The following is a 72,089-nucleotide window of genomic DNA, read 5'->3' as shown; positions in this document are numbered from 1 at the left end:
GACCGTGCCATCGGAAAGGTTCTTCGTCGGAGGAGAAGGTTGCGCCGGGGCAGCGGCGGAGGTGGGGACTGAGCGGGTAGAGAAGTTGGTGGTGGCATCGGGGCCACGGAGCTGGATGGCGGCGGAGTCGTACACCTTGGCGGCCTCCTCCGCAGTATTGTACGTGCCGAGCCACACCCGGACACGCCGCCAGGGATCGCGGATCTCCGCGGCGTACTTCCCCCATGGCCGCCGGCGGACGCCACGGAACCTCGGGGCCGCCGGCGAGCCAGGCTTGTCGCCCGGGGTTCCAAGGACCGGCTTCTTCTTCTTTCCGCCTACCTTTCCTGATCTCCCCTTGTCGCCAGCGGCGATAGCGGTGGTCTTAGCGGGGCGGTCCTCGAACCTAATCTCTTGGACATAGCGCTTCACACGGCGGCGGAAGTAACAGCAATCTTCTTCGTCGCTGGAGGAGTCGGTGGCGTCGTAGTCGTCGCAAAAGATACGCACCATCCTTCTGCCAGCCAACTTGTTGGCTTTGCCGGAGCAGTATATTGACCGCGGCCGCGGCTTTGGATTCACGTTAACATGCTCGGTTCTCTTAACTGGCAAAGAATACATCATGTCCATCGCTTCAAAATCTATGCTTCTCTATTCTATTTGCATTTGCTATTCTCCACTGCAACACAAAAATAAATCATTAGCCCTTTCAAAAAAAATTGTTTTTTTAAAAAAAACTAAAGCTCATGGTAGAACAGAAAAAAGAGGATTCCTGATATTTGCAGGGAAAAAGAGGGTTAAAAGAGATAAAGTTATGATTTTTAACGAAAAGTGAAATTTAAAGAAAAATCTAGAAGAAAAGAGATCAAAGGAATATGAAATTCGTCTTCAAGAAGACAACTGATGTAATATAGATCAAAAATTTCCACGGAGAGGGGCAGAGAGAAGTCAGGGAGGAGAAAAGAGAAACGGCAAGAAAATTTCGAGCAAAACCGATCAAAAACAAAAAAAAATCTGACACCAAAAATAAGAAATAATTAAATTATTACCTCAAAAATAATATGAGACAAACACTGGCGCTTATGGCTGAGCGATCACCGTGGTACTCTCTTCCAGGGGAACAGAAGAGGCACAAAGTTCTAGTCTTGACAACCTCTGCAATCCGTATAAGAGAGAGAGGGGAAAAAGGAGTGAGATGAGGGGGAAAGAGGAATAGAAAGATCAAAGAAGCAGAGGTGAAAGCAAGAGCTCCAGAGAGAGCGGCGTTGAGAGAGATTGGAGAGTGCGGTTCGGGACACCGAGACACGCTGTTTTATAAAACCGCAAACGGCCGAAATCGGCAAACCCGGCCGCAGTGAACTTTTATTTTATTTCCTATTTTATTTTGCCTCTATTCCAAGTTTGCCCCTAGCCTTCTTTCGTAATATTTTGGGGTTTTTTTTTTTTTTTTTCGAATTTTGATTTAATTTGTAACGCTTTTTATGCGTTTTTTTTTACAAATCTTGATTTAGTTGCGGATATTCCGGCGATCGGCAGCCGGCGTCACGCACCACGAGCCGCCGCAACCAAATGCTGAGCGCCGTGAGGCGCCAGCTGGCAGTGGGCCCCATGGCAGAACAGGTTGCGACTTCGATGGCGGGACAACATAACATAAAGCAGAGTGTGGTCACGTGACACGACGGTGGATTACTTCTAATTCTCCACACTACACTATTACTAGTCAAATTTAATCATGTAAAACTTTGGTAATTAGTGGTGCCTTTCTGTTAATAAAAGCATCGCTGTACATTTGGCTCCCGCAACAACAAGATCCGAAAATCCCACAACCACAAAGTCTGAGAACCTCGCATCCAGAAGGTCATAAAGCTTATTTTAATATTTTAGACCTTTGACTAGCTTTATCCTCACGAATAATACATAAGGCTCCCGCAATTGCAAGTCTGGAAACCCGCATGCAAAAAGGTCATGAAAGTCACTTCATTTCGAACCCATGACTGGTTTTCATCCTGTACCAAAAAAAAAAAAAAAAAAAGTATATATCTTTATGTTTCAAACCCATAACATTCAAATTATAGATGGAGCAATCTTACTGTTATGCTAAAGTTCACCCCTAATTTTTTTTAGTTAATATCTTAATTTAAAGAATTTTCTTCACTTGCAACTTGCAAGTTATGTTTAAATTGTTGAGATGATATTAGTAAGATAGAAAAAAATGATAATGTTGGATTTCAAAGTATTTGCTTCCATGAATTTAGAGATAACCTAACTCGTCATAGGCTTTGATAATGTGAATAAGTATCAATAAAAATTTAAATAAAATTAAATAAATCTAGTCTATTAATTATGTATGTTTAAATCGTAGATAATAAGCATAAATGCTACGCTTATAATAGCACTCTTATACTTGAGGTTCCGTCATGATAGAGTATAAAAGGGCCAAATATATAATGCTTCACCTCATATACAAAGAGCTTATTTTCATATTTTGAATTTGTGATACTCAATATTACTCCAAAGCCCATCCTCCATAAATGTATAGTTGTCATAATTTTTAATGGAATATATTTTTTAGTATATTTACTTTGTATTAGCATTAACTCTATCAATATGAATATTAAAATTTTCGCATATTATAGAAGACCAAATTTGCTAGTACTAGATTGGCTTGCATAATCACGATATCCCAAGTAACTCCTAATCTTATTTTATGTGCTTCAATAGGATAATGTGAACACCGGGAAAAGAATATTTGAAAGGATCGAACATTAAAATGCCATATATTATCACTTGGGTTGATGAAATTTGAATTGTTGTTAAGAAACTATACTGTATAAAAATTGTTAGACCATTAGAAGCTATATGTATTATAATATTTGCCATGGAGGCTCTAAATCTAAATTGCTCATTCCATTTATTTTTCATATTTTTTTTAAAATATCAAAATATCTATTATCATTCACACATCATTTAATTATATTTTCATATGGAAGCATCAAATTTTCCACTTGATTATATTAACACTGAAATTGAAAAGGAATCTTAGATTATCTTATTGGTTGATCAATCTCTTCAAATAGCGCACATATACACATACAACAAGCATTCTATGCAACGCGAGCCAACCAGCTAAACAAGCATAAGAAAGTTAAATAAGCAGGCGAATTTAAAAAGCCAATGTCGCCAATGTCACCATAGTCACTGGCTCACTGCACTATTCGTAATCTAACCCTTTGTTTTAATGTTTTACAGCTGTGGGTGGGCCTATCATTTTTTTTTTTTTTTTGCTTGTTTTTGGCCTCCGTTGAGTTCGCAACGGCAACTCTGATTCTGCACCTAACGTTCACCCCTTCGGCACTCCTTTTGTCCTCATTCAACTGACGCGTACCAAAAACCTATTTTTGAAAAATCTAAAATTTTTCAATATTTTTAATATATATTATGTATATCAACTCAATAAAAATAAAAAATAAAAACGTTAAAACATTACAACACAGGGTGTCTTTGAAGGATTCTGACGTGTGTGACAACTTACAAAGGCCATTAGGGTAATTTTTGTTGGAGGCTACCTAAGAAATCCAAGAAATAGATACGGTGATGATACACTGCCTCATGTTTATGGACTGTTTTGAAGAAATTTAGCAGTAAATGTTAGAGCTCGTGATGCGTTGTGCCGTTGAAGCGTCCCTTCCGAGAAAAAAATGCCACCGTAACGCGATTATATTAACGCTTTCCAAAAGTTTTCCGTCCCGGGGAACGCGACACTGTATGCGTATCATTCAATTGGTGGGTGCCGCAAATCTCTGGCCGTCCGATACGAGATATCCGGCATTCCCTCTCAACAGCGAATTTAAAGCCAACCGTTGGGTGGGACCGCCAGCTGGCATTTCGCCGCCTAGCCCAGGTGGCAAAAGAGTGACAAAGAAATTATTTGACGGATGGCCTAAGATAATAGATAAGGCTCTAGAGAATGCCCAGTCCATGATCAAAATATTAGTCAAATTATATTCTTTTCCAAAAGAAAGAAAAAAAAAAAAAGAATGGTCTCAGATTGAATATTAGGGGATGCAATTGGCCGGGTCAAGAGCAGCTTAATGTTGCATAGTGCAATACAATATTTGAAATTCCGATAAATTTTTTTTTTCTAATTGAATGGTAACATAAGTGACTAATTATATAGAAATTATATTATAAACTTTATTTTCTCTTTTTTTATATATATTTTATTTTCTAATTTACATGGATATATCTTTTTTATATGAGTTTAAATAAAATCTGATCTTATCCCACCCCTCACTTCAAAAAAAAAAAAAAACATCTTGATCTATGCTTGACACAAACCTTTGTAACCTGGTTTGACATGTTAATTAGGTTGAGCTGAGTTTTTCTGGATCATAGGCAGGATCTTCCCATACTTAATCCTAATCAAATGTATTAAGTTAAACCCTTGATTGCCAGAGGTAAGGTCTCAATAATCAGTAATGGATGTACAAACAGATGAGCAGACCACATTATAATATGTCTTGCCTGGTTTATTAAACCATTAACAATTGTTGGAACCCATTTAAATAGTTTGTGATGGATGACTAATTGCACGCATTCGGTTATTTGGGGAGCACTAGAGAACCTAAAATCCAAGTTTAGGGCACTGCCATGTCAATTTACTTAGATGAAATAAGAGAATGACTTTTGATAATATGTGGAACTATGACAAAGATGGTCAAAGTTTCAATCAAGCAGATATGGATGGTTCGATGGTCATTTCAAAATTGTGAAGATATTATACATCAAACAAATCAGGGCCATTTTCTACAAAAAAAAAAAAAAAAAATCATTAGTAAGATTGGATGACATCAAGAAGGTAAGAGTATGGGTATTTAGATATTTAATTTAATATTATTGGACTGACCAAGTCCATGGTCCACTGACCAATAAGCCTATGGTACTGGGGTATTTTCATTGATAACATACGTTAATGTGGGAAAAACGCAAAATTTTAGCAAGAAATAGTGGCTTTAGAGAACTAATGTATTGAAGTACATATTAACTTGAAATTCACTTAATTTAGATAATTAATTAATTACCGTATCGGGTTATAAGTGTAGCTGAGGCCTAAAATGAATGGACCCAAGGAGGATCGGAGGTTTGCTAGGCTGCATGAGATGAAAGCTTAGCTGAATGGTAGTTGATTTGGACTCTTTTGATGTTGTATATATTTATAAAGAGACAAAGGGTATATTTGTTTGGCTCATAACTGATATAAGATAATTATATTAGAGCTACATTGTATGAGTCTATTTTTTTAATCCTTTCTCAATTGGCAGAAACTTCGTCACGAGACTGGTAGGGATGCATTAGTATGAGGAATTTATAGTATGCTGTATGTCGAACTTTAAAATATGTATAATTAGGGAAAAAAAAAAAAAAACAAGGCCAAAATGGAAATAATCTTCCTGGGCGCATGAAACAAAGGGAGCCGCCGGCCTTTGTTCTCTTCCGACCACGCGCTTGCCCCTCACAAAGTCACAATGTGTGGGAGCCCTCGTGGCACTCAATGATTGGAGGTCATTTGGCCCTAAAATCCCTCTTACCAATGGAAGATGTACAATGGAAGATGTACACAGTTAACTCTCCGGGTGCCACGTAAGTTGTCTTCTGTTAACATTAGTATGATTTGAATGATGTACCATTCACATTTACTTGGAGGGTATCAATAGGACAAAATCATGACAAGAAATAACAACTAAGACATTTCCCTGTAAACATTCTTATCAGCACTTATGAGCTTATACGGACCTTTACTTTTTAGCGGTTTTTGGGTGACGTTAGCGGATTGTGTTAATATTTTTCTTGATTTTTTTTTTTCTTTTGGATAAATGTTGTTCTATTTTCACGTGGGTTCTTATTAAAAGCGTAACAACAACTTAATTTTTATATATTTATCTCGATTGAAAGTGCACAAAACGTAGTTCTCTTATACTAGCTAGAGCTCTAAACACATGAAAGGTTGTCGATATTTTTATATATGATGCATTTTTTTTTTTCCAAAAGCAAGCATGCTTACATATAGATCCTATATTTACCAGTTCGATTTTATATTTTTTTAATGAGGGAGGACGACTACATTTGGCAATGTAATATGATGCTTAGGAGTTCTGCTGATAAAGTATCCAACGATATTTGCCCACAACTTGGATCTGGAGGATTAAAGTTCTTCATACGGTCAAAGATGCCATTTGATTACAAGGGGGCTTGGTGCAATTAGTGGATGTAGAATATTAAACTCCATGGTCATCAATGTATATTGCAATTTGAACAACACATCCCACTCAACATTAAAGGAGCTTAATTGTACTGACACATGGAGGGTACGAAACAAGATTTTAGTTTATACGTTTATTCTGCTATTCTGCAAGAATAATTCCTAAAATAAGTAAGGATTATTATAATATTATTGGGAATGGTTATCAGACCTGGCTAAGCAAATTAGAAGGATGAGGGAGCTCAAAGTGACCCTCACTATCTTGATGTACTTGTTCTCTCCAATTATACAATTAATAAATTAGGTTTGATAGATTAAGAAAAAAAAGGAAGAAGTGTACTTATAGATATTTTATACATGGAGAAATACCATGCACAAAGGTGGAAAAAAATCAAAAATATTTATCATTCAAGCCTGTTTGATATTTCAAGGATAATCCATCTCAACTGTCACTCCCATGTTGTTATGCTCGTTCACCAATTAACTTTCATCAAGCCCTTCTTTTTAAAAATTATCAAAAGCACTCAATAAGAAATGACAGCTTATAGTCATGTCTCTCTCGTTGAGTTCATCTATCAACTTCTACCCACTCTTGAGTGGTTAACAATAGCTTTGAGGCATCACTACTGTTGCGGCTAATCGTCTCGTCGAACGATCGTCGGAGAACGTGCACCTGCAAAAACGAGAAGTTCACACTGACCGAAGGCGGCTCCGACGGGGATCCTCCGACGGTCAAGTCAGAGAGGTGACTGGGCAACAGTGAAATGAAGACAGAGAGCTCGATCGAGAGAGAGAGGGAGAGGGAGTAGCAAGCCTGTGGTCTCGAAGGTGAGAACGGAGATCCCTTGCACTGTTGCCTTCCCCGGTTTATATAGTGGAGCACGGCATGGCGCCGTCATTAATGGCGCAGACAAGTGAGGAACTGTCAGCTCACTGTAGACTGTCAGAGTCGCCGTGAAAACGTCACGTCGCCGTGGGGCTGTCAAATCACCAGGGTTGACAATGCCCTCAGCGGGACAGTGCCTCCAGATGGTCGTGCCGCATGTTGCTGTCAGAACTGACAAGGTCTGGCGGCTGTACGGCGATTGGAGGAGTCGACCGACCCTAAGTCGGTGGCCAGCTGAGTGGCATCGGGCTCCTCCGTTGGTCGGCGAGTTTTACGTAAGTCGGCCATCAGACCTCCCGGTTCAGTCGGTCGGGAAAGGTGCGCCCGACATATCCTCAGTCGGTCGTGAGCCGATAATTAGCCGGTAATGGCGTCGGTCAGTCGGTCGCTCCGGCCGTCAGTCTGTCGGTCCGACGGTCAGTCGGTCGGTCGGACCGTTGGTCAGTCGGTCGGTCCTTCCGGCAGTCGGTCGGTCGGTCCCTTCGACCGTAAGTCGGTCGGTCGGTTCCTCCTGCCATCGGTCGGTCGGTCGGTGGGTATTCCCCAACAGTTGCCCCCCTCCACTCCTGAGTCGGATGGTGAGCTGTCGGATGCTTTTATTCGGGCAGCAATCCTGGGCGAGCAGGAGTGGATTTGTCGCATGCACAGATCCGACCGTATCGCCGGTTGATCCGATGTCAGGCGCCTCATAAATGTCGAGCAATTTGGGCGTCTAGTCGGTGTCAGATGTCACATCGGCGTCAGGTGTCAGACGTCGCATCTTGTCGTCGTCAGACGTTACGTCGGTGTCAGGAGATCGGGCGTCGGATGATACGGTGTCAGACGATCGGATATCCGACATCGATCGTGGGAGCGTGGGACGCTGGCAGGCGTCCCATCGGGAACGCGAATCGGCGCGGGCGCATAAATGCGGAACCGCATCCCCGCGTGCCGCGTGTCGAAGGTGGTTGGCCGGCGCCCCCCGCATTTAATATGGGCGGTGCGGCCATCCCGGGATGGGGCGCGCCGAATCCTCAGCCACCCGGAGGCCGCCACGTGTCGCGCATCCATGGAGCTTCGGTCGGCGCGGAGTCATCTTGGCCATCGGACGGTCCTATATATATAGGACCTCTCGGACCCAAGACCCCACCATTGCCATTTTGCTGTCGAAACTCTGTCCGGGCGATTTCTCAGTCGTCGCAGGCAGAGCTTTCTTACTTCCAGAGGAGCTCCTCCGGTTTGTGGTCTCCTCTTCGTCCTCCTCATCTTTTTCTTCTTCTCTGTTTCTTTCTTATTCGGTTCCGGTACAATGGCCAGGAATCCGACTCAGGGAGCTCGGTCGGGGAACCCGACTGACGACTCCCGGTCGACTCCGGAAGATGAGGTTTCCTCGCTTTCGGGGCCGAATGTTGATCGGCTTCGGGAGCAGTATTGCATCCCGGAGCAGTTTCAACTGTCCGCCCCAGGGGCCGGCGGTCGGGTTAACAGCCCTCCGCCTGGTCAGCTGGTGTTGTATGTCGAGGACCTTCGCGCGGGTCTTCGGCTCCTGATTCTGGAGTTCGTCCGGAATCTTCTGAATTATTACGGACTCTGTCCGGTGCAACTAGCGCTGAACTCTATCCGTCTCATAATCAGTTTTGCGTTGTTGTGTCAGCTCTTGCCGACCAATCCTCGCATTTCTCTCTTCCGGGCCTTCTTTGTGCTCTGACCCCACCCTAAAGCCCGAGGGTGGTGGCTCTTCAACCCCCGGAAGGGCCATTCCTTCATCACCGATCTTCCATCGTCCATTCATGGGTGGAAGAACCAATTCTTCTTTGTTTCTTCTCCATCTTCTTGGGGCTTTCCTTCTCACTGGGGCGTGCCCCGAACCGAAGCCAATGACAACAGCCGGGTGGAAGCAGACGACCGGGAGAACTTTCACCGACTGAAAGATATGTCGGTCCCGAAGCAGAAGGAGCTTGTTACCGAACAAGCTCTCTATGATGCCGGCTTAAGCTTGGTCCCCCGACTAGGTATCGTCCGATCTCCCGGTCTCCTTTTCATCCGGCCCCTAGTCTGGTTCTTTAGTTAACATCTTTGTCGGTATCGCAGGGACACCTCCAAGAATGCGGCCGACAGACGCGGAGATTCGGCAATTAGCGACAAGGAAGAGGCCAGCATCGGGGGCCGGACCTTCGCGCCCGCCGAAGAAGCCTGCTCCAGCGGCGCCGATCGTCGAAGCGTCAGTGACCGATCAATTCGAGCCCGTCATCGTGCTCGCGGCTCTGGCGGCGCGTTCGGAGGAGAGGCCGGTGGGTGAAGCGGCCGAAGGAATGTCGGCGGCATCACCGGAGGCGGTGGAGCCGGATGTAGTTCGGAAAACCGAACATCATCCGGCGGCGTCTGTGGCCGCAGCGGGGGGTGCTGGTTCTACTTCGAGCATCCCCTCGCTGCCGGTTCCGTCGGTCGGGGCAGCCGATCGAAGGAAAGCCCCGATGGACCCCGCGGATGAGACAAGGTCGGGGAGCCGATCTGTGCCGCCCAGCGCACAGTTCCCCGAAGGTGCGTCAGCGTTGGCTGACCACAACCTGGCGAGGTGGTTGTGCCAGGGGATCCTTCTTCCGGCCGACGTGGAGTCGCTGAGATCTCGGCAGGTAACCGAGATGCTGTCCAAGTTCTACCCGACTATGGTCGAGGTAAGCTTCGCATCACCTTCTTTTTTCCTTAGAAATTTTTCTCGTTATGTGATCCTGACGAAGCATTTGCAATCGGCAGCTGATCTATACAATGTCGGAACTGGAGGCCGGGTACCGGAGGTTCGGTAACGTCCGGGCCGCTTATAAGGAGAGGTCGGCGGCGGCCGAAGTCGAGAAGGCGATGTTGGTCGACCATCTTCAGCAATCGGCCGACCGGGAGGCCAAGTTAGTAGATGAGGTCTCCCGGCTTGGGTCCGAACTTAGGTCGGCCAAGAAGGAGGCCAGACACAAGGGTCGGGCCGTGCGTCGTCTTCGGCACGAACGAGACGGCGTTGCCGCTGAACTCCAAGGCGAGCGCGAGCAGCTCCGGGTGAGCCTGGAGAAGCTCGCTAAGGCTGAGGAGGAGCTTTCGATCGCCCAAGCCGATGCCGACATAGCAAAGGCGGAGGCAGAGTCGGCGAAGGAGTCGCTCGGTCGGGCGGAGAAAGAGGCAAGGTCGGCGAAGGAGCGGCCGACCGGGCGGTTGAAGACTTCCGGGCCTCCGACCAGTATCGGGAGGAGATGCTCGAGTCGGGTTTCGCCTCGTACCGGGTGGGGTATGAGGACGGTCGGGAGGCAGTTCGGGCCTTGTACCCGAAACTCGACCTTAGCAGCATCGTCCCACCGGGGGCCGAGGAGGAAGCCACCGAGGAGATGGCCGACCAGCCGTCGGGAGGCATCGTTGCCGGGGAGGAAGCCATCCTGGAGGAAGCGGCGCCGACTGCCGGTCCCCCGCCGACCGAAGGACCAGCTCCAACCGTCGACCCAGCTCTGATTATGGCCGACACACCAGTCATCCCCGATCTCCCATCGGTCGAGGAGATCGACTCAGATGGGTGATCGGGGTTTACCGACTTTCTTTTGCTTTTTCTGTTTTTTTTTTAAATACTTGTAATCGGGCTTCGACCCGAGTTTATACACTTTGAATGAAAATTTTGAATGAAAACTTCTTCTGCTTTCCCTTTGTCTCCTTCTTCCAAATGTATGGTTGAATGCCTTAGTGAGTCATTAACTTATGTAAGTCGCCAACTCACTTAAGTCGGTAAGACGTTCGGCAACTCGTGCCGCTACGAAGGAGGGGTAAGTCCCGACTTTGGATCGGCTTCTGATAGTCGAGCTCGTCAGTCGGGCGCGTCTTGTTGAGTCGGGAGCCGACCGAACCTGGCAAAGGTTCGGAAGTCGGGCTTCCACTGACGCGTTCAGTCGAATATCGTCCAGTGCAGTGTTGGGATCCCGATGCTCTTGCGTCGGGTATTCACTCTGTGTCTTTCGATATACGGTGGTAAGCCGAATATCGTCCGGCCGCCGTGGGTCGGTCGGCAAGTCGTGGATGCGACTAAGATTGCGTTGTGCGATAGACGGTGGTAAGCCGAATATCCCTCGACCGATCGTAGCCTGGTCGGAAGTCGCGATGTCAGTCACGTAGGCTTTTCGCCTCTCTTTGGTCGGGGCCCGATCGGCTTGTCAGCCGATGGTTTGGCCCGAAAGTTCGACCGTAGAAGGAGTGTTAACTCCCGTCCATAAGGGTGCACCGGTCCTTGTAAGGGTCCGATGCATCGTCGATCGTCAAAGGAGTGTCAACTCCCGTCAATAAGGGTTCATCGGTCCTTGTAAGGGTCCGATGCATCGTCGATCGTCGAAGGAGTGTCAACTCCCGTCAATAAGGGTTCATCGATTTTTGTAAGGGTCCGATGGATCACCGACGAAAAGACCGTTGGTTCCAGGAGGACACTAAGTCCACATTGGCATGTCGGGGCTTGACCTTGATGAGCACCGATCATTAGTCGAAGAGTTAAAACTCCGAGATTCCAAATCGAATTTGTATTCCGGCCATCGAATTACAAAGTTCAGGGATAGTACAACTTCAAGTTGTCGGCATTCCAAGTTCGGGGAATGGGTTTCCCTTCAAGGGTCTCCAGTCGGTAGGCTCTCGGACCGTATGTGTCTGCTACCTTGTAGGGTCCTTCCCAATTGGGAGCCAGCTTCCCTTGGTCCAAGGGCTTCGACACTTCTGCCTTCCTCAAGACCAAGTCGCCAGGTCTGAAAAGCTTCGGTCTGACCTTGGCGTTGTAATACCGGGCGATCCTTTGTCGGTATGAAGCCATGCGAATCTGAGCCTCGTCTCGTAGTTCGGGGAGGAGGTCTAGGTCGGCCCTCCGACTCTCAGAGTTGTCCGGCTCTTGATACCGCTCGATCCTTGAAGATGGCAGTCCAATCTCGAGCGGGATCATGGCCTCCGTTCCATAGGCCAAACTGAAAGGCGACTCCCCGATCGGAACGCGGGGGGTCGTTTGGTAAGCCCACAGAACGGAGCCCAGCTCGTCGACCCAGAGACCTTTGGCTTCGTTTAGTCGGGTCTTGAGTCCGTGGAGCAAGGTTCGGTTGGTCACCTCGACCTCGCCGTTGGACTGGGGGTGCCCGACCGAAGTCAGTCGGTGCCTGATGTGGAACCTGATGCAGAAGTCTCTGAAGTCCTGGTTGTCGAATTGCCGTCCGTTGTCGGTGATGATGGTGTGTGGCAATCCGAACCTGAAGATGACGAATTTCTGAATAAAGTCCTCCATCTTCCGCTCGGTGATCTGCGCCAATGGTTCGGCCTCCACCCACTTGATGAAGTAGTCGATGGCGACAACGATGAACTTCCTCTGGCCAGATGCTGGTGGAAAAGGACCGAGAATGTCGACCCCCCACTGGGCGAAGGGCCACGGAGCGACAATAGGAGCAATTTGGCTGGCCGGTTGGTGTTGAATGTTGGCATACTTTTGACATGGTTCGCACCTCCGGACCAACTCAGCCGCGTCCTTCTTCATGGTAGGCCAGTAGTAGCCCTGTCGCAAGACTTTGTAGGCCAGGGACTTGCCCCCCAAGTGGTTCCCGCAAATTCCTTCGTGAACCTCTCGGAGAGCGTAGTCGGCGTCGGTCGGTCCCAAACACCTAAGCAGGGGAAGGGAGAACGACCTCTTGTAGAGTCGGCCATCCATGATGACATATTGAGAGGCCGACCACCGGAGTCGCTTGGCCTCCGTGGGATCTTCGGGACTGATCCCGTCGGTCAGATACCGGACGATCGGGTCCATCCAACTTGGTTCGGATGTTAGCTGCTGTACTCCTTCGACCCGATCGATGCTCGGCTGCTCGAGGTTCTCCACGAACGTCCGACCCAAGGAGTCGAAGGCCGAAGTCGCCAGTCTGGAAAGTGCGTCGGCGCGGGCGTTCTCCGACCTAAGAATGTGGGAAATTTCGAAATACTTGAGGCGTGCCATGAGGTCCTTCACTTTCTGAAGGTATTTGACCATGGTCGGATCTCGCGCCTCAAATTCGCCCTTGACCTGCCCCACGATCAGCTGAGAGTCGGAGAATACCCGGAGGCTGTCGACGCCCAGCTTCCTTGCCATCCTCAAGCCGGCGAGGAGTGCCTCGTATTCGGCTTGATTGTTGGAGGCCTTGAAGTCGAACCGGAGGGCGTACTCGGTGACCACCCCATCCGAATTCGTGAGTAGGAGCCCGGCCCCGCTTCCCTGAGCGTTTGAAGCTCCGTCGATGTGGAGTACCCAGGTGGAGACCGGGTCTGGCTCAGAGACCGCATCTCGTCCCGGGTCTTCACCTCCCGACACTTGGTCGGCTGTCGGGCATTCGGCGATGAAGTCGGCCAAGACCTGAGCTTTCAGGGCAGGCCTTGGTCGATACTGAATGTCGAACTCGCTGAGCTTCATCGCCCACTTCGTGAGTCGTCCAGATGTGTCGGGTCGGCGCAATATCGCCCTCAGGGGCTGGTTGGTGAGCACCACTATGGCGTGGGCCTGGAAGTATGGACGGAGTCGTTGCGCGGAGACGGTCAGGGCGAAAATCATCTTTTCCGTCTCCGAGTATCTGGTCTCGGTGCCGTGGAGCACCTTATTGGTGTAGTAGATGGGCTGATGGGTTCGACACTCGTTTTCTCGGACGAGCACCGAACTGATCGCCTCAGAAGATGTGGCCAAGTAGAGATACAGGGTTTCCCCGACCTGCGGCTTTACGAGCAGCGATGGGGAAGCCAAGTACTTCTTCAGGTCTTCGAAGGCCTGTTGGCACTCATCCGACCAAGAAAACCCATTTGCGTGACGCAAAGTTTTGAAGAACGGGAGGCACCTTTCAGCTGATCGAGAAATGAACCAGCTAAGAACGACGATTTTTTCGTTCAGTTGTTGGACCTCCTTCTTGGTGTTTGGATGACGCATGTCGATGATTGCCTTTATTTTCTTAGGGTTGGCCTCAATCTCCCTCTGTGAAATGAGGAATCCGAGGAACTTCCCTGAGGTCACCCCAAAAGCACACTTGGTCGGGTTGAGCTTCATTCGGTGTCGTCGAAGGGTGCGGAAGGTCTCCTCGAGATCCTGAACATGGTCTGGGATCTGCGTGCTTTTCACCAGCATGTCGTCCACGTACACCTCCATGTTGCGGCCGATCTGATCTTTGAAGACCTTATTGACGAGTCGCTGGTAGGTGGCGCCGGCGTTCTTCAGTCCGAAGGGCATCACCCGATAACAGTAGAGCCCCTTGGGAGTCACGAACGCGGTGTGCTCCTCGTCTTCAGGCACCATCCGGATCTGGTTGTACCCGGCGAAGGCGTCCATGAAGCTGAGCAGTCGAAATCCGGACGTCGCATCCACCAGCTGGTCGATCTTGGGAAGTGGGAAGCTATCCTTTGGGCAGGCCCGGTTGAGGTCGGTGTAGTCAATGCAAATCCTCCACTTTTCGTTGGCTTTTTTGACCATGACGACATTGGCGAGCCAATCTGGATACGTGGATTCTCGATGAAGCCCGCTTCGAGTAGCTTGTCCACTTCTTCGTCGATGGCCCTCTGCCTTTCTGGAGCGAAGGACCTTTTCTTCTGCCTCACCGGTCTCATCGTCGGGTCGATGTTGAGTCGGTGGGTTATTGTTTCTGGGGGGATGCCCGACATATCTGCTGCCGACCAAGCAAATATGTCGGCATTGGCCGTCAGCAGCTCCGTCAGTCGGCGTCGTTCGGTGTCGGGCAATTGGGACCCGACCCAAACCTTCCGGTCCGGATCTTCTCCTATCGGGATCGCCTCGAGCTGCTCGGCCGGCGAACCTCGCTCTTCCTCCTCCCGTTGGTCCAGCTTGTCGATTGTCAGGGAGCCCTTCGACTCGTCGTTTTGAGCGGAGATTTGGAAGCATCGTCGGGCGAGCTGTTGATCTCCGCGCATCTCCCCGATTCCATTTTTGGTCGGGAACCGAACAAGGAGATGGTACGTCGAGACGATCGCCTTAAGGGCGTTCAGTCCGGGTCGTCCAAGTATGGCGTTGTAGGCCGAAGGAACTTGGACGACTGCGAAAGTTAGGTGGACCGTGCTTTGTCGTGGTTCGGTGCCGGCCGTCACGGGCAGGATAATTTCTCCCTCTGTCGTGACAGCGTCTCCGGTAAAGCCGATCAGGGGCATGGAGACCCTCTTAAGTCGGTTAGTTGACAGTTGCATCCGGGAGAAGGTCGAGTAAAACAAAACATTCGTTGAACTTCCATTATCAACAAAAATTCGTTTTACATCATAATTTGCTATTGTCGCCGACACAACAACAGCATCGTCGTGGGGAGTTTGGATGCCCCGAACGTCGTCCTCCGTGAAGGTGATCGCGTCGTCCGGACGCGGCCTTTTCATCGGCTCCCCTCCCGCAGACGTCCCCGGGCCCAGCCGCTTGGAGATCACGTTGATGACTCCGGCCGTCGGCTGATTGTTCGCCGCTTCTTCAGTCGGCTGGGGTCGTTGATTGGCAACTGGTTGGGTCGGTGAACCCTTCCGAAATTTGTCGAGATACCCCCGGTGGATGAGAGCTTCGATCTCATCCTTCAGCTGGATGCACTGCTCGGTGTTGTGGCCGTGGCCTCGGTGAAATCGGCAGTACTTCCGACGGTCGAGGCCTTTTGCCTTCAGAGGCGGAGGCCGTCGCAGGTATTCTTCCCCTCGATCTCCATTAGAATCTGCGCATGATGAGCGGAGAGAGGAGTGTAGGAATCGTACCTGGGGCGTGCCGGCCCTTGAGTTTGTTGCCGGGGTGGTTTTTGGGCTCGTCGGGGCGGCGAGACCCGACTATCGATCGGGGGCCTGCTGGGTTCGGCGGGCTCCCGACCTTTCCTCCGCTTCTCTTTCGGGCCCCTGGGTTCGGCCAAACGTCGGTCGGACGCTCCTTCGTCCGTGCGCATATACTTGTACGCGTGCTCCAGTAGCTCGGCGTATGTCCGGAGGAGGGTCTTATCCAGAGAATAGGTGAATCGGGACGCCCTCAGGCCCCGCTTCATGGCTGAGACAGCCATGTCTTCGTTAAGGTCCCGGACCTCAAGCGTGGCCGTGTTGAATCGCGCCACGAAGTGTCGGAGCGTCTCATTTTCTCCCTGCTTGAGGGAGAAAAGGCTGTCCGACGTTCGCGGCGGCTTTCGGCTGATGCTGAAATGGGCCACGAACGAGTGCTCGAGCTATCCGAAGGAGTGGATACTTCCCGATCGGAGACCGGAGTACCAGGCCCTGGCAGTCTTGCGGAGCGTAGCGGGGAAGCCGATGCAAAAAAGAGCGTCGGTTGCCCCTTGGATCGTCATGAGAGCTTTATAGCTCTCGAGGTGGTCGACTGGGTCGGTGGAACCATCGTATGGCTCCACGTGCGGCATCTTGAACCGACTGGGAATCGGTTCGTCGATGACCAGTCGGGAAAGAGGCTGGACGGTCTGGAAGTCGACGTCGTTCGAAGACTTCTGGCCGTCCATCTACAACTGCGCGAGCCGGCGGTCGATTTCCTCGAACCGGCGCTCGTAGTCGTCCGCTCGTCGATGTTGGGAGACCCCGGGAGTGGAGTCTCTGAAAGATTCTGAGAGGGAGGCCGACGGCGTGCGCAGTCATTTCTCCTTCCTTGCCAGTTCCAGCGGGGCAAGAGATGGCTGCTGGGACCGTCGATCGTCGCGCCATGGCCGCTCCTCCTCTTCTCCGTGGGAGCACTGTTGAGGGTGCTCGCACGGAGGCGATGGGGATCGGCGCGGTCGTCGGCGGCTGCTCCTGGAAGGCATCGGGCGGGCCGTCGGTTGTTGCTGGAGGCTTTTGACTGCGTCCGTCAGTACGGTCATCTGCCGTACGATGGCCGCAATCTGCGCCTCCGTGGTCACTGCGGGACGCGGAGAGCTGGGCTCCGCCGTCGGTGGTGGCGGGGATCCCTCTTCCCGATGGGAAGAGCGTCTCGCCGATCCGATTATCCTCGATCGTTGAGCTCTTGTCTTTGTCATTCTGCCCCCCTACCTGGCGCGCCAATCTGTTGCGGCCAATCGCCTCGTCGAACGATCGTCGGGGAACGTGCACCTGCAAAAACGAGAAGTCCACACTGACCGGAGGCGGCTCCGGCGGGGACCCTCCGACGGTCAAGTCAGAGAGGTGATTGGGCAACAGTGAAATGAAGACAGAGAGCTCGATCGAGAGAGAGAGAGGGAGAGGGAGGAGCAAGCCTGTGGTCTCGAAGGTGAGAACGGAGATCCCTTGCACTGTTGCCTTCCCCGGTTTATATAGTGGAGCACGGCATGGCGCCGTCATTAATGGCGCAGACAAGTGAGGAACTGTCAGCTCACTATAGACTGTCAGAGTCGCCGTGAAAACATCACGTCGCCGTGGGGCTGTCAAATCACCAGGGTTGACAATGCCCTCAGCGGGACAGTGCCTCCAGATGGCCGTGCCGCATGTTGCTGTCAGAACTGACAAGGTCTGGTGGCTGTACGGCGATTGGAGGAGTCGACCGACCCTAAGTCGGTGGCTAGCTGAGTGGCGTCGGGCTCCTCCGTTGGTCGGCGAGTTTTACGTAAGTCGGCCATCAGACCTCCCGGTTCAGTCGGTCGGGAAAGGTGCGCCCGACATATCCTCAGTCGGTCGTGAGCCGATAATTAGCCGGTAATGGCGTCGGTCAGTCGGTCGCTCCAGCCGTCAGTCGGTCGGTCCGGCGGTCAGTCGGTCGGTCGGGCCGTTGGTCAGTCGGTCGGTCCTTCCGGCAGTCGGTCGGTCGGTCCCTTCGACCGTAAGTCGGTCGGTCGGTTCCTCCTGCCATCGGTCGGTCGGTCGGTGGGTATTCTCCAACAACTACTATTTACTAAGTCCTATCTCAGATGTCTTAAATAAATTGACATAATCATCTTGTCAAAAAATGAAATATGGTACAGGTTATATATGATCTAAGTTCTATATATATTTGCTTCATGCACTTGCTGCCAGTTAGACAAGTGGCTGTTGAAATTCAGAAGCATTTAAGCTGACAATGTAAAATTTAAGAGAGATATATCAACCATTCAAGTCTCTTCAATCTTGAAAATTTGCTATTTATGGGAGCGAATTGATGATGTTGCTACCATACCATATTATCCTGACAATTAAAGTTTACTATCTTTAACATTACTAGTTTTAAGGTGTGATTTTTACCCTCTCTTTTTTTTTTTTTTTCAAAAACAGGTTCCTGACGAAAGCTGTTTTCTTCAATATTGTCGTAAACATGGTATTGTGAACCTGGGCAAAATGATAGGACTACTCAATTTTGATTTAAAATACAGTAGCAATCTCTCGACAAATGGGATGAATTTTAAAATTGCATACATTTGATCCTTCCAGATCCTATAATAGTAAAAGATTGGAACACTGGCTGGCTGCCTTTTCTTTAAAAAAATGGTAGTGTGTAAAACTACGAAATGATTTGTTGGATATTTGCAATAATGGCATCCAATTTTCAAAACACGGCACCTGAGCTTCAGGACTTCTTAGCATATTGATTGATGGAAGTTAGCTGGAATCAAATAGTTAAATCGAATCCCAACCGTAGACAAATCAGAGACCATTTTATTTTTGGAATCATTCCGTACAGTTAAGCATTCAATTCTCAAACATTTTGAAATACATTGTTACCAAAATGGGTTGGGTATTGGCCAAAACACTTTGGGATGGTGGACTGAAGGCAACAGGAAAGTACAGTCCTAAAAGTTTTATTATTTTGAGAGTACTTTTCCAGGATAATATAAAAAAAAAACTTATTTATCAAAAAATATCAAAAAGAAACTTATTTATCAATCTAATGCAAAAGGGAAAAACGCCATTTTGAATGGCGTTTTTTCCCCTTCCACGTCACCCCCCATTCCCACAAAAAAAAAAAAAAAAGAAATGAAGAAACGCCATTTGAAATGGCGTCTTTAAAAACGCCATTTTGAATGGCGTTTTTAAAAACGCCATTCAAAATGACGTTTTTCAATTTTCCCACCCAAAATAAAAAGTGAAAAAAATCATGGAAAAATAGAAATTTTTGTTTTTTAAAATTTGAAATTAGTAAATAAATTTAAATTTCAATTTGGATTGAAATTTAAAATATAAAGATTTTAATTTATAATTTATTAAAAAAATTAATTTAGATTTTTTATTTCAATTTTTTTTAAAAGATGTAAAAAAATTTTAAGAAAAAAAAATTATCATAAAAAAAAAAGAGAAAGAAATATGAAAGAAATAAAAATTTGAAATTTAATTGAAAAACATCATTCGAAATATTTATCTTAAAAAATTTTTTTAAAAAAATTTGAAGTAATCAAAGAAAAAGAATTATAATTGAAAATTAAAAAGAAATAAAATTTTAAAGATTAATTGAAATAAAAATATTATTTCAAATTACTTTCAGAAATGAAAAACAATTTATTTTAAAAAAAATTAAAATTTTTTTTAAAAATAGTGTTAAAAAAATTTATAAAAACATAAAGAATTGAAAAAATAGAAATTATAATTGTAATTGAAGAACAAAGTTTATAATTTTTAATTTTAAGAAAGAAGAATTATAATTATAAATAAAATTAAAAATTATATTTTAAATAACTAAATTAATTTAAATATAAAACACCATTTTGAATGAAAAATTGAAAAATTTTGTTTTTTAAAATTTGAAATTAGTAAATAAATTAAAATTTTAATTTAGATTGAAATTTAAAATATAAAGATTTGAAAAAAATTTTAAAAAAAGAATAAAATAAAATTAAATTAATTATAATTTCTTTGTTAGGGTATTTTATCAATGTGACTTAAAAAAATTAAATTTGAATTAAATTTTGATAAAAAAAGAAATACATTAAAAAGTTAAAGAAATGAGGAAAAGTTAAAAAGTGAAAATTTTTAAGAAGTCACCAAAAATAAAAATTATAAATTAAAATATTTTAACAAAAATATAAAAATTTTTTGAAATAAAAATTTTTTTTAAATATATTTTGTAAAATTAAAATTAAATTAATTGAAATATTTTTCAAATAAAATTTAAAAATAGCCTAAAAAAATTTCATAAAAAGATAAAGAATTGAAAAAAAAAGAAATTGTAATTGTAATTGAAGAACAAAGTTTATAATTTTTAATTTTAAGAAATAAGAATTAAAATTGTAATTGAAATTAAAAATAATATTTTAAATAATTAAATTAAATTAAACATTATTATGTAAAAAACTAATTTAAATGAAGAAAAAAAAATGAGATGAAAATTAAAATTTTAATTTGAATTAAATTTTGATAAAAAAAAATACAGTGTACAGTTAAAAAATGAGAAAGAAATGAGGAAAAGTTAAAACGTGAAAATTTTTAAGAAGTCACCAAAAATAAGAATTATAAATTAAAATTTTTAAAAGAAATTATAAAAATTAATTGAAATTAAAAAAAATTTAAAATATATTTTGTAAAATTATAATTAAATTAATTGAAATATTTTTCAAATAAAATTTAAAAATAGCGTAAAAAAATTTCATAAAAAGATTAAAAATTGAAAAAAAAAATTGTAATTGTAATTGAAGAACAAAGTTTATAATTTTTAATTTTAAGAAATAAGAATTAAAATTGTAATTGAAATTAAAAATAATATTTGAAATAAATAAATTAAATTAAACATTATTATTTAAAAAACTAATTTAAATGAAGAAGAAAAAAATGAGAGGAAAATTAAAATTTTAATTTGAATTAAATTTTGATAAAAAAAATACAGTGTGAAGTTAAAAAATGAGAAAAAATATGAAAAAAAAATTATAAATTGAACTTTAGAAAAAATAATATTTATTTAATTAAAAGAAAAGAATACGTAATAGAATGCTAAAAAGATAAAAAAGGAAGAAAACTAAAATTATAATTTTAAATAAAAATTATTTTAAAATAAATTAAAAAAAATATCTAAAAAAAAGAAAAAAATAATAATAAAATAGAAATTATAATTATAAATTTTAAAAAAATTTAATTTAAATTTAAATTAAAAATTATCATTTAAATTATTATTTTCATTATTTAATTTAATTTATTTATTAAAAAAATAGAAATAATAATTAAAGAAAAAAAAAAGGAGAAAACGCCATTCTCTAATAATTTTTATTTTTATTTTTAATTTATAATTCTTATTTTTTGTGACTTTTTAAAAATTTTTACTTTTTAACTTTTTAACTTTTCCTCATTTTTTTAAACTTTTTAATGTGTTTCTTTTTCTATCAAAATTTAATTCAAATTTAAATTCTTTAAGTCACATTTATAAAATACTCTAAAAAAAAAATTGTAATTATTTTAATTTAATTTTATTCTTTTATGATATATTTTTTCTAATCTAATTTATAATTTTTTAAATTTTAATTTTTAATTTTAGTTTTTTTCATTTTTAACTTTTTGATATTCTATTACGTTTTTTTTATAATATTTTTTAAAAATTTATTTTTAAATTAATTTAGTTACTTAAAATATAATTTTTAATTTCATTTACAATTTTAATTCTTATTTCTTAAAATTAAAAATTATAAAGTTTGTTATTCAATTACAACTATAATTTCTATTTTTTTCAATTCTTTATATTTTTATAAAATTTTTTAGCCTATTTTTCAAATTTTTTTGAATCTTTTTTAATTTATTATTTCTAATTTGAGAAAGTAATTTAAAATAATATTTTAATTTCAATTTATCTTTAAAATTTTATTCTTTTTTATTTTTACATTATAATTCTTTTTTTTTATTTTTTAAAAATTTTACAATTTTTAATTTTTAAAAAAAAATTTAAGACAAGTATTTCGAATGATGTTTTTCAATTTAATTTCAAATTTTTATTTCTTTCATATTTCTTTCTCTTTTTTTATTTTCTATGATAATTTTTTTTTAATTTCTTAAGATTTTTTGGACATCTTTTAAAAAAAAATTTGAAATAAAAAATCTAAATTAATTTTTTAATGAATTACAAATTCAAATCTTTACATTTTAAAATTCAATCAAAATTAAAATTTTAATTTATTTTTTAATTTTAAACTTTAAAAAATAAATTTGTCATTATTTCACGATTTTTATCCTATTTATGTGAGAAAATTTAAAAACGCCATTCCAAATGGCGTTTTTTAAAGCGCCATTTGGAATGGCGTTTTTAAAAACGCCATTCTAAATGGCGTTTCTTCCTTTTTTTTTTTTTTTTTTTGGGACGAGATGCCACCGTGGAAATTTTGGGTGATGTGGCAGGGGAAAAAACGCCATTCAAAATGGCGTTTTTCTCTCTCACATTAGTTTGGTAAATAAGTTTGTTTTGAATATATTTTGGTAAATAAATTTTTTTTTTATATTATTTTGGAAAAGTACTCTTATTTTGACATCAGTAAAAATATGAAAAAAATGACCACCAATATTAGAGAGATTAGTAGACAAGTAGGTCCAATCCCAGTCCATTAAGTAATATATAATCATATGACTGGAGACCTCAACTCATGGAGAATTGTGTGCATAAACAAATGGGTTCATGGTATTTAGATCCCAAGTGGAAGTGGGAGGGCAAAGACCAGGGAAGCATGGACAGACGAAGTCAGATCAAACACAAAAACCCTCGCAGTATGTAATGAAGATGCCGAGGCACGGCGACGCAAACGACCGGGCACAACGGACACGTCGGGAAACTCACCAAATTCGACAGAATCTATGGGTGTTGGTCGAACCCCATAGACCGCGGCAATGTCCTGAGGCTCCGATTGTGGGGTCTTTTATTTTAAGCCTGTTCATGGCGAGTCCCTAAGAGCCAAATTAAGGATAAGTCAATGGTGCATCAGGCCCTAGATGGTTTTGTTCAACTAAGCAACAAATCTCACTCCCTCTTTATCTTGTATTAATTTATCATAACAGGAGAATCCTTGGTGTGCGATCAAGCAGAGGTTAGCATTCGCACGTGTCACAAGGAAGACCATGCTCCTAGCCTTATCATCTAAATTTGAAGCATTGCATGGTTGGTGTCACTTTTTTTGACATCTTAGACAAACGGAAAAATATATTATATATTTCTAATGAATCTGGTATACCGACAGAGTTTCTACATGGAAATTTGACTTATGCAAAATTCTCTATACGTCATGTTGATATTGATATCAACGACACTGATATTAATTATGAAAGTTTTCATTTAATTTGTATAGAGCTCTACGCTTATTATGTAGATGTATGCACCACCTTTATTAAAGTTTATTACCTAACATGCAATATAAGTTTAATTATTAAAGTCTTGTATTTATCATGATTTATTATATTATTATATTATATTTTGAAAATAATTGAAAAAAAATGAGAAAGAATGTACGCATTTATTATTGATAAAAATTTCTATATGAAGGCTTGAGTCAGGGGTAGCTATCATGGGCAGCAGCATTAATGATAAGAGTCTTTGTTTGGCTATCATTAAAATTTATTATTTAATATATAATAAAAATTTATTTATTAAAATTTTTATTCATTTTAATTTATTATATCATTATATTGTATCTAAAAAATGGTTAGAAAAGAAAAAAAATACTATACCGAACCCACAACATGACAATGTACAGATTATATGTGATTTATCAAAAAGCTTCAACAATGAGTTCCACCTTGAAAACATATTCCTTTTTAGATTTCTCAAGAAAAGGAGTCCCAAATGATTTAATGGTTAGGTAAATATATTGCTCAACTTCTACTCCATAGCATAGAAATAAGGTAACTACACTAACCGAAACTGTGCGCTCATGTATTAGTTTACCTAATAATGACAATAATAATAAACTTCTTTGAACAGAAGGAATCATAGATTAATTAAAAAAAATCAACTTCAACTTCCTCTCTCTCACAAGCAATGCAGGTACTCGGAGCTCTCTTGAAATAGTAGAAGTAAGGGAAAGATAGTGGAAAGGAATGATCCACACAAAACCAAAGGAAGGATTTTTGTTTGATTATCAAATAACGCAGATTAAACTTATAATTAATACCTGCACACACTTTTTATTCAAACATAATGACCCAACTTATGCCATTTTTATGAAGATGTTAGACGTAGGTGATGTAAGCATTGCCCAGTAAGGAAAATAATTAAGTGGAGGAAAATCTTGATTAAATACATCTCATTTTGGCGGCACGAATTTAGGGAAATGTTAGATGTTAGACGCAGGTGACGTGAGTATTGCCCAGTAAGGAAAATAATTAGATGGAGGAGCAAATATTTAGTAATTAAGAGAATCTTGATTAAATACATCTCACTTTTGGTGGTGACAATTTAGGGAAATGATATGGTACACCTGGATGAACAATTTTGATTGATCCAAAGAACAGCAGCCAATGAGACCGTTTGGGGGAAAAATCTAGTTATCAAATCTGACCAACTAAATGAGACCTGTTGCGGCCAATCTTTTCGTCGCCTGATCGCCGGGAACGAACGCCTGCAAAAGAAGTCTGCACTGACTGGAGGTGACTCCGACGGGGACCCTCCGACGGTCAAGTCAGAGAGGAGACTAGGCAACAGTAGAAAAGAATCAAGGAGCTCAACGAGAGAGAGAGGGTCCTGGAGTTTCGAGAGAACCTCCTCCAGCGCTGTTGCCTTCTCCGTTTTATAGTAGAGTGCGGCATGACGCCGTCATTAATGGCGTAGACAATGGGAGGAGTTGTCAAATCGCCGGAAGCTGTCAGAGTCGTCGCGGACTGTCAAGTCGCCGTGGGCTTGTCACATCGCTAGGGTTAATCTATGTCCTTGGCAGGACCATGTCCCAGGGCGGCTATGCCGCATGCCTTTGTCAGGACGGCGGCCCTCAATAGTCGTATGGCGTTTGGAGGAGCCGACCGACCATACGTGGGCATTTGGTTGTGGGATGTCGGGTGATGACCCGGAGGCACCGTCGGTTGGTCTGGTATCTTGCTTAAGTCGGACGTCGGCTGCCACCCCCGACAGTGAGTCGGTAATATGGGTTCGGCCGCTCGATCGGTCGAGAACAGCATGGGTCGGTTCGGTCGACACACCTTCGGTCGGATATTGTCGATAGCCGTTCGTCGGAGTCGTCTGTCGGAGTTGTCCGTCGGGGTCGGTCGGGGTCGTCGGTTGGTATATCCCAACAGTTGCCCCCCCACTCCTGAGTCCAATATCGTGTTGGCTCGCGTGAACACGTGGGCGACGGCTTCGGGCGAAAGGAGTGGTTTTCCATCACGTTTTGCCCCGACTCTGGAGATCGCATCAACGAACGATTCGATGTCGGTCGTCTCGATAGTAGGTCGAGCATGCACGTCGGGTCGGAGGTCGGCCAATCCCCAAATGTAGCATGTCGACACGATCATTCCGTAGAGTCTGACGGTCGAGTAGTGTCCGACGTATTCAGATAGGATAACGATGACAAGTCGAATATCCATTGTCCGGCCCTTGGTCGGGCGTGCACGTCTGGGCGTATGATAAATGGTGGCAAGCTGAATATCCTTCGATCGATCGTGACCAAGTCAGTTTGTCGCGAGTGCGACCACGGTCGTTTTGGTATTTTGCTCTTCTTAGTCGAAGCTAAGTCGGCAAGTTAGCCAGCCGCGTTGGTCGAAGCCCTTTGCCTTCAGAGGCGGAGGCCGTCGTAGATATTCCGCTCCTTCGATCTCCGTCGTAGAATCTGATAGTCGAGTAGTGTCCGACGTATTCGGATAGGATAACGATGACATGTCGAATATCCATTGTCCGGCCTTTGGTCGGGCATGCACGTCGGGACGTATGATAAACGGTGGCAAGCCGAATATCCTTCGATCGGTCATGACCAAGTTGGTATGTCACAAGTCGAATACCCACTGTCTGGACCTTGGTCGGGCAGGTACGTCATGGCGTAGATTCGGCGATCGACGATCGAGCCGTAGATTCAGCGATCGGCGATCGAGCCACATTGGTCGAGGCCTTTTTGCCTTCAGAGGCCGAGGTGTAGATTCGGCGATCGACGATCGAGCCGTAGATTCGACGATCGACGATCGAGCTGTGTTGGTCGAGGCCCTTTTGCCTTCAGAGGTCGAGGCCGTCGATTCGACGATCGATAATCAAGCCACATTGATTCGACGATCGACGATCGAGCCGTGTTGGTCGAGACCTTTTGCCTTCAGAGGTCGAGACCATCGGTTCGGCGATCGGTGATTGAGCCGTTGATTCGGCGATCGACGATCGGCCGTGTTGGTCGAGGCCTTTTGCCTTCAGAGGTTGAGGATGTCAGTTCGATGATCGGTGATCGAGCTGTTGATTCAGCGATCGGCGATCGAGCCGTGTTGGTCGAGGCCTTTTTGCCTTTAGAGGCCGAGGCCGTCGGTTCGGCGATCAGTGATCGAGCCATTGATTCGGCGATCGACGATCGAGCCATGTTGGTCGAGGCCTTTTTGCCTTCAGAGGCCGAGGTCGTTGTTCGGCGATCGGTGATCGAGCCATTGATTCGGTGATCGACGATCGAGCCGTGTTGGTCGAGGCTTTTTGCCTTCAGAGGCCGAGGCCGTCGGTTCGGCGATCGGTGATCGAGCCATTGATTCGGCGATCGTGATCGAGCCGTGTTGGTCGAGACCTTTTGCCTTCAGAGGCGAGGCCGTCATAGATACTCTGCTCCTTCGATCTCTATCAGGATCTGCACACGAGGAGCGGGAGAGGGGTGTAGGAGTCATACCTGCGATGCATCGGTCTCAGACTCTATTGTCGGGATGAGACCCGTCTATCGGTGGGGCCTACTGGGTTCAGCAGGAGCCCGATTCTTCTTCCGCTTCTCCTTCTGACCCGTGCCCTCGGTCAGGCGCGGTCGAAAGCTCCTTCGTTCGCACGCATGTATTTGTACGCGCGCTCCAGCAATTCGACATACGTCCGGGGAGGTCTTGTCCAAAGAATAGGTGAACCGAGACCCCCTTAGTCTCCTCTTCATGGCCGAGATAGCCATATCTTCGTTGAAGTCCCGGACCTCAAGTGTGGCCACGTTGAACCGGGCCACAAAGTGTCAGAGCGTCTCATTTTCTCCCTGCTTGAGGGAAAAAAGGCTGTCCGAGGTTCGTGGAGGCTTCCGGCTAGTGCTGAAATGGACCACAAAAGCATGTTCGAGCTGACCAAAGGAGTGGATGCTTTCTGAGTGGAGGCCGGAGTACTAGGCCTGGCAGCTCTGCGGAGTGTGACGGGGAAGCCGATGCAAAGGAGGGCATCGGTTGCCCCTTGGATTGTCATGAGAGCCTTGTAGCTCTCCAGATGGTCAATTGGGTCGGTGGAGCCGTCGTAAGGCTCCACGTGAGGCATCTTGAACCGACTAGGGATCGACTAGTCGAGGATGAGTCGGGAGAGAGGTTGGGTGGTCCGGAAGTCGACGTCGTTCGAAGACTTCTGGCCATCCACCAGGAGTTGAGCGAGCCGACGGTCGATTTCTTCGACCCTGCGTTCGTAGTCGTCCAACCGTCGGTGTTGAGAAACCTCAGGAGTCAAACCTCCCGAAGAATGTGAGGATGAGGGGACGGTGTCCTCGACCGCTTCCCCTTCCTTGCCCGCTCTATCTGGGAAGGAGAGGGACGCCAAGACCGGTGAGGGTCACGTCGTGGCCGCCTCGCTCCTTCTCGGTGGAGTGCTGAGGTGGCTGCTCTTGAGGAGGAGATGGGAGCTGAAGCAGGCGTCGGTGGCTGCTTCTGGACGGCATAGGGTGCGCCGCCGGTTGTTCCACCAGCGGTTGCGGCAACTGAGGTGGTTGCTGTTGGAGGCTTTTGACTGCGTCTGTCAGAATGGTCATTTGCCGCATGATCGCCGCGATTTGTGCCTCCGTAGTTACCATCGGATGCGGAGAGCTGGGCTCCGCCATGGAAGGTGGAGGAGGGGCCTCTTCAGGGGAAGAGTGCCTCGCGACCCGGTAGCTCTCGATCGCTGAGCTCTGGTTTTCGTCATTTCGAGAGATTTTTCAAGCTCTGTGGAGCTCGCTGGCTTACCTCTGTCGAGTACCCCTACCTGGCTGCCAAACATGTTGCGGCCAATCCCCTCGTCGCCTGGTCGTCGGGAACGAGCGCCTGCAAAAGAAGTCTGCACTGACCGGAGGTGACTCCGACGGAGACCCTCCGACGGGATCCTCCGACGGTCAATCAGAGAGGAGACTAGGCAACAGTAGAAAAGAATCAAGAAGCTCAGCGAGAGAGAGAGAGAGGGTCCTGGGGTTTCGAGAGAACCTCCTCCAGCGCTGTTACCTTCCCATTTTATAGTAGAGCACGGCATGGCGCCGTCATTAATGGCGCAGACAATGGGAGAATTGTCAAATCACCGGAAGCTGTCAGAGTCACTAGGACTGTCAAGTCGCCGTGGCTTGTCACATCGCTGGGGTTAATCTATGTCCTTGGCAGGACAATGTCCAGGGCGGCTATGCCGCATGCCTTTGTCAGGACGGCGGCCCTCAATAGTCGTACGGCTTTGGGGGAGCCGACGACCATACTCAGCATTTGGTTGTGGATGTCAGTGATGACCGGAGGCACCGTCGGCTGATCTGGTGTCTTGCTTAAGTCGGACGTCGACTGTCACCCCCGACAGTGAGTCGGTAATATGGGTTCGACCGCTCGATCGATCGGAAAAACATGGGTCGGTTCTGCCGATACACCTTCGGTCGGATATTGTCGGCAGCCGTCTGTCGGGTCGTTCGTTAGGATCATCCGTCGAGTCATCCGTCCAGGTCGTCGGTTGGTATATCCCAACAAGACCATTAGAATCTTCCTACAAAATATTTATATTCACGGAAGCACCATCAACACTGTCGGATTCCGTGCCCCAGTTGATATAGTGATCGTGGTTTTCAAGAAACCTAATCAGGTAATCATCCTTACTCTTATATTTTTGCTATATCAATCATATAAGCTTTAATCCATGTCAGTGACACCGAGAGATCAAGAATATATTTTTGCAAAACAAAAGGCAAGAGGAGCAACTTAATTACAATGTAATGTGATTAGATTTGGGCACTTTCTTTTCTTTGGAACCAAAATGTAACCAGACATGAGTTAGCTTAGGGATGATGAAGTAGCTGGATCTCATCTACCAATCACAAGTTGATACGTGGCATAGCCAGATTAGTTTCAATTGATTTATATTCTTGAACTATTTCAGATAAGAAAAATCTAGAAATAGTTCTTCACTTGACTAACAACTTCGATGGTCAAACTCCAATGGAAAAAGAGCTCTCTATCCATGAAAAAAAACTCAGGTACTAGCTATGCATCTCAGGTTATTATACATTATTGTTCTCTCATTTTTGTTGTCTCCAAAGTTGTTTGACCCAAGCATTGGTGGCTTCTTGACCAAATCAGCTTGTGTGACCTTCTTTTTCTTTTTTTGGTGTGCAGATTAGCATATTTTCATAATAAATTGGTGCTTCCTGATCATTCAAGTGATTTTTTTTTTTTTTAATGTACGTGCAGATTAGTATATTTTATAGCAAATCAGCACTTCATCCTCTATGATATGTTGATCGGCACTGTTCAAGCCCTATAAATTATTAGACCGAGTTGGTCCAACGTCCAAAAATCAAAATCCAAGAGCAAATCGGCACTTCATCCTCTACAACAGCTTCCCTCCGAGATAAAACACCTTATATATTCCATTTTAAGGGTTGCCTATATTTTTATATCTACACATTGGAGCTCTCCCTGCGCTAATGTTAACAATCTTTCTTGCAAGATTTTTTTTAATGCTTTACCTATTATTATTTATACTTTATAATACAATGTAATGTGGCAGTGCAGTTGGTTTGTTTTTTTTTTGTGAAAAAAAAAAAGGTCATCGAAAGTTTCCCGCACCGCAATTTTTATGGAGGTCCACGTGCTCTACTTCGATCCTCGGACCCATCGCCCTTGCGGTAAATGCTTGTATTTTATATGTATTTAAGTTTGTCACGTCCATCCTACCTATTATATTATTTATATTTTAAGGGATATAACGGACCTTACGGGAAAGAGTACGGACGGCTAAGGCCACCACCTCCACGGCTATTGCTGGATGCTATTAATAGGAGACAGGTATTTTTTTGGTGAATAGGAGACAGGTATTGACAACACTACCCACCCGGGAACGGTCACCGGTAGACTTTAGGTGGTCGTTGCGGCTAGCATGGAGCCATGCTCACTTCTCCACAGGAGCTACGTGGATGCTGTAGCCTTGGAGAAATTATTGCATACACCGATGTAAATAAATCAGGATGGAGTATATGTATGATAGAGCACGCAATCAAAAATCATTGAAATTAATACAAAAGGTACTAGAGTGTTATCTGCTGTGGGATTTCCATGGTCCAATTGCATCCGATGCATGTAATATTGAAGCCAATGATGAAAAATTATTGCATACATTCGATGTAAGTGAATCAGGATAAATCTTGAAGCATATGTATGATGAAGAGCGTGCAATGAAAATCAGTAAAATGCATAGCCATGTATGTGCTTGTCAAGTATATCCGGTAGCACACACCTAGCCATGCATGTACTTGTCATTCATTTATTTGTGATATGCAACCCCAGCATGTATGCATAGGAATAGAATATTTTTAAAAAAAAAAAAATTTAAGAAAAAATTGTAAATGGTTTCCGATCATTCCTATGGAAATGTTCCATGTTGAACTATCAAAAATCTATTCTTATTGCCATAAATGTAAAGAGAGCCATGACTAAACAAGCTCACCTATGCAGAAAAGATTCTTATTAACATTTTTTTCCAGGAAAATTTTTTATTATGAATTTTGTTTGTTTTTTTGGTAAGAAGACTGAGGCAATAGTTTTTGTTTGCTACCATATGACAAGGGAACCAAAAAGAATTTCAAACACGGCTGACATATGCTTGCCTATTTGATGGCATGGAAAACAAGGCTGAGACGAGAGAATTTTCATAGCTTCAACAAAATCAAAATGAAACACATAGAAATTAGAGTCATTTAAGTCTTGTGTGTATATTTGTTTAGTACTTTTAAGTCTTAATATATTTCATTTTATTTTTCTACGAAATGGAAGCAGGTGTTGCTCATCTCTCTTTTCAAATAAAAAACAAATCAGTGGTAAATTTACATGCGTATGACAAGGTTAATAATAGCATCGATGCATAAAAGTCTACTTGTAAGCACTTTTACTTGGTTAGAGAATGTGTGCATTCTCCCATTTATTTTTGCATGCACTATCTAGGAGGCAAAAGAAAAAATAAAATATTTAGTTGAAAAATAAATATAATTTATCGATCAAGTACTCAATGATTTTATATAATTTATTTATGTATTTTCTTGCAACTTTAGGTTTACTATATTTGGATAGTGAGATCCATTCAAAGACTAAAATTCTGTCCTTATGCTTGCCTCTTAAAAGAAAAGTAATCAAAGAAAATGAAATGCACAATAGGGATGTGTGGTTTGTAAGATATTGAAAATAAATTTAGAATATATAATTTGGATATTATTTGTCTAGGGATTATTTTGTAAGCTATGAGTCTACTAATTTTAAATTTGCAAACCAACATGTCGCTTTCATGGCGCACTAAGGATGGACGAAATTGCACTTGTAATGTTAGCAAAGACTGCAACACCAACGGTTAATAAACGAGTTCTTTAATGACATTCAGAATTGAGCATGCTTTTATATATTAGAGCAGGCAAGACAAAGGTAGGTACAAAGACAGCTTAAACCAGATTTTATGTATGACCCATGAAGTGTATTTATTTGGTAAGTCCAAAGGCCTACCAAGAAATATCTACCCTAAGTTCCTAGTCTACCATTGCATTATAGCACTTGCCCCTTACATGTACCAATGAAGATCAACATGATTACTGACCATTCTGAACAAGTGATACTAGATTCTCTCTGTTTCGCTTTCCCTTTATCCTTTTTCTTCATTTTGATGCTCTCTTGATCACCCTTCTTTTTTGTGTATCATTTCATGTCCTCTGTGGACACTGATTTGAGTCACCTAATTTGCTCCAGAGCCCAAAAACAAGCAAGAAAAAAAAAAAAAAGGCATATCCGATTGGATGCATCCATAGTTTTTTCCTGTTTAGGTCATTGACCAAGGCTTTATTTGCATTTCATGAGCCTTTTTGGTTAATGAATAATTAAAAAGATCAAATAAAATATATTTATTTAGTTTCATTCCGCCAGACAATAATTTTTAGCACCAAAATTAGAAATGCCAAAGAAATATACCCTTTGAGATTTTAAAAAGCTGAAAATATCTTTTATATATATATATATATATATTTTTTTTCTTGAAAAATTTGAAAAAATTATTTATTATGAGAGAACGGCACCATTAATCTCAGTCAGTTGTGAATGTAGAGAGACTGTGGTTTATATAGGATGGAGCCTTCTCTCCACCAGCAAAGTTTTTTATATAAAATAAATCGTACAGCACTTGATATAGATCAAAACGGATAATACATCGCACGCACGAATGCGACACTGATCCATCCGAACTATTCGAGCTTTGACAGTAATATTAGCATTGTCTGTGGAACTGTCTTTGCTTATCCACACAAAGTGAGAATACTGTTGTGAAAGAACGACATTTTAGTCTCACATCGATTATAAATCAAAAAGAATCTGACTTATACATGATGAGATCTGTCTCTCAGCAATGCACTTTTACGTAGGATAAAATAATGCGGCATTTAATATAACCAAAGAGGATAATATCTATTCAACTATATTGTTTCATCCGGACTTCCTTCAGCCTTATTTTTTCATTTTTAACCCCAACTTATTCCGGTCATCCAAATTTCCGGGATATAAAGGATAGGACATGCTAGTTTATCGGGTAAGTATAAGTTATTATAACGCTAGATATTGTATTTCCCTTATTGACCATGGGAAGGGAGAAGTGCAAGATGCAAACATGGTCAGGCGAATTCGCTCGGAATCACAGAGTAATTTAGACATATTCATTATATTACATTATCTAAATCAGCAAAAGAATGGGGGAGCTAAGCAGGCACAGCGACGGGCCGTACGGGGAGCTGTCCCGAGACTGGAAGGCAGCCTGGAGTGGTGACCGACCGAGCCGGTGGGCTCCTCCCGACACCCGCCGGTCACGCCCGGCACGGCTTCGCCTCGAGTTGCCTGTCGTCCGCATGTGGGCGTGACGTGGCTTCCAGTTTCCGAGAGGGCGTGGATTAGATCCTGTCGTTCAGCGCAGCCGCGACCTTTTTCGCGGGCGAGACTTTTGAATAAATGCATCCTGACCCATCTTTATTAGTGTGCTACTTGCCTCGCATGGAAACTGCCTTCCCGGCTGACGTGGTAGGCTTGATCAAGTTAAGACTGCAAAAGGATTGAATTGATTCATGCTCTCATCCATTTTGATCCATTTAGATCCGATCCACTCTATTTTAAAAAATTCATAGGATCTGATCAAATTTTAAAATTAATTTTTTTAATTTTATGATCAATTTAATTTATTAAATTTAGACCGAATCCGATCTGATCCGATCCATTTGTAAATGCTATTAAGGAGAAGCCATCAATATATTTGTTTGTTTGTTTATTTACTTAGATTACGAAACAAACACTATATCAAAATAGAAAGAATATTTCAGTTGTTTAGAAAAATAGAGATGTTATATGAATATGATCTTCGATTGGTTTTTATATTATTTATTTTTTTAGATTGTAGTTATGTTTTAGTCAGTTCTTAATAGCAATGTATCAAAGTCATTATAACATTTAATGGCATCTGTTCATCTGTAAAATTTTATACTAAAAATTTTTAAATAATGTTGAGCTTTAGTAATTAAAAATTATGGATTGCTTATAAATTAATAGTCAAGATAAAGTAATGTTTATTTTTTTTGTCATAGCTTTTATATATTAGCTTATTATATAAATCAGATTCGACTTAGATTTGGATTGAATCGGATTCAAATTTTTTAGGTTGGAACCAATTATATATAGATCCGATCTGATCCAAATGATCTAATGAGATAAAATTTTTAACTATGGATCCAATCTGATCCGACCTGATCTTTTATTGAATTGGATTTAAGTTCAATATTAAAATCTGATTAAGGAATCGGATCGGATCGGAGTCACTCATAATCTGATCCGATCTGACTCGACCCATTTGCACCCCTAATCAGAATAGTGGAAACCAAGAGGTGCATTAATGAAATGTATCATGGTCCCATCTTTTGGCTAGTTGAAAGTTTCATATTAGCAAAGGAGGTTGTTCCAAGGTAAGATAACCAAGATGCTTCCCAAATGAAATGACAAGGCCCCATAAATACTGAATACTTATACAAACATAGAGAACATGAATAATATATATTAGCTAATTTTTTCAATGATGTCCTGAATTATAAATAGAATCAAGACAGATTCCTTTTATAACCCATATAGACTAGTCGATTTAGTCCAATGAAAATGCTAGATCTCAAATGAAAAGAATAATGAGGATCAATATAACCATGTATATTGTCTCGCATCAACCATGTATTGCGTCAATCAATATAGGACAAACTAGCATCATATTCATAGTTGTATAGTTTTATTTTTTTTCTTTTGTGTGGTGAGGCAGAAAAAAAAAAAGAAGAACGATGCATTGTATACTATCAATCATCATCAATTTTGAAGAGGTTTTTCCTAATAAACAATCCTTTTGAGTTTTATTAGCCATCCAATCTAGAAGTAGGAGTAGAAAATGACTGGTGCTTGAATAGCATATCTAGAAGAGAATACTAAAAAATGAGCCATAAAATTTGTCAATTCTGTTAAAAATTACCTATTCACTCGAATAAAATGATCTTGTTATATCCAGAAAAATATCAATTCAACTCATTTTATAAATGAAATGTGATCAATTAACCGGTCAATAAAATTATTTGTTACAAATGGATTTTATTGTTGCATCAAAATATATAAATATTAACTAAATGACAAACATTAAAGTTGTAAAATCAGATATGTATTAATTATACGTAGACTCTTGGGTCACATACGTTGTACTATTGCGGGAGTTGGGTCCCTTTCTTCTAGACTCCACGCGTCACCTAGTTTGCCTGATAGATTTCTTAGACTGACCTTAGAAGAGAAAGAAAGCTATTCGGTTAGAATCCTCCTGATTGTGTGGGAACCTCAAAAGGTGAGTGTGTTAGATGTGACTCCTAGCTACTCCATAAAACCTTTTGAAACGATCAACAAATTCCAGTGGACACAATCCCACAAGTAAGGCTTGTTATCTTAATCATCCAAGATTCCATGCATAGCTTCACAAAGAAATAAAACTAAATCATGGTGATAACAATAATAATATCTATTGGCTAATTTCTTCATCGTCTGATCATCGAGAACATGCACATGTAAAGAAAGTCCTCACTGATCGGAGATATCTCCGACGGAAACCCTCCGATACTTAAGTCAGAAAAGAACTAGACAACAGTGGAAAATCATGGGCTCAACGAGAGAGAGAGCTTACCAAAACCGTTGTCTTACCCCATTTTATAGTAGAATATGGTATGATCCCGCATTAATGGTGTAAACAACTGGAGAGTTGTCAAATCATCGGAGCTATCAAATCGTCATGGGTTTCATGTTTTGGCAGGTAAATCCCCATGACGGTCGTACAGCATGTCTTGGCAGGACAACGTCTCATGCGGTCGTACGGCGTTTGGACGAACTGGCTGACTATATGTCGGTATTTGGTTGCCGGGAATCGGATGATGACTCGAAAATACCGTCGGTGATCTGGTGCCTTGTGGAAGTCGGATGTCGGCCGCCATCTCCGACAGTGAGTCGGTGATATGGGTTCGCCCGGTTAGAAACAGTATTGGTCTGTTTGGCCGGCATATCTTTGGCGAATATTGTCGGCAGTCATTGTCGGAGTCGTCTGTCCGTCCGATGGATAGAGTCGGATATTGATCGGACATTTTGAGGATAAGTCGGTATAGGGATCGCCGGTATATTCAACAATATCATAACGGAGTTTGGGTCAATAGTTGAAACATGGGGACCTCCATGTTGTTTTTTTTTTTTTTTTTTGACATGTAGGGCTTAGAACGCACAGATCTACATCAGAACTATCTTGCCTCACGTGGTTTTAAGTTTTTTAAGTGGTCAAGGGACACGAAATCAGATGACTTCTTCTCTTGGAAATAAGAATATGACTATAAGGTGCCCAAACATTGCACGGACGGCGAACGTCATACCAAGAAAAATCATGTTCTGTTTGTCAAACTGATCGTAATTTTTCTTTCTTTTTTCCACTCTCTAGATGCAAATGGTTTGACCTGATTAAATATGTTGTACGGGGTAGTAGTGCATGCCGTCCTTAGACATTTTTTAGCTAATCAAACATGCCAACTAGTTTCCTGGTGCATTTCGCCAATATCTGGCCACTTCTCTAGCAACACAATGCAAGATTTGTGTTTTTAATCTTTTTTTTTTTTTTTTGTTAATGAAAGCATTGCAAGATTTGTGTTGACAAACAAGTTCCCTCAAGTAGCCTTAGTTTCTAAACCTAATTACAATTTTTTCTGAAAACTTGAGGATTGAGTTTGAAAAAAGAGTAAAAGGAATATTGTTCAGAGATGTAATTACTTGCAAGCACATGTAGTTGCGACATAAACCGGCCAGTAGCCTAGAAGTTGCATCAGATCTTGCATTTGGATGCGGTTTTCCAAGTGTCCGATATAGAGCCTTCATGTGAGAATATATTAAATGGTTGGTGGTGTTCTATCACTATTAATCTCAAACAACAAGATGCAGGATTGTGCGATCAATTGAAAGTTCTAGCTTAATTTATCCCTTCGACCCCCGATGGAACATAATTATATTGTCAATAAACATAAAACAAAATGCTTGAAGATACAAAACATTGCTTAAACATATACATAAAACATAAAGAAAAAATTGACAAAACAAATGAAAAGAAACTATCAAACAGGCTTTGCCCATCTTTCTCTCAAGAAAAGGTAGAAGAAGTTGCTTAGAGGTATAAAATTATATGTAACTGTTTGAGTTTGGTTGTTAAGAATTATTAGCCATGTTCTAACAACTGAAAAAGTTAAAAGAAATGAGGTATATTTGTGGTGTCCTCCAAAAAAGAAACAAAATATCTTCTAGCATGCGTTCCTAAGTCGACTGGATCCGCACCAAATAATATTCAAAGAGACCAAGCGGAGTCCAGAGACCACAGACGTGCAGCACACTAACTCTCATCCCTCTACATGAAACCTGTTGTAAAGGATGGGTTAATAAAGCCAAGAGCGAAAGCCTGTACGCTAGACAAGCCCAGCTAACTCATGGGGCCCTCCCATGTGTGGACTAGACAGTGGCCACATCATCATCCACTGGGATCCTTGGTGGGGTGGGAGTTCAGCTTTGTGGCTCCAATTCTTGTCTTCATTACAAGATAAATTAAGCCGCAATGTCCCATAAGTACATAGAAAAGTGATGAATAAATTTTCAAGGGTTCAGGCCCTTCAGGGACCTGGTTTTCAGGGTTTAGGTCCCCCACTCGTGTGCACGACCCCACTGCCTTTCTTCCCTCTAATGTTCTTAAGTGGTTAATTTAGAGTTTGATCCCAATGCTCCTTTGGGCCCATGAACTTCACACTTGGATCTTTTAAAGCATGGGGGATGACCAGGGTTGCATTTTAAAATAGCTAATAACATCAAGGCTTCTGAAGCAAAGGGTTTTGTATAATACCTGAAGGGCCCTCGCTCAGAGATTCTTCAGTTGGAGACAGTGCAATAAAACGTCAAAATAATACAGGACATGGGTCCAGTTCTTTTAAATGCAGCTAATATATAATAATTCAAGTCTTTCCTAAAAGCCAGATTTGTTTGGGGGAACAAAGAGGTCTTTAGAAGCCAGAGCAGACAGAGAGCTTGCATAGAGACATAACTTCTGTCCGCCTAAGTCTCCAGGGGCACTAATCAATTCATTTATCGTGTGGGTATCTTGATTTCCTTTTTTTTTTTTTTTTAATATGTTTTTCTCACCGCGGTTGACATTAATGGGATCCTTGTGCTCGCGTGCTTGACTTAGGAATCAAAACTAGATGCGCTACTTTTGGATAGGTTTAGCATCGTTAACTTTACCTGATAAATATTAGGTTTGGTTAGCATAAATTATAGTGTAGGTTGATAACATAAAATCATATTAATTTGCAAACTAAAAATGAACCAGACCTAACCCTAGGTTGGTGTGAATTATTGGGTTCATTGCTGGCTATGGTTGGGCTGTCGTTTGTTTGGAGGGACGTTCAGGTGCAGTCAAGCATTGATAATTTTGTGTCCATGCAAGCATGCGTGTGAAGCATTAAATTGAGTTCAAGAAAATCAAGTTCCGGTTAGGAATTTTCATTTTTCAAGCACATCATATGCCAAAATATGAGCTTCTCTGGATAGTTTAAAAAAAAAAAATGTACATATTGACTGTGCGCTAAACTATAGCAAGGCTAACTAGACGTTGTTATGATCAACAATTGTAAACCAGAATCAAACATAGTAAGAAAAGTATATAGATGGACCTTCAAGGCTCCAGGATCCGATGGTAAGGAAGATGATACATGAATCTCATGATCTTTGCTATATCAAAAAGGTAAGGAGGCCGACAAGTACATGCCTCATGCCGCTAATCTTGTGATAGGCGGTCACGATTTCAAGAAAGCATTCAAAGCATCTATCTAGTGTAAATGTTGTATTACAGCAAATTAAAATTAATACAGTTTAAATGTTGTAGTAAGGTGTTCGGGACTGTTTGGAAGAAGGAAGAGAGAGACTAGGTATATCCTAAGCATGCAAGACCCTCGCTGAGTTTGTTGAACTTGTACTCATTGGGGCTCGGATGTGTTTGATTCATGCTTCAATATAAGCTGATACACAACTACAAGCGAATTTGGTTTTGGGTACCGAATTTGGCTTCCATGATTGGCGTACCAATGCGTACAGATACAATAATGCAACGTGACATCTGGTGAATCCAAGAGAATTTCATGAATAAAAGATAAGTACTCCTAGCTGCATCCAACTGCATGTGTCCGCAATAATCACAGAGTAACATCTCTTACATTAGTTTTCTCTCAGCATCAGTTCACAACATGAGTTGGGAGCTGCCTGAATGAGTGTAGACATTGCGGTAAGTTAAAGAATTCCCTATGCCTTGGTCTCTGGCTTGAGGGTGAATCCAAAATGGTGATCGATTGGCTCAAGGCTTATAGCTAGATCCAACAACTACCCAACCAATTCTACATGATTCGTGCCTACATTCTTCTTCGGTGATCATCGTACATGCTTATGAAAATACAAATCCAACAGTGCATCGACTCTCGAAAAAACATCACGAGCAAACAACTGATCAGCAAGAACAAGACTGTGTGGGAAGTTCACTGAAGTTGATTCTCCTAAAATAGATGAATGCTGTTGGATGGATGTCTGATCAGGACATCACTTTTCAAGATCTTTTCGATACTGCGCGATGCAGCAGGAAGAAAGAAAAATAAAATAGAAAAACAATCAAAATACGTCGATCAGCCAAAAAAAAATTCGTCACTACGGGGCATGCAATTTCACTATGAGAAAAAAAATTTACAAAAGGAGATCTCACCCTCAACCTTCGTACATCCAATTTTTCTCTTACAGAAAGTTCTCCCTCTTAAAAGCTCTCTCTTGGAAGACCCCTCCGAATCTCTGAAGTGACCACTGTCCGCTATCCAGAAGTCTCCTGCTCCTTCTTCTCTCAGCGCCTCAGCCTCTCTCTCTTCACGGTTCGGGTTTTCCACAGGTGATGCCGCATGCGATCACCAGGCCACACAGCCGAACCACACCTTCTGTTGAGCATCAGGCCCTTTTAAAGGGCTTAAACATCAATTAGAAAGGGATTAGGACTCCTAATCAACCTCAAATCAAGTCCCAAAATGTTGGATCAAGATCGGGATCAACCCTTACCGTTGGATCACGCTCCGATCCACGGATGTACCGTGGACCGTGAGAAACGGATGAAAATGCTCTGTGGTCCACGCACTCCTCTGTGCACCATCCGATCCATGGTGGACTGAGCAAACGGCTCCCTGCACGGTGCCTGGGCCTGGGCCGGCCCGTGCGTGGGCCTGGGCCGCGCCCACGCTGCATGCTTGGGCCTGGACCGGCCAGCGCGCCTTGTGCGCCTGGGCCTGGCCGGGCTCGCCAGCTGGGCCACACCCTGCGTGCGCCCAGCCCGCGCGCTGGCCGCGCCTAGGCCGCGCACCACTGTGCGCGGTCGCGATGTCGCCGGCCACCGACGTTCTCCACCACCTTGGATTCTGTGCAGACTTCAAATCGCGTATCTTGACCATCTGAGCTCAAACGCGGCGCGCTGCCGTCCTCCGCCGGCCACCGACGGTTCTCCGCCACCTTCGATTCTGTGCAGACTTCAAACGTGCATATCTTGACATCCGAGCTCCGTTTGAGGTGATCTTGATCTCGTTGGACTCCGTTTTTCATCACCAACCTCATTGTGGGCTCAATATGGACCAAATATCGAGACATCAAATTCTAACAATTTTCATCTCGACTCGATATTCGGTATCCTCCTAACTTTGAGAGCTTCTGGATCTCCTCACCCTATGCCCTAGGGTAATTGCCTGCTGATCATGGATGGACAAACATAAGAGTCGAGACAAGCCGCTCGATCCCATCTCCATCGTATGCTGTGCTCCTCATGACCTGAGACCTGCTGGGGCATCATCCTGGGGTAATAGGAATCTCATCTTGCGACATCGTCTCTCATCCTCCTGAGTTTCCTGTCTCGTACCCGATCCACCTCCATCTAGAGCTCCATCTCATTCTGGCCTCCATCTGGCTCCTGAAATCCACCTCGCACTAGACTTCCTACCAGGTAATAATATTCTCTCTTCCTCTTCTTCCCCTCCAGAGCAATCCTATCGCTGCGTAGCACCTTCAGAATTTCTTCACCGGCTACCGTCCTGTACCTCTCGAATCCAGTCCACTCAGTGAGATAAGATTCTGTCTGAAATCGATATGTATCGGACCTCCCCAATCTCCTCACTGTACATCATGTGTCATCCAACTGACCATCCTGATGCCTCTGATCGCACAGCTTGATCCATCCGGCAGATAAATAGTACCCTCACTGTTCTCCAATGAGTCAAACAGCTCCTCTCTACAACATACATGATGGGTGCATGCAGAATCTAAAACCACTGCTGGGAAGAAGCAGATACCTCGTCAGATATCTCCAAGATATCTCCTCTGAATCGCTATTGGCCATCGTCATAGTAGCTATCATCGATTTTTGAGTTGAGAGCAGTCTCTGGCTAGATGTCCCAACTCGTCACACCGGTAACACCTGATTTTGCTCAAGTCCCTCTTGGACTTAGATCGTTCTCGTCGCGATTTTCTGTCGCTCCATTACCGCTCCTGCTCCTCCAAAAGTCACCAAAGCTGAGCTACCGCTATCTAAGCTCGAAGCCAGGTTCTCCCTCCTGAGAACCTCATTCTGGAGTATCCCGCGGTGATCTCGTCCATCTTGATGGTGCTCTTCCCTACTAGAAGAGCAGTCACCAAAGACTCGTACAAAGGGAGAAGCAATGCCAGCAAAACTAGCATCTTGATCTTCTCTTCAACATTCTCACCAACACTGAGGAGGTCGGTGAGGATCTTCTGGAAGTGACTTAGATGCTCCTGCATCTCTATCCTCAGCCATCCGCAGCTAGTAAAACTGCCTCCAGAGGAAGAGAGTGTTATGAAGACTTCGCCATGTATAATTCTTGAGCTTCGACCACAGCACCATCGGAGAAGTCTCGCTAAGCACATGGATCACCACCTCATCTGCTAGATACATACGGATGGTACTCACCGTCTGCATCGTAGCCGTTTCAACCCGCACCTCCATGATGGTCGGCTTTTCCTCGCACAAGAAAACATTAATCAACCCTTGTTGGATGAGCACGTCCTTCATCCTTACCTGCCACAAGGAGAAATTGCTCTTTCCATCAAACTTATTGATCTCCATCTTGATTGATCATGTCTTCTCCATCTTCAGTCTTGCTCACCACCGCTACAATCTACGTCCTTGTACCGTCTCGCTTTGATACCACTTGTTAGGTGATGTCTGCTAGGATACCTCCTCCCAAGACTTTTTCGGTACTGCGTGATGCAGTAGGAAGAAAGAAGAAATAAAATAGAAAAATAATCAAAATACGTAGATCAACCAAAAAAGAGCTCGCCTCCACGGACATGCAAACATCATATGAGAAAAAAAAATTTACAAGAGGAGATCTCACTCTCAACCCTCGTACACTCAATTTTTCTCTCACAAAAAGTTCTCCCTCTTAAAAGCTCTCTTTCTTGGAAGACCCCTGAATCCCTGAAGTGACCGCTGTCCGCTGTCCAGGAGCCTCCTGCTCCTCCTCTCAGTGCCTCAGTCTTCTCTCTCTTTACGGTTGGGTTTTTACAGGCGATGCCATGTGCGATCACCAGGCCACACAGCCGAACCACACCTTCTGTTGAGCATCAGGCCTTTTAAAGGCTTAAACATCAATTAGAAAGGGATTAGGACTCCTTATCAACTTCAAATCAAGTCCCAAACTATTGGATCAAAATCGAGATCAACCCACGTCGTTGGATCGCGCTCCGATCCATGGAATAGTGCCATGGACCGTGAAAAATGGGTGGGAAATGGCTCTACGATCCACGCGCTCCTTGTGCATCGTCTGATCCACGATGGACCGAGCAAACGGCTCCCTGCGCGGTGCCTGGGCTTGGGCCGGCCCATGCGTGGGCCTGGGCGCCGCGCGCCTGGCCTGGGCCGGCCAGTGCGCCCCGCACGCTTGGGCCTGGGCCAAGCCCGCCCGTTGGGCTGCGCCCAGCCCGCTGGTCGTGCTGGCCGTGCACTGCTGCCACTGCTCCACCGCGCTGGTAGTCTTCATCGCCTCGAATTTCGTGCAGACGTCAAACGTACGTATCTTGTCATCCGAGCTCCGTTTGAGATGATCTTGATCTCGTTGGACTCCGTTTTTTATCGCGAACCTCGCGATGGGCTCAATATAGACCTAATCTGAGGCATCAATTCTAACAGAAGTATGGAAGAAAAGAGAAGAAAAAAATAATAAAGAAGCTAGCACTATCCAGTGAAAATTCCTCAGGATTTTAATGTATTTTTAAAGTCCTCAGAATCTTAATGCATTTATTTTATCGCCCATAGTTTGTCTCATGCGTGTTATTTTCAGCACCGTCTCCTTATGTTGGGGCATTATTATACCACACTCTCCCTTCCACTTCTAAGTTTATTCTTCCGTTTGCTAGTTTGGGAAGTGTGGAGTCATCACCTCCTTGCCATTATATAATAAAAAATCACTTGGCAAAGGATCACCTGAATGGCGAGATCACGTCACTTTGTTTTCTTTTCTCCTTTTATTTTTGTTCCAAGTCAGAAGGGATGATGGCTTCGACCATCTAATATTGTCCTGTAGGGCTTAAATATATGTAGCAAGCAGCTACTTTATCATCAGTGTCAACGAGATCGTAGCGCAAAGTACGCGAATTGAGGCTTACCCTGACCTGGATATATATATATATATCTATGCAATAATTGCACGTAATTCAGATAGACCAACGTATGACCAAGGTGCTGAACCCAATGCCACCACCAATTAATTAGGGGGCGTGCCATGTGGAGAACTGTTTATGAGCGTGATTTTCTTCCCTAGGTGTAGAGACGTGCATAATTTTTTGACCTGCCTACAGTGTGAAAGTTTCTCTAAGCCATGGAAATGAACTGTGAACTGCTTTCCAACCAATTGGATTAAATTAACATGAGATGGACGAGAAATCACAAAAACCACGCTTGATTGAGAGAGAAAGAGAGAGAGAGTCTATGAGTCGTGTATGTTTTGCTGAAGCATGTATACTCTGGATTATCATAAAAAAAATCACTCATCTATTTAGATACATTTCATTGGCAGAGTAAATCCACAAATGAATCCGCAGCTATCATATTCTAGACAATCATGGAATAATGAATCGATTCATGATCCATCCATGAAGTATGCACAAGTTTGCCACCCAGAGCTGCGAGCAGAGAAATAGATATATTAGTCTCTTATGGAAACTTGAGGCCAACATGGATGAGAGATGTACAAGAGCTTCCATGCTTTTACTTGCCAACCATCAGCGGAGAGGATTGACTCTAGGCAAATTTACTATAACCAATCCATGAAATTTTAATGCCCGACTTGATGAAAAGGAGCAAGAAGAAAAAGCTAGAGCATCAAAGAAGAGAAATTCTTTGTGCACCACAGACAGTATAGAAGCACACACCGCTGCGATGATTAATTCACATACAAGGCTGGAGCACGATGCATGAAAATTTTTTTTCTTTTCGATATCGCACGTGAGTCAATTATCAGAATGATGCATACACTTTTGTACTGTCCGTAGTGCACAAAAAATTTCTCCTAAAAAAAAAAGTACCCATCTCTCGATGGGCCATCATCCTGCTCACGATGCTATCGTCAATGGCGCACTTTCGAGCACCTTTAGTGGTTAAGAAAGCAGGATGCACGTTACTCCTAACCACGAACCCCTTTGTCAAGACTCAGCACGGTACCGACCACGTCGACCACTCTCATGCCATGATACCTCTGTGATAAGCATGACCTCACTAAGAGAGAGAGAGAGAGAGAGATCGCAGATTGAATAAGCTGACCATAGACTTATGAAGAGCTTAACATTTACTATGACGAGATGTAAAAAAAGATTGCATCAAATACGATACTTCTAGGCATCGTGTAGGATTCAAGCTATACAAATCGCTTTGCAGGGTGGATTATAAGGCACAAGAAATCGGGCATCGATGAGACGAGATCAGTACGAGAATGAGTTATCCTGAGCCCGCTTAAATGTTTAAAACTTCAAAAACCGTCTGACCAGAACAACTATAGTTTTTAGCCAGCCAGAGACTATCTGTTTATCTCCCCTGGTCGCGACATACCAAGCCAGCCAGCAGCTGAAATTAGGTCCCCCCCCCCCCCCAACCCCAATATATAAATAAATTTGGATATTGTACTCTCAGACTCAAGATTGTCCTCACAATAGTGAACGGGTAACAAAGAGGGTAATCCAAAGCCTCTACAAATGAGAACTTACTTATCTGGTACGCACAAAAAAAGGGGGGAAATCATTATACCGAAAGTCAGACGAAACAACGCCACTGAAGGATGATGTTACGGATTTATAGGTGGTCACCACATTTCCTTCCAGCGCTAATGAAAGCAGCCAAAGTTTTCAATCATATTAAATCAGATCATACGCTAGGCCTCTCCAAGAAGATAATTCCCAATGCAGCTCAGCATGACAACCACAAGGAACACATTAGTGTTATTTTCTCTCTTTGTTTACTGCATTTCATAACCGAGGCCTTCATAGTCCGCCAGTGGATAAAGAATGAGGATACAGAGTCACTCCATTTTTACAAACAATAGTGGGGGCGATACCAACTTTAACATAGGAATAGAGGAAAATGGCACCAATGATCTCCCACTCGCTACATGTGTCATCCCCCAATCCCAAAAACATAATTCGGTCTGACAGCTGCCGCATATCCATAAGACTGATCTTATAATCATGCAAGAAATTCTACTTGCCAATGAATTAATATAATTTAAAAATCAAACAATTTATATACAAAAGATAGTAAATATCGAATAATATATTATTAACTCAAAAGATCACAATTATTACAAACACCATCATAGACCATACTACAGGATTCTTCTTCTAAATTTTACAATTTCAAAACTTCTACTATTAAGTTATTTATATATTATCTAGAAAACACTATCATATACATACACTGATCAAATTTGCTCTACTATCTACAAGAACGAACTTGCATTTAGTACCGATCAGATTAATCTCGGATCCTTGGATCTGAAAAACAATAGGTGAAGATGATGAGCTTCATAACTTAGTAAGTAATAAGTATACGTTATAAAATTAATTTAAATCATGTTAATAATACAATTAAGTTATATAAGATATGATATAGATAAATATCCCATATCATAATCATGTAAGATGTTATCCATATCAAAATTGCATGCCATCTTTTCTATAATATGGACATAAATAATCAACATATCATATCAGAATCCATTACATGTCCAGTATTGTAATAATATATTTAAACTTGAGTACTCAATTTTTTTAGTTCCACGATCCAGATTGCAATGCATTTATAGCTCTGTGACTCAAGTATCACCATGATTACCCCATGATAAGATCACCATGATATCCTCCGTGGTAAGGATCATCATGATCACTCCCGTGACAAGGTTGGCATGCTGTATCCTTGTGGTTGGGTATCACTATTGATTGTTTGATTATGATACTGAACATATATATCTCATATCTTATATAATTTAATTAAATTACATTATTAATAAGATTTAAATCAATTTTATAAAATATCCTTGTTATTTATTGAGTTGTGAAGCTCATTATCTTCACCTATTATTTTTCAGATCTAGAAATTAAAAGTTATCTGATCGGCATTTTCAGGAGTACTAAAGACAAAACCATTCTTGTAGATAGTAGAATTGATTTGATTAATACACACACACACATATATATATATATATATATATATATGATAATATTTGCGGAATAATGTATAAATAACTTAAACACTAAAAGTTTTAGATTGTACAATTTAAAAGAATTCGTTGGTATGGTTTATGGTGGTATTTGTATGATCTTTTAAGTTAATAATTTAATTACTCTGATATTTACTATCTTCTATATATAAATTATATAAATTTCAAATTATATTGAATTCATTGACAGATAGAATATCTTGTATACTTATTCAGCCAGTCCTATGGACATGCCATGGCTATTAGACCCTCAAACTATGTTTTTGGGGCAAGGGTGTCACAGCATAGTGAATTCATCGCATACTTCTACGTCCAGCTACTTGCAGTGGTCTCATACTTGGTCCTATCTGTCTCTATGAACCAACTGATCATCTGAGATTGGGTCTGTCAACAGAGAACATATTGAAAGCAGCACCTGAAAGTAGCAAAATAAATTAATAACCAAATGAACATTCATAACACCATCAGATTAATTACTGTGGATAGATGCGGTTTGGTTTATGGAATGTCATTCTAAAAGAGAAACCAATCACTCCTCTGCAATCTAGTAAGGCCATGTTTGGACACTGGAAGATCTTGAAACTCTGGCAGGTCAGTTCTCTTGAAACATGGTGAATGCTGGACGGTGGAAAGAGATTGGGGCAGTTGGAGGAGCAACTGAACTGGCCCCTAGTTTGAAGTGATACGGTGAATCACCTTGGAGAAGGTATTTGTTATCCCAAAACTAGAATTAATTGCTCATCTGGCTGCCCAATCAATCTCAACCAGTCTGGCTTCCACCGTATTTTCTGAAGAGGGGCTGGATGATCTTCTTGGACGCCCTTGACACAAAGAACCAAAATAATAATAATAAGAGCAGCTTGAAGCATAATACACACCATATTATAGCCATGCTACTCAATATAAATTTGTAATCATCCATGAACACCGCTTGAGATCAGATACGCAGTGGCTAATTCTACTTTCTTTTTTCTTTTTTTTGTAAAGTAAAAATCATCATGTGTCTAGGGTGGGGGAGGCATATAATCCTACCAGCTTATTAGATACAGCAGGAGATAGAGGGACATGAAGGAAAAATATAAGGAATGAAACAAGAGAAGAGAGTCTAGCAGCGTGCCAGATGGAAATTTTAAACTTAGAAAATCTAGGACTTACTGTCATACCATTCAAATCCTTCAAAAATCTAATGGCACAAGGATTTTATGGGAGCATTCTTATTCAGATGAACCTATAATCTTTTGCTGGATATAAGACAAGGGAAAGTATGGAAGAAAAAACCTCAGAAATGGTTAAAGCCAGACTCCATTGTTCCTCTAATATGTCAAGGCAAATGATTCCATTGCAGTTAATATTTGGATGAAACTTGGAAGACCTTTGTCCTGAATGCTACCTGAGCAATCCACATAAGTTAGACTCAAGGAATCGCAGTGATCAACTTTTCAAACACTTAGTTCACAACCATGACATATATCACATCACATTAAGCTGTTCGACATTTATCAAACTTGCCTGCGTAAAATATCAAATTTGAAAGCACACGATAACACAAGCTAACTAAATTATCAAAAGGATGCAGGCATTGTTGCTTAGATATATTTTTCCAGCTCTTTTTTTTTTCTTATCTCTATTATTAAATTTGGGTACTGAGAATATAGTATTGTGGGGAAAGATGGTGGTTAGCTCATATGAAGGTTGAGAATGCATATTACTCAAAGGGTCATCATAAGTCTTTGAGTGGAAAGCGAGTGCTAAGATAGGTGATTAAATCTTGTAAGCGGACGAGGTGATTGCTGGTGAGAAGAATATCATCAACGCATACAAGCACATATAAAATAATGTTGTGATGCTACCCACCCAGTGAAATCAATGCTCTTCTAACCAATGGAACTTGGTCTCTTGTTCCCCGTTATCCCACAATACATGTCATTGGCTGCAAGTGAATTTTCCAAAACAAATACCATGCTGATGGATCCTTGAACGGCATAAGGCTCGTCTTGTTGCCAAAGATTATCATCAACAAGAAGGCATAGATTTCACTGAGACTTTCAGTCCTGTTGTTAAACCCACCACCATCTGTGTCGTTCTATCGATTGCCATCACTAATGGGTGGCCCCTTCGTCAAGTAGACATCAATAATGCTTTTCTTCATGGTGATCTCGCTGAGATAGTTTATATGTCTCAACCACCTAACTTTATGGATGAGTCTCATCTTGATCATGTTTGTCATCTTCACAAAGCCATTTATGGCCTCAACAGTCACCACGTGCCTGGTTCTACAAACTCTGTGATGCCCTTCTTGCTTTTGGATTCATATCCTTCCACACTGATACTTCCCTCTTCATCTACAAGCATCACAATGTTATTTTATATGCATTTATATACATTAATGATATCTTCTCACCGGCAATCACCTCGTCCGCCTATAAAATTTAATCATCTATCTTAGCACCCACTTTCCACTCAAAGACTTAGGCCCACTCCATTATTTTTTGGGTGTCGCAGTCATTCGAACTAAAACTGGACTCCTCTCCCAGCAAAAATACATTACCGATCTTTTAGTTACCACTCACATGGACGGATCCAAATCGATGTCCACTCCTCTCTCTACCTCTACAAAACTCACCACCATTGGTTCCCCTCCACCCAACCCACATGAGTATCACCGCATTGTTGGCACCTTGCAATACCTCACCTTAACATGTCCAGAAATTGCTTTCTCGGTTAATAAAGTGTGCCAATGCATGAGTAATCCCACCATTGACCATTGGTAAGTTATCAAACGCATCTTTCACTACCTTAAAAATACCATCCACCTTAGCCTTTCCATCATTCCCTCTCCATCTTGTGTTTTGCATTCCTTCTCCGACGCCAATTGGGCCGGTTGTACTAATGATCACAAGTCTGCCAGCGGCTATGTCATCTACATGAGTTCCAATTTAATCTCATGGTCTGCTCGTAAGCAACGCACGGTCTCTCGATCTTCTATAGAGTCAGAATATCGTGCATTAGCAGATACTACTGCAGAACTCATTTGGCTTCGGTCCTTATTGCATGAGTTGGGTTTTCCTATCACAAAACCATTGCTTGTAAAGGTCAAATTTTTCATACCAATCAATGGTGAGGCATATTGTTTATATAATACATCATACAACTTACATGACCTACATTGTAGGCTCTCAGTTACAACAAGAAGCCAAATAATGGACATGCATGCAAAAGACTAGGCATGTAAGCCACTACGTACTTGAAGACCTATTCTTTAGGAGGTAGTTATGGTACTTTCATACGCCCCCTCAAGCGAGTTACTTTGATGGTAGTAGACAAAGCTTGTCTCGTATCATAAGAAAATGGGGTCATGGAAGCGCTTTAGTTATAATATCAACGATTTGGTCTTTGATAGATAAATAGCAAACCCACAAGTACCTTTTGGAGACATGATCGTGCACAACATGAAAATCGACCTCAATGTGTTTTGTTCGAGCATGGAATATGGGATTTGCTGTGAGATATGTAACTCCATGTCGGCAATGGTGCAGGTTTGCAAATCTCCCATATTGGCTCCTCTACAATACCCTCTAGTTCTCATTCTTTTAGGCTTTTAAATATCTTGCATGTTCCCTCCATTACAAAATCCTTACTTTCTGTGTCACATGTTATCCAAGATAATAACTGTTACTTTGAGTTTCACCCCTCATCTTTTGTTGTTAAGGACAAAACCTCCGACCTTCTTCTTCTTCGCGGACGGACTAAAGATGGGCTCTACTATTTTTCTCGTTCCGGACCTCCCAAAGCCTATCTCACTGAACGTGTTTCCCATGATCGCTGGCACCAACATCTTGGCCACCCATGTTCCCGCACTGTTCGTCATGTCTTCACCAAACACCAACTACTTGCTCTTCCTTTTTGTGGTTCGAATAAATGTGAACCTTGTCTTTTAGGCAAGTCTTCTCGTCTTCATCTACCTCCAATTGAGAGTCGCAGTAGCTCTCCTCTTGAATTATTATTTGTTGATATTTGGCATCCATCCCCTATTGCCTTATTTGAAGGCCACAAGTATTTCCTGTTAATTGTTGATGATTTCTCAAAATTTGTCTGGTTGTATCCATTTTTTAATAAATCCGATGTACTTGCAGTTTTTGTCCAATTTCACACAACAATTCCCGATGCTCCATAAAGGCCATTCAGTCTGATTGTGGCGGTGAGTTCCATGCTTTCACTGTCCACTCTCAATAGTATGGCATTTTTCATCGTATTACCTATCCTCACACTCACGAACAAAATGGTGCTGTTGAGCGCAAAATCCGTCATATCGTTGATAGTGGCCTAACCTTACTCGCTCACGCTTCTATTCCTAAACGATTTTGGCATTTTTCTTTTGATATTGCTGTGTATCTCATTAATCGCAATCCCATGCCCATACTTCACGACATCTCTCCTTACGAAATCTTATTCAAAACTATTCCAAATTATAATTTTCTTTGAATTTTCGGTTGTGCCATATATCCATTAACCCGTGCTTGCAAAAAAACAAGTTTGATTTTCGCTCCATCCCATCTGTCTTTCTTGGCTATGTTACAAATCATTTTGGCTATTGTTATTTTGATCGTGCTACTGTCGCCTTTATTTGGCTCGCCATGCATGCTTTATTAAAGATAAATTTCCATATAAAGATATTTCCATTTTGGGCTCCCTACCACTTCCACCACACACCCCACTACAAACACCTCGGTTAACCATTCCATTATCACTTAATAACCATCCAACCTTACTTGCTCACGTGCATCCTAATGCCACCTCTACTACGTTGCCCCCCATCCCTTCACAATTCCATGCAAATATTACAACCCCCCACCATCAGGAAGTAGTTACGGTGCTTTCATAAAAAGATACCAAATTATATGCCCAAAAAAGTTTCCTATTTCATTTGTAATCCATCATTTATAGATCTTCTCACTGTATAATTTGAGATTTCATTCTTGAGATAAACCCATTCCTAGCACAAACTGTTCATGAAAGCATCAAAGAGAATGTTTACTGTTTAGGAAATGGATCTCAATTTACCAAATGCTGAAGCTGACCAAAGTTCATCCTCAAGGACATACTTCCAAATCACTCAAATACTTGTGTCAATGTTCATGTCTTCCATAATCATGTGAAAATAATTGTCTCCTGACCACTTTAACACCATAACTGGCAAAATATAGAATTCCCACTTCTGATTTCCTCCTTTGATGATGTGTTTATTTGACGGAAGGGCTGACATTTTTCCAGACATGTATCTTGTGTCATTTGCAGCTTTTTAATATTTATTTTTCCTTTTTTTTCTTTGCTTCAAAAAATATGTAAGTAGAAATCTCTATTCTCAATCTAAAAGCACACAACCATCTAAATATGCACATGCAACTGTTCTTTCTACAAGGAATCACAACTAGGCAAAATGCAACTACGGTTGCCATGGATATTGTCCTGGTTATATTAAAAGTAATAACATATGCCCTTCAACTTGTAAGGAAAAACTAAGTAACGGTGAAATGAGCAAAATGATAAGCATTTCCGTATAAGGTGGAACAATAGTCAAGATGGATGCCTTTCAGCTAATCCTGTCCAGCCCATCTCTGGCATCATTAATCACCATTAGACCAGCAAAACACTGCTTTGCTTATAATGAAGCATAACAATTACTAAACTACAGAGAGAAGGGAGATCCAACATCCTTTTCTACCAACAGTTGATTGCAATATCCACTGATGCAAGTCCACAATGAGTCTATGAACCTCCTCAGGAGTGCTGCACTCTGTAAGTTATCATACTTCTAACCAGATGGACCATTAAAGCAAGCAATAATATTGTTTCCACTAGTGTCCACAACATCTAAGTCACCTATCAAGGTTTAGCTTCATACAACTGGCAAAATGAGGAAAATCAACCTGGGTCTGGTAACTGTAGCCTTCGGGCAAAGCTCAACCACAATCTTCAGTCATTTCTCCAATCAGTGTCGAGGAAATTAGCATAGAAGAATGATCTAAACAAAGAATGATGTTACACTAAACTTCTAATTTTTCATCAAAAATCTATTTTTCTTGTAAATTTCCCCAGTGCATTACTTCCAGAATCAGGATAATGCCTACTCAATAACCAGGAAAGATGTTATATATAGCAATGGCAATTCCATTGGCATATGAAGGTCAGACCAGAAGTATTGAAGTTCCTGCAACAGATCCTGATTCCTTTTCTTATCCACAGGCAACAAATAGAGTCGAAGAGTCATACCCACTGCAAAAAGAGAAACAGAGGAAGTAGGTTACCAAATATCTATCCTGCAACCATTTAATTACATGCACATTATCAAGGTGGATATTAGATTCACGACACATTCTAGTTCATTAAAAAGGCATCCTTAGAAAATCAATGCATTCTGCAAAATAATCTCATAGGCACAGGTTTCAAATTACAGGCAGCAGGCCATATTGGGCTGCTGAAAACCCCAGGAAATGGGAAAAAAAAAATTGTGGGTGAAAGGTTAGAATTGGACTCATGCAACAAAGGAAAAAAATGGTCTAGAGGATTTGAATTGAAATTAGCAGTAATCAATCTGATATACTCATTTTGCTCTACTTAATGCATAAAAATTCAAACACTAAATTGTTTTGTACAGTTATAACATTCACTCAATTTGAATTATCATGAAAATATTAGAATAATGATATATGATGAAAATGAGTATGATTTCCAATTATTTGAGCACATTTATATTCATGACTTTGTTTTCCTATAAGCATGATCTACATAACATTTGTACATGAAAACCTATAGTTTTGGGTGATATCAGAAATTTAACGGCAAATTCACCAAAATTTGTGGAATTATGAACTTTACTGCTCACCAATCAGATCTCTATATTCTACTTCTGAACAAGAATGAAAGTTCTCCAGGAAATTCTAAGGCAATATATTCAGTAAAAAAAAAAGTTTTGATATAACCCCATAGTGCTATAGATAAGAGTAGCCCAGCAAGCTATAAACAAGCAAGTTGCCCAAGAAGGTCATAGTACCAGGACCACATCAAAGCCTTAAAACAATATTGCAGAGAACCTTTTTTAGCCAAAAAAGAAAATGAACAAAAAATAAAGAAGAAAACATCTACTTGTAGCTTTAACAATGTAACCCACATAAATGACTTCTACTCTCCAACCTTAGAATAACAATCCTCTAATGTGCATGCGTACGCAATTCAAATTACAAAGAATAATCCAGTACAAGGTTTCAGACTCCAACACCGACTGCTCAAAGGTTTCTCAAAGTGGCAGATTCAACTCCACATGACAAAAAGAATAATAACCCCTACAAATCCTACCTCATCAATTGTGGGGCCTTTCAAAGAAAATAGGAGCTTAAGCATTAGACTAACAGAATATCAAGCCATAAATACAACTGAAAAGCACAAGATGGCACTAAGAGTAACATGAATCAACAAAAAAAAAAAACAAGCCAGAGCTGTGAAACCAGATGCTAAAGTAAGCTTATTTATACAATTGATGTCTAGTTATTAAGCCACAACATGGGACAAGGCTATGCATTTTGCCAATCAATATATGGGATTGAAGACAGATCAGTTCAAATAATATACAAATTATCTGACACAAATCACACTCCTCAAAGTTCAAAGTTAGAAAGGCATTTTAGAGAAACATGACATAGACAAGAAGGTTCATTTCATTATGTCAAAAGATTACTAGTGTTCCAGTACCTCAGGTGGCACGAATGGATAATCAGGAGGGAAGTGGATGGTAACTAGAAAGACACCCCTGGCATAAGGACAATCTGGGGGGGCCATAATTGTTGCTCACTAGTGAAACATGTCTTCTGCCACAGGTTCTGTTAAATACAAAAACATATAACAGGAATAATTATAAATTGCTTTCACCACACAAGCATGATTCAGTATGTTGACGTAAATATCAAACAAGAAAACAGCTTCAGCAGCAAGTAATATTATCTTTCCCCATTATCAATTTCTTTTGCTATAGTAGTGAATCTACCATACACCAGGATAGAAAGAAGTATTGGAATACCATCAAGATATATGAAACTAGAATTTTTTAAGAGAATTTCTCATGAAATAGATAAACATAAGGAAAAGGCTTCAACTCCCCTGAAACATTTCAACTTTCAATTCATGTTTCATTTTCTTAACCACCAAGGGTATGGTTGGTTTTTGGACCCAAATTAGCAACCAAAACCCTATTGTATCACACAAAAAACCAGGTTTACACCCTTTCAAAAAGGTTCTTCAGAAACACAGCATCTTCATAAAGACTAATAATTCTATATAACCCACCATACCGAAGTCCAAATTCACTGCATATATAAATGAAAATTACATATAGAATTCATAAAAAAGCAATCCCGCCTCTTACATAATATACTATTGTTAAAGATAAGAATAAATCTAAGTATCTATATTCAGTTACTCAGTTTCAACCCCAAAGGTAACAGGTTAAAGCATTAAAATAAAAAGGTTGAACCATTGAAGTGTCATAAATATAAAATGAATTCCCCATATTCAAATATGCTCTTGCCACACCTCCCTCTGCAAGGTGTACTAAATCCTACTCAGCTACGAAAGATAACCCCCATAACTATGTTAGCAACCCCATCAAACATAGCAGCAACTTTTCAAATAGGCTGATTGCCTCCACCCCACCCAATAAAGTTTCTAGGTACTTCAACCTATGCAATAAAAAACATTATAGATTATACACATCTTCTTTAACCCAATAATGGTATTCTTCCTCTACTTCATGAGAAGTAGCCACATTAATCCACAAGATCACTACTGAGCTTCGCAGTTATAAATCCTTGAATCTTCACCTACCCCAAAAGTGCTTGGATTCCCAAAGAAACATCAATTTTAAACTTAGGTCCCCGGAATGGAGAAGGTACAACAATTGTTTGGTAACATTCGATACCGCTTGAATATCTCCAATGACAAACCAAATCTGGTCCTGACTCACAAGATCAGAGAGAGGACATTTACAATATGTTCATACTCTGATCATTCCAAGTACTTGATTACAAAAGAACATCAACTTTAAATTTCAGGCCTCTAAAAGGAAGAGGGATAACAATTGTTTAATGGAACTCAATGCTGCTCGAAGAGCTCCTACAATGCGCTAAAATTGGTCAATGTCAAACTCAAAGGCTTAGCTTCCTAAAAGGATATTGTGAACTAATATGTGATATCCCTCTTTAGCTTCCTTATATGAAAAGATCAAACCAATTGCATTAAGCATCCCTCTCTTCTCCCCATCTAAAACCCTCAAGCATTGCCAAAAGAATTAAAAACCAAGAATTCCTTCCAATACTCCCAACTTACACCCTTGCCATTAAGCAACAACAAAGATCTCGTGGAAGCATGTCCATAAACCCATAAACTCAACAAAATAGGCCAACATGCTTCACACTACTATATTTTATCATTTATGTTAATGAATTAACAAAAAAAAAAAAAAACAAATCTGCTTCTGTAATAGGTGCCCCTTTGTAACCCTAGGGCAATGGTATTTATCGTCATGCTCCTATAAACACTTTTGACCTCTAGGGACTTTCAATATACAGCATTAGATCAATTACATAAGAATCGCCTAAATAATACTTCCCATCCAATTAATCCTCCTATTAAAATGGAGTTAAAGAACTGATGTTGAACATCTATAAGCAAACATGTATAAAATATCATATTCCTTTGCCAAACAAACCCCAATTGAAGATCATTTAATACTATAGCATTTCACAATGCTTGGGATCATATATTTTATTGAGTACAGGCTTTTGTCGGTAAAGAGAAATCAAATGCTTCAAGTGGAGTCTTTCTTAACATATTAATAAGATAGACCCATGCTGCTAGTTCTTTCATGCCATAACACTCGATCTGTTGGGCAAGCATATTCACATCTCTTACAACATACAAAGACTGCATAGTAACATATAATTGTCATATTAATGCAAGGGATGTCAAAACACAACTTAGGATCTATTTGGATGTTTGGGCCTAAAATCCCATGAGATTCATGGGTTGGGCTAAGACAACCAGCTAAGTCAAACTAGGTTAGGCCTATATTTATAAGAACCCAGAGAAATATTGGAGTGGGCAGGCCCGAATCCCGTAGAAAGAGAAAAAAATCTCAGCATGTCTTTTTTCTCTCTATGGAATTCAGGCCGGCCCACTTTAATGGTTCTTTGAGTACTTATATAGATAGGCCTAGCTCAGCTTGATTTAACTGGTTGTGTTGGCCCAACCCATGAATCCCATAGAATTTTGGGTCCAAACATCCAAATAAACCCTTAAAGGTTGAATTTCATCCACTGGCACGTTATGTGTTAATTAGAAGACACTATGCTGAGCCTGAATTAAGAATTTTATTCTAGTATGCACTGATTTATAGCATATCATCAAAATCCTACTCAACAGAAAAAGAAACACATCTCAATTATGTCAATGAACACCAAAATTTTGAACCTAACTATACAAATTTTTACCTTCTGCTACAATTTAACTAGAAATGACTAGTTTGGCAGATTGTACCACTTAGCTTATAAGCATCTTTTGATATCAGATTAATTTTAATCGTTAAATATAATAAATCCGGCAGAGTTGTTAACAGATGTTTATATGATGTTACCTCAAGAGTAATTTGTTATTTTTGTGATTTTGCATGCGTAACACCAAAAAATAGTCATATTTATTTTTTGTACAACCAGCATCGCATGGAGGTGAGAGGGAGTATGTAGAGGTGCAGGAAGAAGTTAATAATGATAGTACACAAGGATTCCTGAGAAACATTTTTATTAAAGATTATTGAACTTGTACAGTATATTCACAGATAATTGAATGGTAACCTCCAATGAGATCCTTCTAGCTAACTTAAATTCAGTCTAAATAATAAAGAACTTAAGGTTAGTTGACTCGTTTAGTTTATTATAGAGCACTAGAAAGCTTAGAAACATTCAAGAGCAAAAGCAACAAAATGATTGTATTTCCCAAAGTGATTGTGGCACCCAAGATACACAATTCCCATTGTTGGGATATACCGACCGACGACCTTGATGGACGACTCCGACCGACCGACCGACTGACCGGCCGACCGGCCGACCGACCGACCGACCGACCGACCGACCGACTGGCCGACTGACGGCCGGAGGCACCGGCCGCCCGACTGACGGACGTCGTCACCGGCCAATTAACGGCCCACCACCGACTGAGGATGTGTCGGGCATACCTTTCCCGACCGACTGAACCCGGAGGTCTGATGGCCGACTCATGCAAGACTCGCCGACCAACAGAGGGGCCCGACGCCTCTCAGCTGGCCACCGACCTAGGGTCGGTCGACTCCTTCAATCGCCGTACAGCCGCCAGAGCTTGTCAGTTCTGACAGCAACATGCGGCACGGCCACCTAGGAGCATTGTCCCGCCTAGGACATTGTCAACCCTAGTGATTTGACGGCCCCACGGCAACATGACACTTTTACGGCGACTCTGACAGTCTACAGTGAGTTGACAATTCCTCAGTTGTCCGTGCCATTAATGACGGCGCCATACCGTGCTCCACTATATAAACCGGGGAAGGCAACAGTGCAAGGGAGCTCTCTCCACTTCTCGACTTGGAAACCACAGGCTCGCTCCTCTCTCTCTCTCTCGATTGAGCTCTCTGTCTTCATTTCACTGTTGCCCAGTCACCTCTCTGACTTGACCGTCGGAGGGTCCCCGCCGGAGCCACCTCCGGCCAGTATGGACTTCCTTTTTTGCAGGCGCTCGTTCCCGGCGACCAGGCGACGAGGGGATTGGCCGCAACAGATTGGCGCGCCAGATAGGGGAAGGCAAGCTATACGGCACCAAGCCTCCCCAAGCAGGAGATACTGATGACGAAGACAAGAGCCCAGCGATCGAGGATCACCGGGTCGGCGAGGCGCTCTTCCCGCCGGGAAGAGGCCTCCCCGCCACCCTCAGCGGCGGAGCCCAGCTCTCCACACCCCGCGGTGACCACGGAGGCGCAGATCGCGGCCATCGTACGGCAGATGACCGTACTGACGGACGCGGTCAAGAGCCTCCAGCAACAACCGACGGCCCGTTCGATACCCTCCAGGAGCAGCCGCCGACGCCCGCGCCGATCCCCGTCGCCTCCGCGCGAGCGCCCGCAACAGCGCTCCCACAGAGAGGAGGAGGGACGGCCGCGGCGTGACGCCCATCGGTCCCGACAGTATTCTCCCTCCCAGCTGGAACGAGCGAGGAAGGAGAAGCGACTGCGAACGTCGTCCGCTTCTCTCTCGGAATCTTTCGGAGACTCCACTCCTGAGGTCTCCCAGCACCGACGGACGGACGACTACGAGCGCAGGTTCGAGGAAATCGACCGTCGGCTTGCGCAGTTGCAGGTGGACGGCCAGAAGTCTTCGAACGACGTCGACTTCCAGACCGCCCAACCTCTCTCCCGACTTATCCTCGACGAACCGATCCCCAGTCGGTTCAAGATGCCGCACGTGGAGTCTCACGACGGCTCCACCGACCCAATCGACCATCTGGAAAGCTACAAAGCTCTTATGACGATTCAAGGGGCAACCGACGCTCTCCTTTGCATCGGCTTCCCCGCCACGCTCTGCAAAGCTGCCAGGGCCTGGTACTCTGATCTTCGATCGGAAAGTATCCACTCCTTCGGACAGCTCGAGCATTCCTTCGTGGTCCATTTCAGCATCAGTCGGAAGCCGCAACGAATCTCGGACAGTCTTTTCTCCCTCAAGCAGAGAGAAAATGAGACTCTACGACACTTCGTGACGCGATTCAACGCGGCCACGCTTGAGGTCCGGGACCTCAATGGAGACATGGCCATCTCGGCCATGAAACGGGGGCTAAGGACATCCCGGTTCACCTACTCCCTGGACAAAACCCTCCTCCGAACATACGCCGAACTGCTGGAGCGCGCGTACAAGTACATACGCGCGGACGAAGGAGCTTCCGACCGGCGCCTGACTTAAGGCACGGACCGAAAAGAAAAATGGAAGAAAGGTCGGGCCCATGCTGAACCCAGCAGCCCTCCACCGATAGACGGGTCTCACCCCGACGACGGAGTCCGAGACCGACGCATCGCAGGTATGACTCCTACACTCCTCTCCCCGCTCCTCATGCGCAGATACTGATAGAGATCGAAGGAGCAAAAAATCTACGACGACCTCAGCCTCTGAAGGCAAAAGGCCCCGACCAACATGGCCGATCATCGATCGCCGAATCAACAGCTCGATCATCGATCGCCAAACCGACGGCCTCGGCCTCTGAAAGCAAAAGGCCCCGACCAACACGGCCAATCGTCGATCGTCGAATCAATGGCTCGATCACCGATCGCCGAAATCGACGGCCTCGGCCTCTAAAGGCAAAAGGCCCCGACCACCATGGTCGATCGTCGATCGCCGAATCAACGGCTCGATCGCCGAAATCGACGGCCTCGGCCTCTGAAGGCAAAAGGCTCCGACCAACACGGCCGATCGTCGATCGCCGAATCAACGGTTCGATCATCGATCGCCGAAATCGACGGCCTCGACCTCTGAAGGCAAAAGGCCCCGACCAATACGGCCGATCGTCGATCGTCGAATCAACGGCTCGATCATCGATCGCCAAACCGATGGCCTTGGCCTCTGAAGGCAAAAGGCCCCGACCAACACGGCCGATCGTCGATCGCCGAATCAACGGCTCGATCACCGATCGCCAAAATCGACGGCCTCGGCCTCTAAAGGCAAAAGGCTCCGACCAACACGGCCGATCGTCGATCGTCAAATCAACGGTTCGATCATCGATCATCGAAATCGACGGCCTCGACCTCTGAAGGCAAAAGGCCCCGACCAATACGGTCGATCGTCGATCGCCGAATCAACGGCTCGATCATCGATCGCCAAACCGAAGGCCTCGGCCTCTGAAGGCAAAAGGCCCCGACCAACACGGTCGATCGTCGATCGCCGAATCAACAGCTCGATCACCGATCGTCGAAATCGATGGCCTTGGCCTCTGAAGGCAAAAGGCCCCGACCAACACGGTCGATCGTCGATCGTCGAATCAACGGCTCGATCATCGATCGCCAAAATCGACGGCCTCGGCCTCTGAAGGCAAAAGGCCCCGACCAATACGGCCGATCGTCGATCACCGAATCAACGGCTCGATCATCGATCGCCAAACCGACGGCCTCAACCTCTGAAGGCAAAAGGCCCCGACCAACACGGCCGATCGTCGATCGCCGAATCAACGGCTCGATCATCGATCACCGAAATCGACGGCCTCGGCCTCTGAAGGCAAAAGGCTCCGACCAATACGGCCGATCGTCGATCGTCGAATCAACGGCTCGATCACCGATCGCCGAAATCGACGGTCTCAGCCTTTGAAGGCAAAAGGCCCCGACCAACATGGCCGATCGTCGATCGTCGAATCAACGGCTCGATCACCGATCGTCGAAATCAACGGCCTCAGCCTTTGAAGGCAAAAGGCCCCGACCAACATGGCCGATCGTCGATCGCCGAATCAACGGCTCGATCACCGATCATCGAAATCAACGACCTCAACCTTTGAAGGCAAAAGGCCCTGACCAACATGGCCGATCGTCGATCGCCGAATCAACGGCTCGATCACCGATCGCCGAAATCAACGGCCTCAGCCTTTGAAGGCAAAAGGCCCCGACCAGCATGGCCGATCGTCGATCGTCGAATCAACGGCTCGATCACTGATCGCCGAAATCGACGGCCTCAGCCGTTGAAGGCAAAAGGCTCCGACCAACATGACCGATCGTCGATCGCCGAATCAACAGCTCGATCACCGATCACCGAAATCGACGGCCTCAGCCTTTGAAGGCAAAAGGCCCCGACCAACATGGCTCGATTGCCGATCGCCGAATCTACGACTCCGTCGTCGGCCTGATCGACGAATCGCCGAACAATGGCTCAATCTACGTCTCGATCATCGAGGACATATCGGATTCTACAACGGAGATTGATGGAGCGGAATATCTACGACGGCCCCCACCTCTAAAGGCAAAGGGCTTCGACTAATGCGGCTGGCTAACTTGCCGACTTAGCTTCGACTAAGAAAGGCAAAATGCCAAGACGACCGCAGTCGCATTCGCGACATACCGATCTGGTCATGTTCGATCGAAGGATATTCGGCTTGCCACCATTTATCATACATCCCGACGCATACGTCCGACCAAGGGCCGGACAATGGATATTCGACTTGCCATCATTATCCTATCCGAATACGTCGGACGCTACTCGACTATCAGATTCTGCGGAATGATCATGTCGACGAGCAACGTTCGGAGGTTGGCCGACCTCCGACCCGACGTGCATGCTTGATCTACAGTCGGGATGACCGATATTGGATCGTTCGTTGATGTGATCGCCAGAGTCGGGGCAAGAAAAGACGGAAAACCACTCCTTTCGTCCGAAGCCGTCGCCCACGTGTTCACGCGAGCCAACACGACATCGGGCTCAGGAGTGGGGGGGGCAACTGTTGGGATATACCGACCAACGACCCCGACGGACGACTCCGACCGACGACTCCGACGGACGACCCCGACGGACGACTCCGACCGACTGGCCGACCAACCGACCGACCGGCCGACTGACCGACCGACCGACCCCGACCGATTGGCCGACCGACCGACCGACCAACCGACCGACCGGCCGACCGACCGGCCGACCGACCGGCCGACCGGCCGACCGACCGACCGACCGACCGACCGGCCGACCGACCGACCGACCGACCGACCGACCGACCGACCAACTGGCCGACCGACCGATCGATCGAACGCCATCACCGGCTGATTAACGGCCCTTTACCGACGGAGGATATGTCAGTCAGGCATACCTTTTCCACTCTCCCGACCGACTGAACCAGGAAGTCTGATGGCCGACTCTCGCAACATGCCCGGCTGACCATCGGAGGGGCCCGAATCTCCACCCGACGTCACACAGCTGGCCACCGACCTAGGGTCGGTCGACTCCTCCGATCGCCGTACAGCCGCCAGAGCCTGTCAGCCCTGACCGCGACATGCGGCACTGCCGCCTAGGGGCATTATCCCGCCTAGGGCATTGTCAATTCTAGTGATTTGACAGCCCCACGGCGATATGACATTTTTACGGCGATTCTGACAGTCTACAGTGAGTTGACAATTCCTCAATTGTCAACGCCATTAATGACGGCGCCATACCGTGCTCCACTATATAAATCGGGGAAGGCAACAGTGCAAGAGCTCTCTCCACTTCTCGACTTGAAAACCACAGGCTCGCTCCTCTCTCTCTCGATTGAGCTCTCTGTCTTCATTTCACTGTTGCCCAGTCACCTCTCTGACTTGACCGTCGGAGGGTCTCCGCCGGAGCCACCTCCGGCCAGTGTGGACTTCTTTTTTTGCAGACGCTCGTTCCTGGCTATCAGACGACGAGGGGATTGGCCGCAACAGTAGTTGATCTTGGAGTTACCATATCAGCCAATATTCCAATGCCTTGATTCCTATATACTGGCAGATGTGTCAGATTCTTTTTCTCCCCAAATCTTCCAGCATTTCATCTCAGCCAGGATAAACCAGGATATTAGCTCCTATCTGTCTTAGCCACCCACTGTGATGGTCGTCCTGCTAGAATTTAAAAGCTTAATAACAGCATATTTACAAGTATTTGTATCATGCAACCTCACTCAAAAGGAGCATATATGTCTTAATGACAATGGGGGACAAGAAAATCTTGGCTTATATATATTGCTATTTCATTGTAAGAATGGCACATGCAGCATGCACTATCTTTATTTGAATCACCAGGCAATTTTTGTAACCATACAATTTCTTCCTAGCCTGAACTAAGATGAAGAGATCCAACAAAAGTGAAAGAAAAAAGGATTCTACAATGTCTAAAGCAAGATCCGCTATCTCAGTATCGGATACTACATCGGTACCTTACTAGTTCAGTAAAGTACAATCGGTATGGTACAGTATGCATTCTGTACTGAAATAGCTTTCAAATCATTTTTCTTAATTTTTATCTCAGTGCATCTCGGTTCAAGTCACTACGGGTTGGTACACACCTTGGTATGGGTCAGTACGTCTCGATAGACTTGGCAAAATGACCCATACCCGGTGACCCATACCCACCCGCAATGGGTTGGGTATGGGTAAAATAATTAAAGCCCATTTAAATGTGGGTAATTTGACCTGCAACCCGCTGACCCGCGGATGGGCCGGATCGACCCGTGGGTACCCATGGGTCATCCATTTATTTAATAAAAAATTTTATATTTATTTCACATTCATTCACTTTAGTCTTTACCCATTACCCATTTCTTTCTCAAACCAAATCTTAGCTTCTCTCTCTCTCTCTCAATCTCACGGTTGGTTCTCGGCCTCTCACTCTCACTTTCCTTTTTCTTTATCAAACCCTAGCTTCTTCTCGATCTCTCACAAAGCATCGTCGTCCTCCTTGCCCTCTCCATCGTTGCAATCGCCCTCTCCTCATGCTCTCAAACCTTGCTATGCACCCTAACAAGTGACAACCACTCTCTCAAACCCTAGCTTTTCGATCTCTTGCAAATCACCGCAAACAAAGAGAGCTTGGACAGGTTGAGGAAGGACATGGAGCAATAATACAAGACCTTGATTAAAAAATGCTCAAGGTCTTTATTATTGGTTTTGTTTCTTTCGTTAGTCTAATTGAAGTGTAATATTTAGATTCAACTGAAGCTTTTGCATGTATATAAGACCTTGGCTTATATTATTTTTTTCTTTTTTTTTTCTCTTTTTTTGAGGATAAAGAGGGTAGAGATATAAAGAAAAACTAACGGGTAACCCGTGGGTATACCCATTTACCTGCGGGCGGGCGCAGGTAGCATTTTCTACCACCCATTTAAATGTGGGTAATTTGACCTACGACCTGTTACCCACAACCCATGCGACCTGCGGACGGGTATGGGTTACCCAGCCCGTTTGCCAGGTCTACGTCTCGATATAGGTCACATGCCTCAGTATGGATGGCATGGTGCTTGTATTGACTTGAAAGGGGGTTTCATAAGGGTTTCTTCCCGATACAGTACGGTACACCCCATACCGGGTGGTGCGGGGCAGTATGGCAAATCATAGTCTGAAACATATCAGAATAAATATGGCCAAGAGGTGTTGATGTTATAGAATTATACCTTTTCAAAAAATGGTATGATTAAATATATGCCTGCCAAGAAAAGCATGTTATATCCAAGGAGGCCAGGTATCGCATTTGAATTCTATGATAGGTATTTGGTAAATGCATTAATATCACTCTTGATGGAGAGTATCTTTAAATAACGATAGGTACTCTCATGCACACCAACTATGACATGATAAAACAATAGCATAACTCCAAATACCCTGTTAAAATTTACACGTAACTCACTAAAATACCCTAGTAATCATACTACATACTGCATGGCTCCTTGAATCATGAGGGAAAAAAGGTAAACCTTTTCCCCTTGAGCAAATTTGGCCACAAGATTGACTTCATGAAAAGATAATGTAATATTAAAAATCATACTACATCCAGAAGAAACAATTTCCCAATGGTTGAATTCAATCCCAAGACCGATGCCATGAAAAGATAATTATGACATCTAATACGACATTAAAAATTGAACTATGCACAGAAGAAACAGTTTTCCCAACGGTTGAACTTGATCACAAGATTGACTACATGAAATGATCAAAACACATTGTTCCATTGAGCAAATTCAATCACAAGATTGACTGCACGAAAAGACAATTTGGCAATAAAGATTGCACCGTTCCCGAAATAAACAATTTTTTCACATCAGTCGAACTCAACCACAAGATCAACTTCATAAAAAGATAACTAACGTTAAAGATCACACAATGCCTTATTCCCTTTCATCTAAGCAAATTCAGATATAAAATCCAAGGATTTCACAAGAGGATCAAACAAAACGTGGACATCAAGAATCCAGATCTAAAATCGAACGCGTCAAGGACAGGACAGGGAGTCAAGACTCGACACACCTGCGCTGCAAGACGCGGGAGGATCTTTCTGTAGATCCTTCAGCTCCTTCAAGATCCTTTCTGAAGCCATGGCCGAAGACTGGAATCCCTCAAAGTCCTAGACCAATCCAGAGATTAGCGCCAGGAGAACGAAAATATCGACACGAGAGAGAGAGAGAGAGAGAGAGGAGGGATGGCCCCGGGGATGATACCTTGGAGTTCTTGGACCCTCCCCTCTGAAGCGGCTCGGCGAGAAATCGAAGAAACAGGCACGGGAATAGAGGGCGACGAGCGTGAGCTCATTACATAAATAATATTAAAAAAAAATTATTTATAAAACTAATGCACGTTTAAATTTATTTAAAAAATTAATATAAAATTATAAAACATCATTTCAAATTATATTTTTTTTTGATGAAAAATATTATTTCAAATGGCGGGTTCACATCATTTTCTCCCCCATCCCACGTGGATCACAAAAAAAAAATCACTATTTGAAATGGCGACTTCAAAGACGCCATTTCAAATGGCATTTTCAAAACATTTCACTCATCCAAAAAAAATAAAAAATAAATAAAAATCATCATTTGTAATACCATTTTTGAAAACATCATTTATAATGATATTTTTAAATAATTTTTAATTTTTAATGATATCTTCAAAGTCTTTTGACTTAAAAAAAAGAGAAAAAAAATAAAAAATAGAAAATCAATCCGTATCATCCTTGTACCGATGTTGTACCTATCTATATCGGCCCAAACCGCACCATACCGAGCGGTTGGTGCCTGATGTACCGTACCGATATCGTACCGACCTATACCGGCCCGGCTCGGTATGATGCCTGGCGTACCGTATGGATGTCGTACCGACCTATACCGGCCCATACCGCACCATACGTAGCAGTTCGTGCCCGTACCATATCGAGATATACTAGTACGATCCGATTCATCTCATTTGCCGAAAAATCAGTCTGAATCTTGTTGGTTCCCCATCGATACGGTATGATACGGGCCGTACCGGTCGGTTTGGGCTGGTACGGAATACCATGCATCCAGTTGTAGCTCTAGTAGATTTGGGTCTGACACAATCATCCCATCATTCCTTATCAATTTGGAATCCTCATCCTATTATTCATAAACAACTGATTTGTCTAATTTAGCTTATTTTTGACTATTTCAAGAGATGTAATTAAATTATTTGATATATTATTATTATTATTTATATTATAATTTCTATAGTCCTTTTAGCATAACTTTTTCTCTCCTAATCTTCTGAGACACATGAGACTACATGTATCCATGTCCACAAAGCATAACATCCGATCACTTGAAATTAAACTAATTTTTAATAAAAATAATAATTAATAATATAAAATAAAATAAAAATATCAAGTGTATAAAAAATAGTACAATAAAAGTTTCAAAAATATTAAGTACAAATCTAAAAAATACTAAGTCCCACAAGGACGTTGTGGTGGCCGTGGTCGCTTAGACCTTCTCAGAAAGGTCCTCAACGGCCGCTCCTGCTCCTGTATCTGCTGTGATGGCTCCTCTCCTATATCAGTGGATGTCTATTGGTCATGTTGCTCAGGAATAACTGATGCTGTCGGAGCATCTACGGGCTGAGTGACCCCCTCAACTCCTCATCTGGATATAAAGATGGGCCTGAAAAGAAAGTGTCATACTCATGTGGCCAACTGGTACCCGGTGATGTCATCTGGGGCATGTAGGAAGAAGAAGGCGCTGTCATTTATGGATCAAAAGGTGGTGGCATCTGTGCAGTGTGTAGTGATGACATCTGCAGAATATATGGTGATGACATATATGGAATATATGGTGACGACGTATATCTCATATCTGATGCATCGACTGCTCCATGTCAAAACGCACAGCTATCGAGATCAATGCCAATCGCCATCAATATTTTCGAGCATGATCTTTCTATCTCATACAGTATCCGAATTCGCTCGTTCTCATCAGTCGTAATAAAGCATGACGAGCGTCCAACATAAGACCTGACATAGAATCAATCTACGTAATAAAAATAAAATTAGTAATATACTTTAAAACATAAAACAAAGATATAACAGAACTACATAAAATATTTTACAATCTTAATTATTAGAAGTAAAGATATTGATATAAAGTATAATTTTCGTAGTCTTACCAAAAGACGTACAGCAGAACTTTCACCCTCGTATCCTAGAACTGCATACCGAGGTTGTCCAATGACTCGCATTGTAATGCTAAAAAACTAAGTCATGTAGTCCTCGGTATATGGACGGCCTCTCAAAATGTGATCACCATGAACTATGTGATCTCGACGTGCATTCCAAATGATGATGTACTCTGCATGTCTGATACGCCAGTCAATATGTACTCTCCCTCATCGTTCAATACGATGAAGTCTCTAGCTGGTATCAAACTACTCTGGGATGTCCTGAATCTAGCCAAACTACCGCAGGACATGATCGGAAAGATGCCACTTAGCCGCAGGACATGATTGAAAAGATGCCACTCCACCATATCAAAACAAATAAGTAGCATCCTAGCAGTTCATATGTCGTGTCCAACTATACACATCTGCGGCAATATAGCCAATATTTCATCTATATATGGCTCCCACAAAAATTGATAGAGTTAAAATAAAAAAAAATTAGCAAACTAAAATTTTAATAGATTATGAATACTGTAAAATGATATTTGTAAATAAATCAAATTTATCCGACTATGTGTATCAACTAATGTATCCAGCTGGTACCTATAAACCCATGCCACTCTCGTCGATATGTAATGAATATTGAATGCAACGTTCTATCTGCTTGCTCATGTTAAATAAATTTTATCGAATTTAAAATAGTACTCAATTTCAAGTAAAGGAAGCAATATTTTTATACATATATCCCAACGGTTCGTCTAGTCTGAATGAAACATCAGGATCATGCTGCTCTGGTGACATCTCGAGTAACTGTCACCGTAATAGACTGATAGTTGGCAACTATCGTCGGAGGCTGGGGGAGTGGGGGGTGGCCACCACCGATAGAGGGAGAGAAGAGGGAGAAGAGGGAGAGAAGAGGAGGAAGGGAGAAGGAGGGAAGAGAGAAGAGGGGGAAGGGAGGCTTACCGGCATGGAGAGGGAGATCGCCGTCGGAGATTGCCGGAGATGAAGATCGTCGGAATGAAGGTATGTTTTTTTTATATATATAACAATAATTAACACCATTTGAAATGACATATTTGAAAACATCATTTCAAATGGTTCTTTCAAAAATATTATTTTAAATAATAATTTTTATTTTTTTATTTTTTATTTTTATAGTCTACGTGGGATGGGGGAGGAGGTGACGTGGACCCATAAAACATCATTTGAAATGATATTTTTCATCAAAAAAATATTATTCTAAATAATATTTTATGATTTTATATTAATTTTATAAATAAATTTAAATATATATTAATTTTATAAATAAATTATTTTTTTATATTATTTGAGTAATGAACTCCGACGAGCATCAAATGCAGGTGCTGGAGGATGATAATCGGGACTGATGTTTTTTTTTTTGGGTTTTTGAAAAACCAAGAAGGGGTTCTAACCTCACCCCCGATCTATATATGTGAACCTCTCCACACCCGCACTGAGCACTCGCAAAATGAATAACAGAAGTTTAAAAGGAAAGTCCCTTTTAAAAGGAGGAGTTGTTTTTTTCTTAGTACAGTCTGACTTAAATGGGCTGTTTGTTAATGGGCTTATTTTACTATTGATTTGTTTTAAAATAAATCACAATGACCTTTCTCAAAATTTACAATAACTATTGATTTTCATCTAATATTTTAAAAATATATACTTTATTATTTAATTTTTAATATATATAATACATATAACCTCCTACAAATATTTTTTTATTAAATAAATCAATGATCTCACCGGTATCATCACTATTTAATCTATTTTAAATCTTACTATATCTTGTATTTTTATATTAATAATTTTTTTATTTTTTAAAATTTAAATTTTTATATTTGATCTGTAAGATTATATATTTTCGAATTACTGGATGACATCGTATAATCACCCCAAACCTCGAGAGAGATCAAGATAACTTACTCATTTCTTTATTATTGATGGTGCTGGTTATGCCTTCTCCACCTGTAAGGAGAAATTATTGTGTGCCCTCCATGCACCGCCACGTTCATGCACCTATCAACGATCAAGATGCATAAGTGTGCATTAGAATGGTTGTATATGTATTGTATATAATGGTTTTTCACTTTCTCGAGTTAGATTACTTACACTAGGACCGTGCATGAAGCGGACATGGAGTTTGGATACAGGATTACCTGCAATTGCATATTTTCTATATGAAGATATGATAATGAATATATATATATATATATCCATGATCCATACACTCCGATCACTTGTGAAGTAAATTGCAACCTTGTTTCTTTAATTCATGTTATGCTAGAAGGGGTCTCCATGTAAATAACACATGCAATACAAGCACAGTTAGGTACATCCATGCACGCATACGTATATGTTATAGTTGAATGAAGGTTGAGCTATTGAGTGTGGAATTTGTAAGCTAGATCTAGGCCTGAATTGGAGTTGGTGCGGATACTCCAAGCCCAAGGCATGCGGGTCTAACCCCCTGAGTTTTTATCTTTAATGCTTTAGCAAATAATTGAAACAGATCTTTGGCTCAAAATCCAAACAAGAGCCAACCAACCACTTGTAATGCAAAACTGACCCATCATTAAGTTGGGCCAAATAAATAAATGGAGCATCATGCAATACTGTCTGGCGTGCAAAATTTTTATTAACCATGTTTAGAGGGTTCTTCGAGAATAAATCCAACCAGATCCTTATTTAGACTACAGTTTTTCTAAAAATAATACAGTGTCTTATACAAGAAAAAAAAAATGGCATTCATCAAGGTTTAAACACAAGCTCCTAATAGGCTTCTCACAGATAATAAATTATTTTGGATACGAGTTTGGCTGTGAATACTCCAAATTGAAACCACGCGGAGGTCCGTCTCTTCTTCCCACTTCCAAGGTTTCCGGCATCCAATAACATATGTGGCAATGGAAATACATATCCTCTGTACAACACCAAAGCCCAGCACTTACAAACATTTCATTTGGAGTCCTTCCTTCGCCGATCAATGTAGATTAATCCTGAAATTTACCGACACATTAGAACAATCACATCTCAAGGCAGATAATGATAAAATTTATGAGGTTACAAGTTTAGTATTGGAGAAAAATTCAGCTACGAGAAACATTACTGATGCAGAAAAATGTGGACAAAATCACTGAAAGTTTTAAAATAATCAAGCGATTAAACTTAATAAAAATTTAAAAAAAATAAATAATATATCATTAATTTATATATTTAGAAAAATTTAATGCATGATGAAGGTAAGAACTAAAAACCTTAGCGCCACCCCAGCAACAAAAATAGACTATGCCATTAATGTGTAACCTGTTACTGTTCCTTAACGTGTTGCGGATAGTTCATCAGTAGAATGTACTGTTTGATAGATTAAGGAACAATTTTCAGTTGGTAGGATCCCGTGGAATAACTGAAAGGTGTTACCATGGATAAGACGCACATTAAGAAGAAAACAGCAATTTCAGGAAAGGACATGATAAGCAGAAAACGTTGGTATGATGTCTTAATGCCATTAATTCAACACCACAAACCCCCATCCCACCAAAAAGGGTATATGCTATTCTGATACTTACGCAAGATCGCCCATCACTTGTGTATTCTAAGAAACAACAGTTGTAAATGATGGGGCCTACCAAGCTATCCACCAAGCCATAACATTTCAAACAGGGGCTCGATACGGATGAGGTATATCACATCCCCTCTCGAGATACTTTGAACAAGACAAATACATCGAAAAGTCTGCGTATGGTCAGTAGAAGCTTATCCATTTCATATACATATTAAAAGATAGTTATCTTTAGGGTCCATGGATATCTATTAAAATAAATGTTCTTCATCATTTCCACCAATACTGGTGTCTTGATGTGGACTCCTTATGTCCTGCACTCCTTTTAGGAGCGAATAACGATGATGAAACAGGATAAGACTAAGAAGAAAAATGCTAGAAAGGGTGTCTAATGGTGGACCACAAGTTATTTTAGAAACAATGATTAACATAGCATGATCACTTGAAGTAGAAAGGGTCCGTTATCTTGATTTGTTATCAGTTTTTTTTTTTTTTATTTATTTATTCTACTTTAGTGATAAAGAAGCTATTCATCTATTGTTAACACCCCATGTAGTATGTGGCCAAAGAGAGTGTATGTTGGTACTAGTATTGCAAACAATTTTAATTTA

At 42.4% G+C, this 72,089-nt stretch overlaps 2 protein-coding genes and 1 pseudogene across 2 annotated transcripts in view; all 3 read right to left on the bottom strand.

Annotated features, from left to right (window-relative positions):
• LOC105048232 (ethylene-responsive transcription factor CRF1) overlaps positions 1 to 1,243 on the bottom strand; it is a 1,845-nt gene extending 602 nt beyond the window's left edge. Inside the window, exons 1-2 of the mRNA XM_010927481.4 lie at positions 1,029 to 1,243; positions 1 to 658 (exon numbers count right to left, since the gene is read on the bottom strand). The exon at positions 1 to 658 is cut by the window's left edge and continues 602 nt beyond it. Of these exons, the coding sequence (XP_010925783.2) occupies positions 1 to 609 (609 nt within the window). The 5' untranslated portion in view covers positions 610 to 658; positions 1,029 to 1,243. The remainder of the gene's footprint in view (positions 659 to 1,028) is intronic.
• A 44,740-nt stretch (positions 1,244 to 45,983) lies between these two features.
• Positions 45,984 to 69,631, bottom strand: LOC105048384 (SUMO-conjugating enzyme UBC9-like; annotated as a pseudogene).
• A 941-nt stretch (positions 69,632 to 70,572) lies between these two features.
• Positions 70,573 to 72,089, bottom strand: part of LOC105048233 (uncharacterized) — a 3,052-nt gene continuing 1,535 nt past the window's right edge. Inside the window, exon 2 of the mRNA XM_010927482.4 lies at positions 70,573 to 70,915. Within this exon, the coding sequence (XP_010925784.1) occupies positions 70,900 to 70,915 (16 nt within the window). The 3' untranslated portion in view covers positions 70,573 to 70,899. The remainder of the gene's footprint in view (positions 70,916 to 72,089) is intronic.

This window comes from Elaeis guineensis, chromosome 7, assembly GCF_000442705.2.
Source record: "Elaeis guineensis isolate ETL-2024a chromosome 7, EG11, whole genome shotgun sequence".
Taxonomy (NCBI): Eukaryota; Viridiplantae; Streptophyta; class Magnoliopsida; order Arecales; family Arecaceae; genus Elaeis; species Elaeis guineensis.
This window is presented reverse-complemented; position numbering and strand designations above follow the sequence as displayed.